The sequence below is a fragment of the Lampetra fluviatilis genome, chromosome 57, assembly GCF_964198595.1.
Source record: "Lampetra fluviatilis chromosome 57, kcLamFluv1.1, whole genome shotgun sequence".
Lineage (NCBI taxonomy): Eukaryota > Metazoa > Chordata > Hyperoartia > Petromyzontiformes > Petromyzontidae > Lampetra > Lampetra fluviatilis.
The window spans coordinates 4,194,202-4,255,567 of record NC_136331.1 but is presented as its reverse complement, the minus strand read 5'-3'; the positions used below and the strand labels follow the sequence as shown (position 1 = coordinate 4,255,567).

The following is a 61,366-nucleotide window of genomic DNA, read 5'->3' as shown; positions in this document are numbered from 1 at the left end:
TATTTTGGTTTCCGACCCCTGGCCTAGCTGGACCGACTGATAAGGCGGGGAATCCCTACGTGGTGACATCCTTGTCAACTTGAACTCCCACCACGGCCAAAGCCGGAGTAGCCCATACTCTGGGATTCTCTTCCTGGAAACAGCTACCAGCAGCCAGTGCCGGATGAAGCTATTGCGGGGCCTGTAGTATATGTTATAAAAGTGTCCTAAATAAATAAAAAACACGTAAATATTAAAACACATTTTTAACTCGCATTGTAAAGTAATCGTATGTTTTCATTTGCTATACAGCCAGATAATACGACAAATCGCGAACCTTAAACACCCAGTCGTTCCGATTTAAAGCTTTCGTGACTGCAGGGATTCATCTTCTTGGTTTTTTCGGTAAAGTCACGAAGAAGGGAAATAATAAAATAATAAAATAAAACATAATAAAATAATGTTGTATTTTTATTACTTTATTATTTCCCTTCTTCGTGACTTTACCGAAAAAACCAAGAAGATGAACCCAGTCGTTCGTAAAAGTTGAAGGCGGTATAGTACTATAGTAATAGAGCGAGTGCAGAATCACTGCACCGGAATTGATAGCTTGAAAGCATTTAGCGCGGGGCCCTTGAAAGTGCGGGGCCCGTAGCATATGTAGCTATACTATTTGGTTATTTCGGTAAAGTCACGTAGGTAGAAATACAATAAAATAAATCACGACGTTTCGAACGCAACACAAGCGCCCGTCTTCAGGTGAAAATCGCGACATCTGCGATGTCTGCTGCGAGCAGCACGAAGTCTGCTCCCTTGTGTAGCTACTTTTGCTCCGAGGGTAATCCGGCCCTGGCAGCAACAACAATAAATCCAGGAGCTACATGCCAATGTCAAGATCTGCTCCTGCCGCTGGCTACGACGATAGTGCTTCAGCAGAGAGAGCGAGAGAGTGTCGTTTTCACGTTCCTCTTCCTCTGTTGACGGAGTGCAAAACAGCAGTGTGTTTACTGTACGATCCATAGTTTCAGTTCCATAGCCGCAATTCGGAGTTTGCGTGTCTCTGTCTCCACGTTCATTTGGCGGCTATACACTTCCACGTGACAAGCCCGCTCCGTTGAGTTCATCATTCGCGATGACCAGGGTCGCATCTGACAACAAAAAGGCATCTGTATAGCTCAGTGGGGCCTTTACCTGGTAAGATAAAAAATAAATAGTTGCGTTTTTTTTACAACGTCGTATTCAGTACTCCGGGAAGAAAAATGTTCCCCCTACCCAGTGCCGGATGATCCTTGTAGCACAAGTAGCTACACGTGTAGTAGCTACTACTACTACATATATACTACATATGTAGTAGTAGTGGTAGCTACCACTACATATGTAGTGGTATGTAGTGGTAGCTGCTGCTGCACGTGTAGTAGCTGCACGTGTAGTAGCTGCACGTGTAGTAGCTGCACGTGTAGTAGCTGCACGTGTAGTAGCTGCACGTGTAGTAGCTGCACGTGTAGTAGCTGCACGTGTAGTAGCTGCACGTGTAGTAGCTACGATAAATCGCTCATCTTAAACACCCAGTCATTCATACAAGTTGAAAGCGGTATAGTACTATAGTAATAGAGCAAGTGCAGACTCACTACATATGTAGTAGTAGTAGCTACATGTGTAGTAGCTACTCCATCTGTAGCTACTACACATGCAGCTACCACACATGTAGCTAAGATGTAGCTACTACTACATATGTAGTAGCTACTACTACTACATCTTTAGTGATTCTGCACTTGCTCTATTACTGTAGTACTATACCGCCTTCAACTTTTACGAACGACTGGGTGTTTAAGATGAGCGATTTATCGTATTATCTGGCTGTATAGCAACTGAGAAAATACAATTACTTAACTATGCAAGTAAAAAATTTATGTTTTAATATTTACGTGTTTTTATTTTATTTAGGGCCCCTTCATAACATGTGCTACAGGCCCCGCACCAGCTTCGTCCGGCACTGCCCCTACCCCCTGTCTTGGGATCTATCTGCACAATGAGCCCCCAACGCCTTAGAATTGGTCCCTGACGAGTCGCGCGCGGGGCTTGAGGCAGCGTGACCAGCAGGTGGCAGTGATTGTGTGAAAAAATGAGAATATAGCATAACCCAACCGTGCAATGAATACCCATTGTAATTTATACGCATTCATAAATACCGCACTTCGTACGTGAAGGGTTCACAAGTGATGTCATCACACCTATCCCCCTCTGTTTAAGGAACAAAGCTGACTGTCCCCCTGGTGATGCCGGTTGTACTTACTGGCGAAACGTCGAACTCAGGTTGTAAATTTAACACGTGGGTTTTCGCGACCACAATCACCCATAGTTTAGTTTTTTTTTCAGATTGTAAATATTGTCGGTTCGCTGTCCAACACTACCGGTCTGCTGTACTCGTCACGAATTGGCCACGTTCTGTTTACGTGACAAACCTTACTAATTGGTTGTGGCGTGTTTAACGACACATTTATATTTACGCGATCTAACAAGAAAAAAAAACTATATGAAGGTTTTACCCTTTCTGGCAATAAAACAGGAGGTGTTAAGATGTTAAAACATCAAACAGAAACATTTTGCAAGGAGTCCTGTTTGGGGCCGTCCATAAATGACGTCACGCGATTTTTGACGATTTTTGACCCCCCCCCCTCGTCACACGACGTCACAAAAAGTCAGACCCCCCCCCCCTCAAATATGACGTCACAAAGTTCTGTTCCCCCCCCCCTCCCCCAAAATCATATTTCCATTTCGAAAATAAAAATGCTTCAAATCGCTTTAAACTATTTTCATTGTAGTGCGTATTTAATGTGGCGCTGCCCTCTGATGTTGTAAGAGAAAACATTTATCAAAAAGTATATTTAATTAAGTAGAACGTGTTGTCTATATTTATTTAAAGTTGCGCATTTTGATGTGACGTCACCTTTCTCACCCTCCCCCCCCATCGTCACACATCGTCACAAAGGTCTGACCCCTTTCCCCTTAGGTGCGTGACGTCATTTATGGACGGCCCCCTCGTTTCACCAGTGTCAAACCAGAAAACGCCAAAAGGCGAGCAGTACAAAGACAGCGGAACTATCAGAAAGGGTGAAACCTTTTTTTATTTTTTCATACTTTGATACTGGCACACAGAACCGGCCCTAGACCTTTGGGGGCCCTAAGCAAAATTTGGTTGGAGGCCCCTTTGATGTATGATTTTTTTCACCCACTAGCTCGCAGTGACTCTAGGGGGCCCTCTGCTGGCCACGGGGCCCTTTGCAATTGCAAGGGTCGCTTAGTGGCTGGGCCGGCTCTGCTGGCACAAAAAGATAAAATTTTAGCAGTGATTAAGTTCACAGAACAGCCCATCTGTAACCTCCGGAGGGGGAGGGGCGATGTTGAGTGAGCGTAGCCAAACGAGGGGATCGTGAGTGGGGGACGGGGAGCGCGATCGAGGCACCGATTGGACAAGAGTCAGGGCAGAAGGCAGAGTGAGGTAGCGCCGTGAACGTGGTCGCGACGTCACGTGACCACCCTCACTATTGTGGGTAACCCTATTGCATTGTGGTCTCGTCCCTTTGTCACCGAATTATTAGTACTGTAGCGACGGGATGTAATGACAGGGGTATTAGTTGGGAGTGTGAATGGACTGGTGGCCACGGGAGGTAATGACAGGGGAGTCAGTTGTGAGTGTGAAGGGACTGGTGGTCATGGGAGGTAATGACAGGGGAGTCAGTTGTGAGTGCGAAGGGACTGGTGGCTACGGGAGGTTATGCCAGGGGTGTCAGTTGTGAGTGTGAAGGGACTGGTGGCCACGGGAGGTAATGACAGGGGAGTCAGTTGTGAGTGTGAAGGGACTGGTGGTCACGGGAGGTAATGACAGGGGTATCAGTTGTGAGTGCGAAGGGACTGGTGGCCACGGGAGGTAATGACAGGGGAGTCAGTTGTGAGTGTGAAGGGACTGGTGGCCACGGGAGGTAATGACAGGGGAGTCAGTTGTGAGTGTGAAGGGACTGGTGGCTACGGGAGGTAATGACAGGGGTATCAGTTGTGAGTGCGAAGGGACTGGTGGCTACGGGAGGTAATGACAGGGGTATCAGTTGTGAGCACGAAGGGACTAGTGGCCACGGGAGGTAATGGGTACATTAGTGACCCTATATCTTTCACGACCAATATCATCATTGCGTCTGTTTTTTTTGGCCATCACCTGATGATGCCGATTGTAATTACTAGCGAAACGTCGTACTCAGATTTTAAATGTTGTGGATTTACTCTCCAACACACTGGTGTGCTCTACTAGTGTAGTGACATGCAATGGGTCACTTCGTAGCATAGTGCGGGTTGCTGGCAGAGAAGGGGATCTGCAGTTGCAGCAGCGCTGTCTGTCACCAGGTCACGTGATAAGCAGAGAGAGGGGCACGTGAGGTAACCCCGGGAACCCGCGAGTAGGTTCTGGAAGGGGGGCGTGGCCGAGGGCGGAGCAAGGTCACGCCAGGAAGATAAAAGGGGACCCCGAGCGAATGTTCGGGGCTGTTGCGTGGAGTGGGATCCCATCAGGCTGTTGAAGTCTTCGTCACCATCTTCACCTTCTCGGCGTCGTCAGTCAGGCAGTCTGCCAGCTGTCCTGACTGAGAGTTGTTGTGATCCCTTGTAACTTGTGAAGGCTGTTAATACATAGAGTGCCTCCTACTCCTCGTGTCTCTGAGTGCGTCATTACACTAGTAACGAATTGCCATGTTCTGTGACAAACCTTACTAATTGGCTGTGGCGGGTTTAACGACACCTTTACGCGATCTAACCCATATTATGGATGATATTGGTCGTGAAAGCCTATACGTGTTACACCAAGGCAGCGGTGTTTAAAGTGTATAACACTCATTTCAGTCGTTTCTAAGTCCACAGCTGCATGAAGGCCTCCATCCGCCAACGCAAGGTCGTGGGGGATTTCCAACCTGAATGCGTGACACGTTTTCAATTGGAACCTGGAAATGGGTTGTGTTAACTTTTTGGTTTATAATTTGAATATTATGCACCCTATATCTGTTTCATGTTTCTGTAACTTCATTGTCATTTTAGCAATGCTCAATCTAAACATGATTGCCCTTTGCAGACTCACGCTGCATGGAATGTTATTATTTAACATTGATTCACCTTCGTGCAGTGGTTTCGAAATCTAATGTGAAACTGTTGTTTTTGCTTCCATTTCTATTCGCTGTCATTGGTGTCCTTTATTGTTCTTAAGCCAATAACCAAGACCACTCTTGCAAATACGTCTCCTATACCTGCTGTCTTGAGTTTTCCACCTGGTGAAACGCAATAAACCTGAGACTCACTCATTCACTCGTTCATTCAATCACTCAATCACCCACCCACTCATTCACACACTCACCTATTCACCAATTAAACAACTCATCTACTCACCCACTCACTTATTCTCTCACTCATTCACTCGCACACTAATTCACTCACTAATTAACCCACTCACTTATTCACTAACACACTCATCCACTCACCCACTCATTCACTCATCTCACCCACACGCTCATGCACACATTCATTCACTCACGCACTCGCCCACTCATTCACCCATTCACTCACTCAATCAATCACTCACCCACCCACCCACTCATTCACTCACCCACTCATTCACTCACCCACCCACACACCTACTCACCCACTCATTCACTCACCCACTCATTCACTCACCCACTCATTCACTTACCCACTCATTCACTCACCCACCCACCCACTCATTCACTCACTCACCCACACTCATTCACTCACCCACTCATTCACTCACCCATCCACCCACACACCCACTCACTCACCCACCCACACACCCACTTACTCACCCACCCACACACCCACTTACTCACCCACCCACTGACCCACCCACCCACCCACTGACCCACCCACCCACTCACCCACCCACTCACGTCAGGCTAGAAGCCCCGCCCACGCAACGCTGTGGGCGGCGCTTCGAGCTCTACGTCACGACCTCCACCCCCTCCCTATATAAGCTCCCGCCCGCGGCGGCCCCACTCAGAGCTCCCTCTTCTCACCCCCCCTCCTCAGCAACTCGTTCGCGTCTTTCCGATTTTCCTGCCAACACCCTCTCACCTCTCCACTGCTACCGTGCGCCGTTGCCGCCTGTGCTTTCCCCAAGTTATATCTTCTCCCTTCTAGGCTATCGTTTCCTTATCTCCCCAAACCTCACCACCCTCACCACCAACTCCCCTCACCAATCCCCTCACTCGCGTGTTGCCAACATGCGGACCCGGGTTTCCAGCGTCATCGCCTGGGCTCTGCTCGCCGTCGTTTTGACTGCCTCAGGTGATTTTCCACCGCCGCCACCCGTGCCGTGCTAAGCGAGAACGCCTGACGAGGCTGGTGGTGGTTGTTGTTGTTTGTTGTTGTTGTTTGGTTGTTGTCGGCCGCGGCGTGGGTCGCGATAATTTTAAAAGTTTTGAAATCGCCGCCCTCCTCGCCGCCGCGTTTGTACTTTCGCGCGTGGCGTCGTGAGTGCACCTAGCCTGGCACGGGCGACGCAAATGAACGGCGGGATGCGGGCTAAGGCAGGCGTCGGCAGGTGAACGGGTTCACGCGGGGGCATCGGGAGATCGAATTGCAGGTGTGAGCGAGTGTGGGTGGGTGAGTGTGAGCGATTGTGGGTGGGTGAGTGATTGTGGGTGAATGAGTGGAGTGAGGGTGAGGAGTGGTGAATGAGGGTGTGTGGGTGAGTGGTGAGTGTGGGTGAGTGAATGGGTGAGTGAGCGCGCGGGTGTGAGGGTGAGCGGTGAGTGTGAGTGGTGGGTGAGTGTGAGTGGTGGGTGAGTGTGAGTGGTGGGTGAATGGTGGTGGGTGAATGGTGGTGGGTGAATGGTGGTGGGTGGGTGAGTGGTGAGTGAGTGTAGGTGAGTGAGTGAGTGAGGGTGAGTGAGTGAGGGTGAGTGAGTGAGGGTGAGCGCGCGGGTTTAGAACAACAACAACAACAACGCGCGCGTGGTCCGTGACTCGGGTGCACGTGAAAGGAGGAGGAGGTGGAGGAGGAAGACGGCCCCAGACCGCCCTTCCTTGACTTTCTCTCAAGTATAACAAGTTGGCGTTATTAACACGTAGAGCAGCAGTATGCACACCTTGGCCGTGTCGCCTGACGAAGCGCGTTGTGGTTCCTGGCAGCGAAACGTCGAAACTCGGACCGGTGGTGCTGTACTCGTAACGAATGATCACGTTCTGTCTACGTGACACAAACCTTCAAGTTTCATTCATTAGGTATAGATAGCCCTGGTGAGCCATGCGGCTTTAGAGTCGGATGCAACCGCAACAAACTAAATATGAACAGAACATCTTAAAGCGACGACGCGCAACAAAAACATCCTGGATAAACCAGCAAATCTTGCAGAAAATAAAAAAATACCGTATTACAACGCTGTGTGCAAAAATCCCAGTGTGATGCAAGTCAAACAATAACAACCATAGGACACTTTAGATTAAAGTTATCGGGCCAACTCCGCGCTTCTGCAAGAAACATGGCATGTTTTCTAAATCACCAAAATAAAGCTGTAAAATACAATGTAACAACAGTTATCGTAGGATTCTAGATTTGAAGCTTTCGTGACTGCAAGGATTCATACTCTTAGTTATTTTGGTAAAGTCACGTAGGTAAAAAAAAATGAAATTAAAATTAATAAAAATAAAATACAAATCACGACGTTTCGGAGGCAACACAAGTCTCCGTCATCAGGTGGGACCGTCACAGCCAGATTTGCTGCATCAAGTGAGGCAGGGATTCAAGATGCAAGCTCTTAAATACAAGTTAAGGGGGGAGGAGAGGGGGGGGGCCTTATCAGAATGTGGTAGCCAATGAATCGTAGGAACTTTGATTAAAATTTAACAATAAACGATATATACATAACATGTACGACCAAACTTGCAGTCATAGCTGGCAGCTCATTGGCTTGTGGTCGGGTGGTGGCGGGTTCAGTGACACATTTATATTTTAACGCGATCGAACCCCCCAAAAAAATCTGTTATGGTTGATAAGTGTTAACTATCGGCTTGTCGCCTGACGAATCTGGTTGTTTGTATGGTTGTTGTTTGGTTGTTCGGTTGTTATTTAAGGGAGTAGCTTCACGGTTGCTACTCGAGCTGTACACGTAGTGGGCTAAAGTAACAAAAATTGGCGCGTGTACTACATTTGTCATGTTGGTGACGGATTTAAAGACCACGGTTATATATTTACTCGATCTAACACAACACCCACCTCGCCAAAAACAACAACCACCTCTTCTCTTTGGTTCTTTCGGTAAAGTCGCGTAGAATGGAAATAATAAAATAATAAAAATAAAACATAATAAAATATGGTTCTTTCGGTAAAGTCACGTAGAATGGAAATAATAAAATAATAAAAATAAAAGCTAATAAATATATTTTTATTATTTTATTATTTCCATTCTATGTGACTTTACCGAAAGAACCAAGAAGATGAATCCCTGCAGTCACGAAAGCTTTAAATCGAAAACAACCACCTCTGTTGAGGACTACAAGTTTTGTGTTCGATGCGCCAATGCCATATCACAACCGTGTCAACCCATATTGTTTACCCTGTATTCTTGTACAGGGAAATTGAGTTTTCAGGTCCATACGGTGTAGAGCCGTTTCATTACGGGCAACAAAAAAATCATCTATCAGTCTATTTGGTTGTGTTTATCTCCTTGTGAATGGGACTTTGTAGAATGAACGTTGAGATTTATAAAGGGCACGGGGTGACCAATAAGGTCTGAATTGGTTTCTAATAATAGGTGCACTGATAAGGGGTTGACAGGTATGAACTACACTACTACACGCTACACTATACACTACACTACTACATCATACGTGTCAACCCATACGGTTTAACCCTGTATTCTTGTACAGGGAAATTGAGTTTTCAGGTCCATATGGCGTACGGCCGTTTCATTACGGGCAAAAAAGTGTATTTGTTTGTTTCTCTCTTTTGTGATGGGATTTTGTAGGATGAACGTTGAGATTTTGAAGGAGCACGGGGTGACCAATAAGATATGAATTGGCCTGTAATAAAGTAGGCACTGATAAGGGGTTGACTGGTATGTCATCGCTGTACTGTAACAAATAAATACACCCGCTGCTTATTAAACTCGCTAGAATTTCGAGCATATGCCTACAAAACATTTATTTTTTGTTGGTGGTTGTGGGGCCGACAATTGTTGGAAATCTGTTGGATCAACTTTTTACCCCCCCACCCACATCTGGGTCCACTTTCTATAACTTTTTGATTCAAGCCTTCTGTAAAGGCTCTCTTATCATTTAGTTGATGGACAAACGGAACGGTGGACTTTTATAAGAGATTATGCCAGAGCCTTTTGGTTAATTCCAGAAGCACTACGCGGCCAATTTGAGACCAACAATAAACACAAAAATGTAAGTCTTAAGAGTTCAGATTGTAATGGCTGGAGGCACCTTTTAAGGATTCTTAAGGAGTCGATGTTAATGTAAGGAGTGCTTCTCGGTCATACTAAGGCACGGTGAGGAATCTCACGGTTCATTGTCAATTGTTGAGAGACTGAAAGAGGCAATGCGAGGCAAATTAATGGATTCTTAGGATTCGTGTTTATAATTCCCGAGGCTCATAGAGACAGACTAAGCCAACTTTAAGAATCTTAGATATGTATCCCACGTAAGCAGAGCAAGGCATATTTAAGAGGTCCTGACGGTGTATTGTTTGTACTGTATAATGCTCATAGAGCCACACTTTGCATTCTTGGGGTACTGTACGTATTGTGTTAATGTCAAGGGGCCCGCAGTGGCGAGGATATGTTTACTGCTGCGTCTGGTATGCAGAAGATCGTGGGTTCGATCTTTAGCCTGATGCTTGCTGCTGTGTATATATTGAGTTTGCGTGTATCCCTCTCTCTCATCACGGTGGCTAGGAGATGTTAACTACCTCGCCAGGTATACAGGAGGTCGTGGGTTCGACCCCTGACCCTGACGCCTGCTGCTGTATATTTAGAGTTTGCGTGTCTCTCTCTCTCTCATTATCATCACGGTGGCTAGGTGATGTTAACTACCTCGCCTGGTGCACAGGAGGTCGTGGGTTCGACCCCCGACCCTGACGCCTGCTGCTGTATATTTGGAGTTTGTGTGTTTCTCTCCCCGTGGTCGTGGGGGATTTTTCTCCGGGTCCCCACCAGGTTTTTTACCCCTCCCAGATTTAGCATCAACATCATGCCTTTAGAGTATTTGGTTGCTATACATTCTCACGTGATGATAAGCCACTTAGATGAGCTATAATTTGTTGCCATGCCGCTTCTGAAAAAGAGATGCATAGCTCGGGTGGACCTTACCTGGTAAAATAAAAAAAGCACTTGAGTTTAAGTCTCGCAGAGCCCAGACCAAGGCAACTTGATAATCCCCTTTTAATTTAACTGGTAATATCTGGGGCTCACAGAACCAGACTACGACACCTGTTGTAGGAGTTTATGGCTGAAAGTAAGATAACGTTTCGGGGAATTGGCCTTTTTCGGGTACAGTAGAGAGGGAGAGAAACCGTGATTTTGTATATATATAACAATGGTGCCAATTACAGCCTGTAGTTTATACAGCGTTTAATTAAAGCACAAATCCCTAAAAACGTCTCGTGTTGATCTAGGCAGCACAAGGAAGGGCTCGTAAGTGACGTCATCACATCTATCCCTCTATTTTAGGAACGAAACAGGAGGATTTCTCCACAATTCTAGATGTTGCCTGATGATGCTGATTGTAATTACCGGCGAAACTTCACCGTTATCGAATTGTAAATGTTAAGGGTTTACTCTCCAACACACCGGTGTGCTGTATTAGTAATTGGCTGTGTTGGGTGGTGGCGAGTTTCACGACATATTTACACGATCTAACCCATTATGGATGATATTGGTCGCAAAAGCCTATGTGTTTAAACCAAGGCAGCAGTGTTTAAAGTGTATAACACTCATTCCACTCGTTTGTAAGTCAACAGCTGCATGAAGGCCTCCATCTGCCAACGCAAGGTCGTAGGGGATTTCCAACCTGAATGTGTGACATGTTTTCAATTGGAACCAGGAAATGGGTTGTGTTAACTTTTTAGGTATAATATGAATACATATATTTGGTGTTTGGCTGTGATTTACATTTCTACGTGATGATAAACAACTTTGTTTAGAGCTATCATTTGTGATAGCAAGGTCACTTATGAAAAATAGCTACGTAGCTCAGTGGGCCTTACTTGGTAAAATAAAGAAATCGTTTTTAATATTATTAATTTGAAACTTATGGCGGTACCCTGGGGTATCATAGTACCCTGGCTCTCTTTTATAATGTCCGTGATGCAGTAATTTTTTGTCTGTTGATGGTCGGCGATGCGGCAAATGACTCGTCTCGACGAGCTGTACACGATGTACTGTGGCGCAAAAGAGCGTTCAGGGTTTCAGCGCAATCGACCTTGCTGCGTTTCGACATTGTGGAGTAGCACTGATTTCAGATTGATTTGTACCCCAGTCGCGGAGTTAAGTACACCCCTGGAAAAAATAGTGTCCCAGAAATAAAATATTTAATTGCCTCGGCCAATTTGTATTATTTGGTACCTCTGGGTACCGCCATAAGGATCATGTGAGGGATTATTGTTTGTTCCCTTTTGCACTTGGGCTTTTCCTTCACAAAGGTGACAGTTTGGCAATGTACTGTGCAGCAAATCCGGTTGGTGTATGTTCAGTATCATAATGGGCTTGCATCTGTGTGTGTACGCACACACACACACAGTAGTCGTTTGTTTAAACAAGCCGAGCAAGACTGGAATCAAAGTGTATAGAAGCACAGAAACATGAGATGTGGGCAAGAGCGGTGTTGGATTGCTTTTATAGAAATGAAACCCAACGTTTTTTGGTAACTTATGCTATTTCGTATACAGTAGTTAATTAAATTTGTTATGACTGCCATCTGAGATGTTATATTGACCGAGGTTGTCACGGCTCGCTGTGTATAAGAAATGCCCTTAGAAGATGGAAGGCATCGTGAGGATGCCTTGAGCATCCTGATGATGGCTCCAACATGGGAGGCGAAACGTCGCACAGGAGAGAGGAGCAGAGTTCGCCACTGCTTTCCCAAAAGAGCATCGTTTTAGAGCATTTCTCAAACCTGAGACGGTTAATTATGAAACTATTTAAACGATTTCGATTTAAAGCTTTCATGACTGCAGGGATTCATCTTCTTGGTTCTTTCGGTAAAGTCACGTAGAAGGAAAGTAATAAAATCATAAAAATAAAACATAATAAAATAATTCTCACGACGTTTCGGCCACAACGCAAGCAGCCGTCCTCAGGTGAAGACCAGGTCTGTCGGGGAGACAGCGTCTGAATGGATTCAGACGCTGAGGACGGCTGCTTGCGTTGTGGCCGAAACGTCGTGAGAATTATTTTATTATGTTTTATTTTTATTATTTTATTACTTCCCTTCTACGTTACTTTACCGAAATAACCAAGAAGATATTTAAACGATTTTATTTTACTAGGTAAGGCCCACTAAGCTATATAGTTATTTTTCAGAAGCGACCTCGCTATCACAAATGATAGCTCGGCGAAGTATACTTATACGATTATAACTTATACTTATAATAGTGTGGAAATGTATGGCAGTCAAATACTCTAAGCACACGTCGGTTCTGAATGTGGAGGGAAAAACCGGAGGACCCGGGAGAAAAATCCACGCGAGCACGGAGAGATACGTATACTCCAAATATACAGGCGGCAGGGTCGGGATGGAACCCACGGCCTCCTGTATACCAGGCAAGGTAGTTAACATCTCACCAGAAATCATATAAAAACTAGAAAACGCTTAGCTATGGAAGATATCTGTCATAAGCGCACATCTGGAAAGCGCATCTGGCGGTGCGAGCAGTTTTTGTTTTATTTTAGGAAAACTTATTTTTCGGAAAGTCTAAACTTGTTCATGAAAAGCGATAATCTTTTGTGTGCCTAAACAAGCACGTTTCATTTGGTGACATCGTTTGTTCATGTGTGCATACCGACTGTGACGGTTCAGAAAAATGGGCATTGATCAGGAAATTGGTAAAAAGGGTGAAAAGTGTGCGGAGAACCGTGGAGAACGTTGGACGCTTCGAGACTGAAATAGCAACATGTACATTGGAGAACGAACATGAGTTGTGTGTGTAATATGTAAGTTTTTACCATTCAGATCAGTGTGGCCTTGGACGAGGACACATCATGGCAATTATCATAATCTTTAGACTGTAGGAGAAGCTCTTTTTCACAGATTTCCAATGTTGGTGGTTCGGGAAAGTTACAATAAACATTAACAAGACGGTCCCAAGACCACACCAGGATAATAACACCACAGTGGTAGTCCCTCAATAAAAATGGCACATTAACTTTGAACTATCGATACTACACGGGTAAGGAACGAGTTTACAATCACATTTGCAAATGTGGCTGCTGTATCCAGCGCTAATCTTCTGCTTCACGAGGTATTATGGTTGAGAATAATGATGGAGTGGCAGCCACGGGAGGGGAACACACCCACCGCGATGAAACAACACCTTGTGGTGCCGGTACTTCATGGATCATCGCGTCATGAGAATCGTGGGGGGATTGTGATGACTTGTGGGGAGGGGGTCTTCATCTAGCAGTGGATAGGTCTTGGCTGACGGTGGCGTCGAACTCCTTGTTGAAACTAAAAGTTTCGTTTTCTAGGGAGAGGTGTGGGGGGAGACGCGTTTTTTTAAATGTCATTGTACAAAATTGCGTGTGAATAATAAACTGTCCCACGTTAGGCGAGTTGTAACCTGCAACGTTTGCTAATGTTGTGATGACAGCGGTGTGGCGTTTTCAAGTCTGCAGGTAAAAAATACGCAGTTGGCAGTCGGTACGAGTCGTCAACATGATACTGGTAGGAACCACCTGGTTCCACCAGCCCACGGGATTATTGTGTCCGTCCGTCGTGCATCAAAAAATGGGAGGGGTGGGGCTGGGTGGGGAGGGTGGGGCTGGGTGGGGAGGGTGGGGCTGGGTGGGGAGGGTGGGGCTGGGTGGGGAGGGTGGGGCTGGGTGGGGCTGGGTGGGGCTGGGTGGGGCTGGGTGGGGCTGGGTGGGGCTGGGTGGGGCTGGGTGGGGCTGGGTGGGGCTGGGTGGGGCTGGGTGGGGCTGGGTGGAGAGGGGCTGGTCACCCCGTTGTGCCCTTATAAAACTCAACGTTTAACCTACTCACGCCGTCTTGTGCTCGCCCTCACAGTCGGCCATATTTGCAGAATACACCACGCCGCCGTTGACCTTGGCCATTGACCGAGCAATCCAACGTTCCTACCAGCTCCCTCCGCAGGAATGTGTTCATAAACGTTTTCCCCTAACCGACATTTCACTCGCCGATTCCCTTCCCAACAAGTTTACCGACCCGTACATGGATGATGCCGACTCCCCATCGGCACCCGTCGTGGGGGTTGTTGCGCATACTTGGTATCACGCTGCTCGTTGTGGGTTTGTGGAAGAGAGAGGAGTTGGTTGCCCACGACCACTTCAGTTATCGCTCGCCGCTCACGTGAGCTGTGGTCAGGAATCTAATCTGGTTTTTGCCCCATTTTCGTATGGCCCAATGTGTTAACCACTTGGTCACCGCTCCCCACTTTAAAGAGCCTTTTGTTTGTCATCGATTGATAGCCGAGGTATTAGAAGTGTGTGGTTCACATGCCAGTGGAGAGAGACTCATTAAACGGCCTGGCAGAGCTGATGGAAAATTGCGTTAAAGGTTCTCGGCCAGTCTCAAATAGATTTCCGCAAACATTTTAAATTGTGTCCTGTCAGTCTAATCTCCCCGACTGGGAGTCTCATCCACACAGATTTCCATTCGGGTTCACGGCACGGTGCGATAAGCACCATTGCAGTACACCATGGCAGCTTCATGGCAAATTAGTTTGGAATTTTGAGTGTTTGCGATCTCTGGCTGTACCCCCCCCCTCTCCTGTTGTCGTTCAGTTCTGGAAGAAGCTCCCAACGTCACACATGATGGCTGAACAACATACAGTACAACCCGAAAACAGAGAAAGACATACAGCCCAACCGTGAAAACATGGTTGAGCGTTAGGCCCTCGTATGTGTTTATCGCATTGGGTTCCTCCAAAGCACATCCCGTGCCAACCCATACTGTTTACCCAATATTCTTGTACAGGGAAATTGAGTTTTCTGGTCCATACGGTGTACAGCCGTTTTAGTACGGGAAAAACATTATACTTTTGTCTTTGCTTGTGTTTCTCTCGTGATGGGATTGTGTTGGATGAACGTTGAGATTTTTAAGGGCACGGGGTGACCAATAAGGTCTGAATTGGTCTGTAATAAGGTAGGCACTGATAGGAGGTTGACAGGTAGGCACTACACCATTAAACGCTACATAACTAAACACCACTACTAAACGCTACACTACACTACTATACCATACCTGTCAACCCATACTGTTTACCCCCATATTCTTGTACAGGGAAATTTAGTTTTCTGGTCCATATGGTGTACACCCGTTTCAAAACGGGCAACAACAAAAAATGTCACTTTGTGTTTCTCCATTGCGATGGGACTTTGTAGAATTAACGGGGTGACCAATCGGCTCTGAATTAGTCTATAATACGGTAGGCACTGATAAGTGAGTTGACAGGTTTGAAACACAGAATAGTTAATAAAGGAATTGACCAAAACATTGCAGTGCTTAGGACTCTATAAACAAAAATACTCGGTAAATTGACTTTACCGAAAGAACCAAAGAGTAAAGGTAAATTATTATTGATGAAGTATTGGAAAATGACGGCAGGAAACTCCTTGACGGGAACACACTTCTTTTATTAAATCTTGACTTGTAACGATACAACGCGTGGCCTCTCTTCTTCACAATGCGGTCACCATACAACGGTACAACTCGTGACCTCTTCTCTCCGCCCTACGCTTCTCTTGACTCTCTTAGATTCTGTGCTGCTGGCTCTCTGTGCCTCGTGTAGACTCCGCGCCTCGGCTACACTCTTCTCTCGTCTCGTGTAGACTCTGCGCCTCTGCTACACTCTCCACTCGCCTCGTGTAGACTTTGCATCTCTCTCTGGCTACACCGTATGCATACTCGGCTCGTGTAGACCCTTCTCTCTCTCTGGCTACACCGTATGCATACTCGGCTCGTGTAAACCTTTCTCTCTCTCTCTGGCTACACACTATACATTACTCAGCTCGTGTAGACCTTTCTCTCTCTCTGGCTACACACTATACATTACTCAGCTCGTGTAGACCGTTCTCTCTCTCTGGCTACACACTATACATTACTCAGCTCGTGTAGACCGTTCTCTCTCTCTCTGGCTACACACTTATACCTTACTCTCCTCTACTCTCCATTACTCTCCATTACTCTCCTCTCCGGGCTCTATCTCTGCACCTTCGTCTTCATTCTTAGATGGTTCCACTTCTGCCCCTGCTCCTCTGTGCATCACCTTATATACCTCTTCTTCCCGGGAGACTAAGCGGATGCGGACCTCAACGTCGGCACCGCTCCTCAGTTACCCAATCCCCACGCGCTATCCCTACGATCCGGTTCCGCTCAGCGCGTGTTTCCACTCCCCGACCAATCACACCGCGCTGCTACCCGATCACTCCCTCTGGGCGCGTCACCGGCACACAGCCAATCAGCAGCACTACCCCCACCCGCGCACTGACGCCTGCTCCTCCCCGTCAGCGCGCGTCACCACACACACACCCGTACATACGCGCTGGCACACGACATATACACCCAGCGCGTATCACCACTACATTGACATTCCGGTGTGAATTCTGCGAATTGTGAAATTGTGTTTTTTCTGGGTGACCACGTGCAGACACTTTTTTTGCGTGACTGCTTTGGTATGATGACGCGCATAAGCACGCGTGTTGGTTTAACCAGAGCAACTGGGGTCTGTGCTTTTAAAAGCTCTGCACGAAAAACAATGTGCCATTTGGCAATGTCAGACGTAGACTTTGTTTGTATTGTTTTGAATTAGACCGTGTCTTTTACAGGAATTAAATCGATTTTTGGGGGGGCACGGGTGGAATTCCAAGGTTGCAAACAATTCCCTCCTATTTGTTCTGGTACAGTTTTGTTTCAATTACACTCGAACTTGGAGTTGGCACGCAGCAAAAATGGTGTTGTCACGTGTTGTGTGGGTTGTTACATGTCGCTGGAGGGACTTCTCAATGCAGTGTTTGATTAAAATCCTGCCGGTAGCTGGTCGTTGGGGGGTTTAAATACCAGCATGCAGTGTGGACCTAATGGCATTTGTGACATTGCTAATAGCACAAGGTTTACTGTAGGCGTCAAAGCCCAAATCGCAAGTTAAAACATACCTGTGACCCTGGGTGCAGCCACACTTTGGATGTTGGGTGCGTCCAACTAGCACAGGGGTCTGCATTCAAAACAACAAGAGGAGAGCCATGTTCTTAGAATTCGTGTAAAAAAAACTACCTAAATGCTTCGAGGGGCGCGTGAATGCGAGACGGAGCCATATTTTTTTCGTAATCGCTATTTTAAGAGCAGCACACGCGCGCTCTCAATCGTTTGTAATGCCGCATTAAAAATTATTGTTGGGCTTTGAGACGTTCACCGTTTATCGAAAATGATTCGGAGGGGTTATTTTTTCTATTTTCTTCACAATTATAGTGTCGGGAGCCATGAAGCAGTCCTTGAAAGAGCCGCAGGTTGTCGACCCCTGAACTAGCAAATTCTTCGGTGGCTGTTACTTGAACTACAGATGAGAAGAAAACCCTGTTCTGGGGTGTCGGAGTCTGCGGTATTTGGCATCGTGGCCCACTGAACGCGAGTTTTGATGCTTTCACACCATTGGAACCTCCTTTGCCAGTAGCAAAATATGATAATAGTTTTTTTACCCTTTTATCTAGCAACAAAACTGACACCTTTTTTTACAAGGAGTCATGTTTGCATTGACCACAATACCTGCGTTCAGAATGCAAACAAAAAACACAACTCTTATGTATGCACTGTCCTTGAAATTGATTGGTCCACACCTGAGACAGCTTTTCTTAGAGCCTAGCCTTTTGGCGTCATCTGGTCCAACACCACGTGAGACTAGGCTCTAAGAAAAGCTGTCTCAGGTGTGGACCAATCTATTTCAAGGACCGTGCATACATTATCAGAGTTGTGTTTTTTGTTTGCATTTTGACCGTAGGTATTGTGGTCAATGCAAACATGACTCCTTGTAAAAAAGGTGTCAGTTTTGTTGCCAAATAAAAGGGTAAAAAAACAATTATTATTTGATGCTTTAATTACTGCTCAAGTAGCGACATTTGAGCGTTGTTGCGCCATTAATAGACGCACTTTCCTTGGGGCATGACAACAAAACACAGGGGGTAACCTGCTTTGAGGCCTCCCTAAATTCATTAGTCGTGGAAATGGTGATGCAAATATTAACGCTCACACGATGGCCTGGTGACTGAGCGCCTTGTGTGAAATCCTTGTTTGGGGGGGTGGTCGACTCTGCCCATTATCTCCCCAGGGGGGTCATAAAATAGGTACCACTTTGTGGAAAAGTTAAATGGTCGTTGCCTCAATGCTCATTTGAGCAGATTATTGCTTCGTCATTTTTTTGCTTTAAACTTATAACTCTAATGTCAACAGTATGACGTGTTTATATTACGATTGTATTAAGCAGGCTTTCTAATTTCTTCCTCTTAAATTTATTTAACCCGACTACCGTTTGTTTTAACTGCACGATGCTATGAATATTCTTACCACTGTACTTTGTCCACTCTAAACCGCATCCACTGCACAAACCATGGCAGCAGATGCGGATAGCTGATGCACAAATGGAACATTAAAAACTCTCCCGTAGCGGTGCTACTGTGGTCATCCAGAGCAGGGACCGTGCAACGTATAACGACTCAACGCCCCGATCGACAGCGGCGATGATACACCGCTGCGCGTGACGCAGTCCTGGCCACGTGAATGTGAAACTATAGTTGTTGCTCTGGATCTATGAGCCGTACAAAAGAAGAAAACCACTGTTGCACCATCGCAAGGAGTTTTTTTCACTTCTCCTAGCCACACGTTTGGGGTGTGTGCACATCTTTGCGTAACTTGGCACCTGTGTTTACCCATGTAATTGTATACCCACTCGCACAAGCGTCCAGTGAAATGGTCTGGTGGCACAGTGGGTCGCAATGGCAGTCAGAGTACCGAGTTGGCACCGCTGACACATACAGGGTTCAATTATGGCTTTCCTCAGCAGCAGCAATGGTCAAATACACTGCTGAGTGAGGGCTTTCCGCAAGCCGTCGCCATCTCTCGCAGTCTTGCAAATCAACAATCCATCTGGCACCTGCGTACGAGCTGATTTAATCGACTTTGTTGGGTGTGTTCCTTCCCGGCTGCTACTCGGTTTCCACTTCTGTCACCCCCAACCCCCCAAGGCAGTCGGCCATCAAAGACATTATCATTAACCCTGGGTACAGCTATCCAAATATTTGGTCTAAAATTCTTAGGGCGGGTTGCATGAGTCATGTTAGTTTGAGTAAATATCCCCTTGATCTAGGTCATTCCCATCTACAGTTGATGTCTTAAAGATATCGCTCACTGTACATGACCTTTACGGCCAGGTAAGAGTCCACTGGGACACCAAAAATAAAGCTCTCTCTGAGGGTGTGACCAGGTATGCTGGGTTAACGCCTTGCGCTGTATTTACCTAGCACAGAGGATAAAAAAAAAACAAGATATAAAATGTGTAAAAGGTACACGTGCATATCATCTGGTATTTTTTTTTCTGCAGAGGCACAATCGCTGCGTGCCTTTTACCCTTTTACATCTAGTTGTTAAACTTCTGTTTTTTCCGCCCTCTGCACTATTATTCTGTTGTGGAATGTTTCATAATGCACACAGAATTGATATCTGTTGACACTGAAGAATGCAAATATAGCAGGGACGATGTTAATAATTGCCCTGGTGGTCTGTCTGGCATATACAAAATAAAATGGGTCGAAATAAATATAAAAAACATTCTAGACTTCAACATAGTTTCCGTATCTGCAGGCTTCCTTCCGTCTTTCGTAAAATGTCTTCTAAGTCTCCCTATAAAAATATTCTGCGTTTGTTGCGGGAAAGTGTGTGTGCTATTGCCACTCGCTCACAAAATTCAGTGCGCTTAAATGTAGTCTTCGCACATTTTTTTGTGACGTGCGTGCCATCGTAGGAAGTGGTTTATGATGCCTTGTATAAAGGTGTCAGTTTTGTACCAGTTTAAAGGGTGAAAACCTACTACTATAGTGGTTTATGATGTTTTCTGCTTGAGCTTCTTGTTCTATTGAGACCTGGGGCGTAAAAGTTTTCGTAAATAATTCTCCAGACCGATTTTCATTATCCCGACTGTGTGTATAGCACTTAGCGGCTATGGAGAACTGAAAGTGCTTTCCTTATACAGTGGTTGGTGCCAGCATTCCTGTAACTGCTTGGAACCCCCTCAGAACTGCTGTTGTATTAGTGTTAAGAAATACTGCAATCATAATAACTTTAATAATGTGTGTAATGTTGAAATACTTTCGCACCGTACGTAGCCAACTACGAATCGGAGGAAGGGTGAGTGTAGTGTGTGGGCGAGTAACCATCTGAATCTATGTATGTACGTTGAACTTCTTTTGCTCTGTACGTACCCAACCGTGCTAATCGGACGACAAACTAAAGACAAAAAAAATAGTGGGGTGTTGCAACATACACTATATACTGTCTGGCCTTCATCGATTCATCTTTTATAGAGGGATATTTCCCTTCTTAAATCACTCCTTGCATAATAAATAGTGCTGTGCCATAGTGACACACCGCTTGGTAACGTAGGTTTAGTGAAAGGCTGCCGCAGGGTCTGTTCAGATTTCACCCGCCGCTAATATTACCAATGGCCTGGAATACAAACACAGGTAGCCAGATTCATGACGCTCGCTCTAACCCACCTAGGCCACTCATATTGGGCAGAGATCAGCCGGGGTTTGCCAACTTCTCTGTCGACTCTATTGGAACTTTCTTTGCCAGTAGCAAAATATGATAATTGTTTACCCCCTGTTTTGTTGTCATGCCCCAAGGAAAAAGTGCGTCTATTAACGGCGCAAGCCACTTGAGCAGTAACGAAAGCGTCAAATAACAATAATTGTTGTTTTACCCTTTTATCTGGCAACAAAACTGACACCTTTTTTACAAGGAGTCATGTTTGCATTGACCACAATACCTGCGGTCGGAATGCAAACAAAACTCAGAATGTTTGAACTGTCCTTGAAATTGATTGGTCCACACCCGAGACAGCTTTTCTTAGAGCCTAGTCTCACATGGTGTTGGACCAGATGACGCCAAAAGGGAGTCCAGTTTACCATGGGCAGGGGTCGGCAACCTGCAGCTTTAGAGGTGCGTGCGGTCCTCTAAGGGCTGATTTCGTGACGGTATTTTATTGAGGTCTACCGTCCCCTATTCACCAGGTGCTTTGGCAGCTCTTGAAATGATAATTGGTTTTTTACCCTTCTATCTGGCAACAAAACTGACACCTTTTTACAAGGAGTCATGTTTGCATAGACCAGAATACCTGCAGTCATAATGCAAACAAAAAACATAACTCTGATAATGTGCACTGTCCTTGAAGTTGATTGGTCCACACCCGAGACAGCTTTTCTTAGAGCCTAGTCTCACATGGGTTGGACCAGATGACGCCAAAAGGCGCACTTATCAGAGTTATGTTTTTTGTTTGGATTATGACTGCAGGTATTGTGGTCTATGCAAACATGACTCCTTGTAAAAAGGTGTCAGTTTTGTTGCCAGATAGAAGGGTAAAAAAACAATTATCATATTTTTACTGGCAAATGAGGTTCAAATGGAGCTCTTGAAATGTTCAGGTTTCCGACCCCTGGGGCCAGACCAGGCGAGAGCTGGCCTCTGAATCCTTCACGGGGGGGACCCTCCCTTTGCCTTCATGGACCCCATGGTGCACCACTCCCCTTTGTTGTCTGTTCCCCCTTAGCTGTTCGCATACCCTTAGGTTGTAATCTTTTTGCAACGGGTCAAGAGAAGCCATAACCGATCGGAGTTCAGCCGCGCGACACGTATCTGCTTCGGTGGGGCCATTCTCTTGTCGCGAAGGGTCGCGCTGCGCTGCCGGAGTTGCCGAACGGATGCTTGATTTTGGCGACGTGACGCCAATAGCACGGGTCGGATCAAATCGAGAATTTGTTATTGTCATAGGTTTTTACCCTTTCAACTGGTACAAAAACTGACACCTTTATACAAGGCATCATGTTTGCAATAACCACAACACAAGCAGTCAAAATGCAAACAAAAAGAAACAACTCTGATGATGATAATGATATGCACCGTCCTTGAAGTTGATTGGTCCACACCCGAGACAGCTTTTCTTAGAGCCTAGTCTCCATTGGTGTTGGACCAGATGACGCCTCGGATGTGGACCAATCAACTTCAAGGACGGTGCATATCATTATCAGAGTTGTTTTCTTTTTGTTTGCATTTTGACTGCTTGTGTTGTGGTTATTGCAAACATGATGCCTTGTATAAAGGTGTCAGTTTTTGTACCAGTTGAAAGGGTAAAAACCTATTACTCTATGTTGCCACTGGTAAAGGAGATGTCTCATAGTGAGAATTTGTTGTTCGCAAAAGCATCTCGAAAAACTTGTGTGAACGTATAAGGAACGCGTGCCCCACCCCACACCACATTTACTCGTGGTGCTTATGTAATGAGCCAATTGTACTTTGACCTGAGGCTCTTTTTGTGCTTGGGCTAACATAGGGTCAGCTCAGTTGAAACCTGACAGGTCGCAAGCATTTGCCAACAATGTCATCTGTGTAAGGAGGTAATATCACTTGCACTGATATTACGTCTGTGATTGGGAAACGCAATTATGGAAACTGAAAACCAACTGTGTATTGTTTAGACTAAACAATGTTGTGTTTGTGTTAAAACGCCCCGTAAAAAAATACTTTATTTGACCGTAATGTCTTTCTAGGTTGTGCTGGTAACAATTTGTACCAGACAGTTGTAGTGAAAAGCAGCTGCTGCTACTAAACATACCTGAGATGCCCTGAATGTCCAGAGAAAGATTACAGTTTAAAAAAAATTATTGAAACATTTATAATTAAAACAGACTATCTATCGACACAAGAAGGCAATGTCTATCATGAGTTATTTTTTTTTTAGGCTTGAACCCGATTATTACAATCGATGCATGAACGATGCTATGTAAAACTAAACACAATTATCTTCTTGGTTCTTTCGGTAAAGTCACGTAGAAGGGAAATAATAAAATAATAAAAATAAAATAAAAAATCTCACGACGTTTCGGCCACAACACAAGCAGCCGTCTGCAGGTGAAGACAGAGCTGTCTGAAAGACAACGCTCCAATGAACACTGCCAAGCTTGGCAGCGTATTTTAGTTATTATGATTGCACAGACTGAAATAATCTCCGCTACCATCAAGATTCACACTGCTAGCACAACAATCTACGTTCAGCTAATGCTTTAAGGAATGGCCCTTCTTGACTGGCTCTTTGAGAGCAGCTTGGGGGGATGATGTCCTTCTGAGCAGCTGAGAATAATAATAATTCAATTTAAAGCGCGTCCAAATTTGCGGACGTAACGGCCGCAACTCAGAGGCACGGAGCCAAGCTCAGAGTCGCTCGAAAGCACGTGGCTGTAGAGGTGAGTGTTTAAGTCTCTCTTGAAGAAGGCAATTGAGGTGATGCTGCGAATGTGCAGAGGGATAGCGTTCCAGACTGTTGGGGCTGCCACCGAGAAGCGGCGCATTGACGTGACCATCCTGGATCTTGGTATCAAGAGGAGGTCGTGAATGGCGCTGCGCAGGCATCTGCCGTGTGCTGAGCTGCAAGTTGTCAATAATGAAGTGTCATTTCTCACAACGTTAACCTCGTGTCTTTGTTTCTGTTTAAAGGGGGGGGGGGGGGGTGTCTTTAGCCACTGCCAACACGGTCCCTTTTTTAAATCCTTTATATTAAGTTCACTTGCTTGCTTAGGACCGTGCAAATCTTTCGGTCGTTTTTTAACCCACTTCCTGTGATCCAATCGAGCTGACATTTTGCACACAGACTCGTTGTGCGTGACAATGCATTTTCGTGAAAATTTTTTTCCAAAATTTTACACTGTTTAGGGAAATTTTTTAAAATATTTACTTACCAATTGCTTAATGCTGCCAGACAATCATCTGACCCATAGATGGCAGCCATCTCAAGCCAGAGGACGAGAGGACTCTAGCCGCCACGCATATAAAGGATTTATATTGAAAAACTTTGTTTTTACGGGTTAATTTTAAAAGTGTCAACGTAATCCACGTTAATCAGTACTTCTAAGTGCTATCGCCAGGCTTGCTTCAGACCCGTTCCCTGGTGTGCATCCTCGTAAACTCCTTGGGCTGCCTTTCTATTCCCTAGCTCTTGCTGCACGACCTTCCAGTCTCCTCTTTCTCTCTCTCTCTCTCCATACGCTTCTTCATTCGTAGGCGGCTGATCAGAGCAACGACTACAATTTCACATTCAGGTGGTCAAACCAGAAATAACCGCTTCGGCAGCAGCGGAGGAGTGTGTCGCTGTGACGTCTCCGCATTTGTGGATCGGGCATTGCTGCGTTAGGCGTTGTCCGGTCCTGTTCTGGATGATCACGGTCGTGCGTACGTTGGAGTGTTTTTCATTTTTTATTTGCCGTGGTTTGTGCAGTGGATGCGATTTGAGGGTGGACCATGAGCTTCATACGCTCATTCCCTCCTTTGTATTCCTCCGGGCCTAGCGACCGACGCAGGGAAGGAAGGATACGTTCTTGTGGACTAGAGACTCGGTAAGTTTGGGACATAGGTGTACAGAAAACGGATGCTCGCTTGATTAAAAAAAACTAGTTTTGAAAGCGTAGCTCGGTCAGCAGGATAGATGAGGTATATCTAGAGGCCAATTTTAAACCAGACCCCTTCAAGAAAAACACCCAAGGAGAGATCCAGGGTAAATTCTAAGAGATACAGGTGGAAGGATGAGTGTACGAAATAAGTGCAAACTTAGAATGCATGCAAACTTGCCAAATATTAAGTAAAAATGTAATAGTGTAGCTTTGAATGTGTTTAACAATGAAATACATTTTTACAGAATAAATAGTTTAAAGCCCCTATCGTAGCGTGTAAGTTTTTGTAAAAAAAAAAATAATGACATTTTCAAAGGCTGGGCGGTACACATTTCATTGCAGTTTGGCTGAACATTAACTCTGCAAAACTGTAAAACACAAACATTAAGCATTTGTGTGTTTTTACCAAGTCACTTTATGTCCTGCCACAAACTGTGAAACACCTTTCAATTTGGCAAGCTGTATGCCGCGGATGGCCAAATGTTTAGCTTCACCTTGGCGAATATTTGTTTTAAAACTCTTGACGGAACTAACAAGGGAACGAGTTTTGGGGGGTTAAGCTGTGCAGCTTTACTGGGGCACATTGTCGTGCTCTGGTTTGTCACTTACCACAACTCGGTGGGGAGTGTTGGGGGGGGGGAAATAGTTGCTGCGCGTGTGTGTTATGCAACTTTAAAACGTTGTTGTCGAGGTAGCCGGTTGTGTGGCGCAGAGGTCAGAAGACTGAGCTTGGCACTACCGAGACCCCGGGGAGGGGGGCGGTGGGGGCAGAGGTTCAAATCCTGCTTTGGCTATTAAATTGTTGTGAATGGAAGGTGTTCAGTCTGAGGATATTGTTGGCCTTTCTCTTCATTGGCTTATGAAATGTTTTGGCGTCATCTGGTCCAACACCATGTGAGACTAGGCTCTAAGGAAAGCTGTCTCGGGTGTGGACCAATCAACTTCAAGGACAGTGCACATTATCAGAGTTATGTTTTTTGTTTGCATTATGACTGCAGGTATTGTGGTCTATGCAAACATGACTCCTTGTAAAAAGGTGTCAGTTTTGTTGCCAGATGGAAGGGTAAAAAACCAATTATCTTATGAAATGTTGTTTTCATGCATCTTGAAACGTATTCTATTTTCTTGGTTCTTTCGGTAAAGTCACGTAGAAGGGAAATAATAAAATAATAAAAATAAAACATAATAAAATAATTCTCACGACGTTTCGGCCTCAACGGCTGCTTGCGTTGTGGCCGAAACGTCGTGAGAATTATTTCATTGTTTTATTTTTATGATTTTATTATTCCCCACGTATTCTATTTTTGACATCTGACATCTAACGTGAGCACTGGGCCATCGTGACCACACCTTTTGGCAGCACTGCGATGCCACGAAGGGCAATTGTTTTTGTCTCGGCTGTGTTGGAACTCGCCTATTAAACCACTGCAGTATTTTCCTTTCTCATTTTAATTTGCCGTTGCTTGATGGCGTTTCGGTCAGGATTGGGGATTTTTTCCAAAATTTTCACAACTTGATTTTGGAAGGTCGCGAATACAAATCTTGTTTTTAAGGATCGGTTCATCCCATCATCCCTTTTGTGGTAAATTAAAATGAGCGCTGTATCTTGGCATGTCAGCAGTCGGTATGTGTAATGTATGTTAAACTTCTTTCGCACCGTACGTAGCCAAGCGTGCTAATTGGAGGATGGGCGAGTGGTGTGGGTGAGTGACTGCGAGTGTGTGTGTGTGTACGTTGATCTTTCGCACCGTACGTTACCGACCGTGCTAATCGGAGGTACGGGGTTGTCTTAATGTACAAACTGGCTCCTGAATGTGCATTGTGGTGGCCAATGTTAAACACCTGAATTCTTTCTGGGGTTTGTTTAATCCTGTTATAAAAAAAAACCCCAGAAAAAACACGTATGAAGAACAAGTATGCATATCATTTGTAGACATACTTAACCGTCAGTTCTTGCGATGCTTGGCCCAGGTTGACGAGAGTGACTCAATTACAGACCATTGTTGCAAAGCGGGTAGCAACCAAGTTGTTTACGCATGGATGTTACCCAACTGCAACAGTGCGGGCAAGCAGTGGGGCAAGATGTTAGCTACCTCGCCTGGTACGCAGGAGGTTGTGGGTTCGATGCTGACCCTGACACCTGCTGCTGTATATTTGGAGTTTGCGTGTCTCTCTCTCTCTCATCATCATCACGGTGGCTATGAGATGTTAACTACCTCGCCTGGTATACAGGAGGTTGTGGGTTCGATCCCAACCTTGATGCCTGCTGCTGTATATTTGGAGTTTGCGTGTCTCTCTCATCATCATCATCACGGTGGCTGGGAGATGTTAACTACCTCGCCTGGTATACAGGAGGTCGTGGGTTTGATCCCGACCCTGATGCTTGCTGCTGTATATTTGGAGTTTGCGTGTCTTTCTCCCCGTGGTCACATAGATGGATTATCTCCGGGCCCTCCGGTTTTTCTCTTCACATTTTAGAATCAACGTGCTTTCGGAGAATTTGGCAGTCTCCATACATTTCAACATGATAAGCCCACTTCGTTGAGCTATCATTTGTGGATAGCCAGACCGCTTCTGTAAAATCGCTGTAAAGCTCAGTGGGCTGTACCTGGTAAAATAAAAATAAAAGTTTTTCCAATGCACTTAGGTTTTTGCACAGCTAATAACGTATGTCCCTATGTTAAAAATAGATTTTTTTTCCATGCGAAGACATCTCTTGACATTTTAAAAACTGCACTGTATAGTACAGTGTATTAAACAGATTACCGCTTAGAACTCATTTGTACAGGGTGTATGCAATATTTTTAGTTTCAGGTTCACGTAAATAGATGTAGGTTGCACCTTTTTTAGGCAGAATACGGAATGTAAAACTTACAAACCAGTACAAATGGGACTGTTTAAACAACAACAACAACAACATTATTATTTTAATTGGGTGCAGTATTTGACTTGTATCCACGACTGCTTGCAAATTTGTACAAGAATCGGCCAAAATCTGTTGTAACTTGTGCCGGTGAACGGTTTTTAAAAGTACTAATTTTGTCCCAAGCCAAATGTCCCGCGTCCATTCCCCCCCCACACCATCCGTATTTTTCCTGCCATGGTTGAGCAGTTAAGGGTTTTTCTTCCAGTGAGCTGTGGCAGCATCAGAAGTAAAAAAAATTAACCCGTAAAAACAAAGTTTTTCACTATAAATCCTTTATATGCGTGGCGGCTAGAGTCCTCTCGTCCTCTGGCTTGAGATGGCTGCCACCTATGGGTCAGATGATTGTCTGGCAGCATTAAGCAATTGGTAATTAAATATTTATTTATTTTCCCCTAAACAGTGTAAAATTTTGGAAATTCTTTTTCACGAAAATAAATTGTCACGCACAACGAGTGTGCAAAATGTCAGCTCGATTGGATCACGGGAAGTGGGTTAAAAAACGACCGAAAGATTTGCACGGTCGTAAGCAAGCAAGCACGCAAGCACGCAAGCAAGCAAGTGAACTTAATATAAAGGATTTTAAAAAATACCACGCGTGTTTACGATATGTCGCGGCTTTAATCTGCACAGAGGGGAAACAAAACATGAGCAGAGGAGGTCTTTATGGATTCCACAACTAATGGCAATAGCAGGAAATTAAAACTTAAACAAACAAAACTATTTTTATTTCACCCAGGTAAGGGACCCACTGAGCTATGTAGCTCTCTTCAGGAGCGACCTTGCTATCACAAATGTTGGCCCAACGAGAAGTGGATTATCGTGTTGAAATGTATGCCAGCCAGCCAAATATTTTAAATGATTGATGTTGATTCTGCATGTTGAGGGGAAAAACCGGAGGCCTCGGAGAAAAACCCACACGACCACGGGGAAGAACATTCAAACTCCAAATATACAGCAGCAGGGTCGGGATGGAACCCACGACCTCCTGTATACCAGGCAAGGTAGTTAACATCTCACCACGGAGAGAGAGACACGCAAACTCCAAATATACAGCAGGTGTCAAGGGTCGGGATCGAACCCACGACCTTCTGTATACCAGGCGAGGGAGCTAACATCTCCTAGCCACAGTGATGAGAGAGAGAGAGACACGCAAACTCCAAATATACAGCAGGTGTCAGGGTCGGGATCGAACCCACGACCTCCTGTATACCAGGCGAGGTAGTTAACATCTAGCCACCGTTATGATTATGAGAGAGAGAGAGAGACACGCAAACTCCAAATATACAGCAGGTGTCAGGGTCGGGATCGAACCCACGACCTCCTGTATACCAGTCGAGGTAGTTAACATCTCCTAGCCACCGTTATGATGATGAGAGAGAGAGAGACACGCAAACTCCAAATATACAGCAGGTGTCAGGGTCGGGATCGAACCCACGACCTCCTGTATACCAGGCGAGGTAGTTAACATCTCATAGCCACCGTTATGATGATGATGAGAGAGAGAGACACGAAAACTCCAAATATGCAGCAGGTGTGAGGGTTAGGATCGAACCCACGACCTCCTGCATACCAGGCGAGGTAGTCAACATCTCCTAGCCACCGTGGCGTGCAGGAAAGCCCCGAGAGTGCTCGTGATGTTTTGGTCAATTTCCGTTTTGAGTTTTTTTTTACACACATGCGGTTGGAACACGAAGTGCCAAGAGGAAGCCAACAGATACCATTGTGTACAAAAATGTGAGGATAGAAAGCGGGGGGGGGGGAGAAATGACAATTCTCTTAAAGTTCGTTTTTCAAATAATAATATCATCGTTATCGCCAGCCCGTGGCAATTAATACGCACTTGAACACATCCACATTTATTGGCACAGCAATTGTTAATGTTCACTGCGTCTCGCCAGGCGACAATGCCATAATGCTAAACTTGCCGTTTGAAAGTCGTAAGTTTTTAATTTAAGGTCGGAGGTCGACTTTGCTCGTGTTTAAGAAAAGGAGTACCACTGAGAACATGAATACATGTGTAGTAAGTATTCAGGAGGCTTTGACGACGGAGTCTGAGGCACACTTATTTATTAACACCAACTTGTGCACAGTAACGGGTACACACAGCACTTAGAGGGGTATCGTCCCCTTCACTCGGCTAACAGGGAGACGCAACATCTAACCCCACTAACCTACGCCCGAGTCCTCCACTACGGAGCTAGGGGAGGCTACCTATCCCAGCCCTGGTCAAGCTGGGATCCCGGCACCCTGAGTCTCCAGACCGGCTCTTATAAGAACGTCAGTCTGTACTCTCGGGGCCACGCCACCGGCTTGCCCTGGTCGGCCCTGACAAGGACAGCGAGCCAGGGGAGCTCCGGGGCCTATGCTAGCTGGTCTTCGCTCTTCGCTGGTTTAAGCTGATACTCGACCTCGAGCCCTCCGGCTCACCACCTTTTATAGTACTCGGCCCCCGGGAGGGGCCCGTGGGGGATGCAGGTTGCGGACGTCGGTGTGAGCACCTCCTCTGTGTAGGGCCCTATCCACGCTCCTTGTGTTTGTTAGCCATCCGTGCCCATACACAATTACACCTCTACACATGTTTGCCTTTTTACACGCTTTTATTTAACTCGCTCTGTCTGTTGTTGTTGTTGTCGTCTCAAATCTTGTACTGTAACTCAATTTTAACCCACTTCCCAATGTGGTATCGACTGCAAACTTGGTATACTTATGTCATACTGATGACAATACCATATTCTATGATAAAAAATATATATTTTGAAATGTTTTTATATGTTATGTTTCGGCTTGGGTCTAATTGACCACGCTCAACTGACGTTGGCTGAAATTCACCACGGCCCCCTTACGTTATGGCAAGCTTCTGGGCCACTTCCTGGAGTCGTGGAGTTATTCCATTACTAGTACGGTACATTTCATTAAAGCGTGTTTAATAAAAAAAAATATTACTTATTCCCCTATTGCATCCCGATTTGTGCACGTGCATCTCTCAGCAGTTCAACTCTTGTTGCTAGAGAATTGATGGTGGATACCTCGGAGCTATCTCCAAGATCGTTTTTTAGTGACCTCTAGGCCAACACTGTCCCACCCCTGCTACAGAGAGTAGTGTTTATAATGTGTATTTTTATCTTGTATATATAAAAAATGGAAATTTGTGAATGTGTGTCTGTTCGAAATGTTTAGCATACTTTCCAACATGCTACAAACGTGAAATTTGGCATGTGGGTAGTTTCCAGACTGTACACAATGCAAAACGTATAAAAATAGACTTGTATTTTGTTTTGGGGGGGTGCAATAATGGATACAATATATTGCACGGCAAGTGAGCGGTGACTTCACATCTGTGATGTCACCCGCATGTGACAGCGTTGCGCAGTGTGCCTGCTGATGTCACGCATCCCTCCCCCCCCCTCTGCGTAGGCTGTGTATTAAACCAAGACAAGCTGGATAGTAAAGCTAGTTATATATTTCTTTTTACCAGGTAAGGCCCACTGGGCTATGTATCACTTTTTCAGAAGTGACCTAGCCATCACAAATGATGGCTCAACGAAGTGGCTTATGTGGAAATTTATATCAGACACATACTCTTAAACGCGTGTGATTCTAAATGTGGAGAGAAAAAACAGAGGACCTGGAGAAAAATCCACACAACCTTGGGAGAGAACATGCAAACTCCAAATATACAGCAGCAGGCGTCGGGGTCTGGATCGAACCCACGACCTCCTGTATACCAGGCGAGGTAATTAACATCTCACCACGACAGTCAAACACTTTTTTTAGATTCAGAACTATAATTTATATTCTTGGTTCTTTCTGTAAAGTCACGTAGAAGGGAAATAATAAAATAATATAAATATAAAACAATAAAAATTCTCACTTTTTATTGTTTAATTCTCACTTTTTATTGTACAATACAAATTCTCACTTTTTATTGTTTTATATTTATATTATTTTATTATTTCCCTTCTACGTGACTTTACCGAAAGAACCAAGAATATGAATCCCTGCAGTCATGAAAGCTTTAAATCAAAACTATAATTTAATTATCTTAGGTTAAGTTCGGAACCACATTTAACGTGATATTATTTTTTTTGTACGTTCAATGGTGAATTGTCTTGAGACCCATTAATTTCGGGAAGGTGGGCAGCACGGTTCTGGTGGCCTGGACAGGAAGTTGCTAGCACTTATGAGAGGTGGTAGTCTTGTGGGCGTCCGACACCAGCTCTTAAAAAAAGACCCAGCTTTTTGCAAAGTTACGAAAATATTATTTTATTCGCAGCCAGCCACTTGAATTATAACTATTGATAGGTGCCAACTTTGCACTCTGACCTCTGAGTGACCCGGCCACCTCTCCAACTTTAATCTTCTTGGTGCTTTCGGTAAAGTCACGTAGAAGGGAAATAATAAAATAATAAAAATATAACATAATAAAATAATTCTCATGACGTTTCGGCCACAACGCAAGCAGACGTCCTCAGGTGAAGAACAGGTCTGTCGGGAAGACAGCGTCTGAATGAATCATTCATGAATCATTATTTTATTATGTTTTATTTTCATTATTTTATTATCTCCCTTCTATGTGACTTTACCGAAAGAACCAAGAAGATGAATCCCTGCAGTCACGAAAGCTTTAAATCGAAACTCTTCAACTTTGTAAAAATTTAATGTGAAGCCCTCCAGTGTGAGTGTCCTGTGGGTAGAGCATTGTAACAATAATTTAACAGTAGACGCTATTCTCCTCCTAACGCCGCGTGTTGTTTTCATAACGCGAACGAGCGAACGGAACTGTGTCGCGCGAGTAGGAATAAGCGATCGTACAGCTGCCTCGGCGTAGCATCACACAAGGCATTGGGATGCTGTTGCTGGATTCTTTTAGATGCTGCCTAGTTTCGCACAACAAGCCGGGATACTGCTGGATGCTTTTAGATGCTATCTAGCGTTGCACAACAAGACGGAATGCTACTTAGTGCTACGTAGCGTCGCACAACAAGGTGGGATGCTGCTTGGATGCTACCCACGCACCTCTCTGTCTTTGTTCAGCCTGCGTACGCATCTCGCCCATTATCCCGGACTGTCCTTTACCCTCTACATTATATAAAAACATTACGAGATTTTTCCACAACGCTGTGTTCTTCAGGAACGCAACTACTGCCGCGGTATCCGAGAACCGACTATCCATAATAATAACGATGTGGAATTTTCACAGCTTGTACCGAATTGGCAGTGCAGATGAGCGCGGTGCCTCGGTCGTGCAAGCTTGTCGACGATTAATGATCAAGTACAAGTTTGTGGAACCAGGCGAGAACTCTGAAAACTGACAGCAGAGTTTAATTTTGCAAGAGTGACCCGGGGTACTAAAATTACAAAACCAATTTGATAAAGTTATGAAGCAAGTTGAAATCGGCGCAAAGACAACCTTTGCATCGGGAGGGATTTAAAATGGTGCACAAATATAATTCAATATTGAATAAAAAACATTTTCGGTAACTTAACTTTGCTCGGACAAATTACTTTTACTTGTCTACCATCGTCGCCTTCCCCCACCCACCCTCGCCAATGATCCCTTGATGGCGTTCACCCCGGTTTGAAATTTGCTGATGTAGAAAACAGGAAGCTGTGATGTAAACACGGGTAGTACATGGGATAAACCTACACAAAGACGATAAAGAGAAAGGTCTCCCGTGTAGCCTTAACAGACTGTTAGGATAAGTGCTGTTAGCGGGCACACAAAGACAAAGATCCCTCGTGTAGCCTTTAACAGACTGTTGGGGCAAGTGCTGTTAGCGAGCGCCTATGAAGGCCGGTACAGTACGTAAGGGAGTGGGTGGCCAGCACCACGCCCGACTGCCCTTGCCTCTCGAGTGGCGATGTTTACGCACCACCCCAGGTACTCGCTTGAGGCTGGGTCGACCTAGAGGAGGACCAGGACCAATTTAGATAATCGTCACTGGTGTTGGCCTTGAACAGGAATCTAACTCGGATCGCTAGGCTCTAACCGCGACACTTCTGCCCCCGCACGCATGCTCACACACGTACTCACACATGCCCAGACTCCATGTGGTGTGTGGTTTTGGCGGAATGTTCCTTCCAATACCCAGACTTAAATCCCATGGAAATATACAGTAGAGAATGGGCAGTTGCCTTGGCTAAGATCTGTTAAACGTCTTTGTGAAATAACTTGTAGCATTATGATTAAAACTACCGTAATTTCGGGATTATTGGATGCACTCTTATCCCCCTGTATGTTAAAGCCCATAGTTGGAGGTGTATCATCTTACTGCCCGAAGCATTGCACAATCTGGAGTATACGTCATGCGTTTAGGAATTTCAAATTATGAAAATTAATGATTCTGTAATTGCAAAACACCGACACCACCACAAGTACTGTAGTAGGAAACAAATTATCACGCGCTTTGCACACACATTTGCTCTTGGCTGTAAGTATATATTTGAGTATTATCTCCTCGTGTGTGGGGTGCACTTTGGTTGTTTCCCACGCACAAGTACTCGGTAAGAAATGTATCAAGCCGAACAAACCCTCCTGATAAAAAAAAAAGTGTGATTCGTCCATGACCAAATAAACTTAATTGTGCAAAATCTTATCAGATTTTTGAAGCTACGATGTGGGACTACTTAAAACTATCAAACTAAAAGCTAACACTTTTTTTTTATCAGGTAAGGCACACTGAGCTATGCATCTCTCCTTCAGAAGTTATCTGTCCACAAATGATCCTTACGGCGGTACCCCGGGGTATCCAAATAATACAAAATGGCCGAGGCAATTAAATATTTTATTTCTGGGACATTATTTTTTCCAGGGGTGTACTTAACTCCGTGACTGGGGTACCAATCAATCCGAAATCGGTGCTACTCCGATTGTCGAAATGCAGCGAGGACAATTGCACTGAAACCTTGAACGCTCGTACGCACCGTAGGGGTGCATTGTGTACAGCTCGTCGATGAGTCGATTGCCGCATCGCTGACCATCAACAGACTAAAAATTACCATTACGGACATTATGCGAGAGCCGGGGTTCTGTGGTACCCCGGGGTACTGCCATAAGGTTCAAATTATAGCTCAACGAAGTGGCTTATGTGGAAATGTATAGCAGTCAAATACTCTAAATGCGTGTTTTATAAATGTGGAGGGAAAAACCGGAGGACCAGAATAAAAAATCGTAGGAAGAACGTGCAAACTCCAAATATACAGCAGCAGGCGTCAGGGTCTGAATCGAACCCCCCACGACCTTCTGTATACCAGGCGAGGTAGTTAACATCTCGCCACCATGATGCCCCTTGATGGGCAGCAGAGGCTAGTTACAGTAAAATCAATGGCTCTACGTTCATTCTATGCTGCCTGCTTTCACAAAAGAACCGCGATGACCCGCCTGAACATCACTCTAATAGAGCAGCATGCTCGCACTTTCAACTTGCGCATTCAAAAACGGTTTGTGTGACATCTGCTTGACAAATGCAGCACTCAGGATAATTACTGCAGCATCCGGAGGGCCGTGCCGTTCTGCGGCTTGTGTGGCCGTGGTCGGGTACGATTTATTTTGGCCATGGTGATGAAGGTGGAGCAGAGGCACCTGGTCTCGCTTGCAGGGGTAGTTGTCTGTGTCGGAGATGGCAAAACGAACACCGCTCGGCACCTGGATTTTGAGTCTTGGAACTGGATGCCTCGGGCGGGTTGATGCTCGAGGCGTAGACATTCAACCGCACTGCCCCTGTGCATCTAGGTTCTAGCCATGGTGCATCCTTGGACCATGCTAACATTTTGTTTGACCAAATAATGAATACAGCCGCTTCTGTAATGCGGTAGTTGCATACCTGAAGAACACTGCGGTATGGAAAAAATCGCGTTATCATAAATGATATATGATATGAGGGCAAAGCACGGTCTATGATAACACGCGAGATGCAGGCTGAACAAAGACTGAGGCGCGTGGGTAGCATCTAGAAGCATCCAGCAGCATCCCGCCACGACACAATGGCAGCCGTACAACTACTTGGTTCTACTCGCGCGATCGTAGTTCCGTTGACTCGATTGCGTTATATCCCAATTGCATCCGCGTTCTAAACAAACGTGTTTCATCATACATTCAATCGCGTTATGAAAACGCGGTGTTATTGGGGCACACAGACTATGTATGTGAAACAAAATCTGAGGTATAGGAGGAGCAGGGAAATTGCCTAGGGGGGTGTACAAACAGGGTAGGGGTGCACATGGGGTTGGGAAGGATGGAAGCAAGCAATAGCAGCGATGTGTGTGCATTTCAAAATATGTTCGTCTTTTTCCCCTATTGCATCCCGATTTGTGCACATGCATCTCTCAGCAGTTCAACTCTGCTTGCTAGAGAATTGATGGTGGAAGCGGATACGTGTTTTTGTGTGTGTGCGCACGCGTGTACTGTGTTCAGTTGCAAATACCTGAATGAGTTCTGGGCGCCCTCCCCAAGGTAAATCTGGCATGAAACGAGTACCTGTTGCGGTGCGCACGTGTCACAACGCAAGCGAGGCAAAGGCTGCTGAGCTTGGTTTATGGCCAAACCAATCGATCGTTTTCCACGCGTCGATTGACGGTGTTTTGACTGTTCTTCACCACGCTGGACCGTGTGGCATTCTTGCAGGGTAGCGGGCATGGTCTGTGCCATCCTCTGTACAGCTACTCCACTGAACAGTGGTTAACGAAGGAAAATCATCTCAATTCTCTGCGGATCAACATGCCTTACGTGAAAGCCATCTATTGTAATCTTTGTGTTTGCCAACACCTGGCAAATTTGTGCGTAAGTTTTACTTCGCAAATACGTACCGTCCAAATAAACAGCGCAGTCGCACGGTGGTTCGTGAACTGAGCTGTGAAAGCCCGCTGTGGTGCCACCTTGACAGCCACAGGTCAAAGGGTTTTTCAACGGTTTTACTTAACTTGATTCCTCTTTGTCGTGGTCAAATCTTGTAATCAAAATTTCGTCCACTTCCCGTTGTCCAATCAATGCTACGTTTTGTACACATACTCTGATCCGGTGACGATGCGTGCCTGTATCAAAAAGCAATTAACATTTTGTATGGGCGCCTTATTATTTATATATATTTGTGTAGGTCAAAAACGCCGCGGTCCCTAAACTGTGGAATCGGCTTGCACAGAAGCGGGCGCCGCGTGTCTCAGGCGCCATTGACGCACTTCTCGACTGGGAGTTAAACGAAGTTGTTAATCAAACCGTTGTTTAAAAAACAACTTTTTAAACCTAATCGTTGCTTCCGAGAGCGGCGGATTTCGGGCGTGTTTTTTTTTTACCCCCGCGCGGCACGTCGTATCTTACAGGAATTTATACAGCGCCTTAACCAAGGTGCTTTTACAGATAATTGGCAACGTTACTGCATCCGAATGCGATGGTGGAGATGAGGTGAATGGAATATAGGAGAGGGATCAATGGGGCCCGAATCTGTGATGCGTGACATTGGTGAAAGCGAAATTGATGATGGCAAACGATGATGCGGAGGGGGGGATGAGTGGTAGCCATGTGTAGTGTTGCTCCAGAGACACTTTGTAGAGGGCACGTCTTAATTATACACACGTGCCCTAACTACTAAACATCAACTCCTCGTATAGTCTATCTCGAGTACTTCCACTCGGTATATTATACGCCTCCTACATAGCGTGCCTACCTCGGCTGCGCTCCAGGTCCTCCGGCTATAATATCCTATGGGAGACCCAGGGGTCCACCACTGGCCTCACAGAGCTCTGGCCCTTACGGTGAAGCTAGGGGTCCAGGGTTCTATTCTAGCAGGTCTTGCTTCAGTTGGTCGTCTTCAACTGCCTGGACCTCTCCAGAGGTCCGCCTTATATACGTTTCTCAGCCGAGGTGCGGACCTCCGTGGGGGACGCGGGTGACCCCCAGAGTCGACTCACCGAGGTCCGCATGTCTGCCGTTGCAGCCCAGTGCATCCGCAGCCCCCTCCGGCCGTTGGGAGTGTTTGCGAGGGATCGTAGGACCCCTCACAACCCTCAACCGCTTCTGGGCTGTCTGTCGTTGCCTGCAAGTGCAGCCCATCCATGGCATAATAATTATTATAATAATATAGAATAATTATTATTATAATAAGATAGAATTATTATTATAATTATTATTCTGAGTAATTCTGATTGTAAATGATGATGAATGGATTTGATGAATGGGGTGAATGAGTGATAGCCATGCAATGAGATGATTAACGAATAGTAGTGGTGGTGGTTATGAGGGGGAGATTAAGGGGGTCGTGGGGTGAGCTTAGGGGTAACAATAAGTGAGTTTTGAATGAGGAGCAGAAGCTTCATGGGCGAAGCTGACTGTTTAATCTGGCTGCCCGTGTGTGTTTGCGCGCACTCGCCCATTCGCGCGCTACGAAGCGTGAAACGTAATTCCTCCACTTGGGCCTGCGACCACGTTGTGTGTGTCGTGTTCTCCCGTCGCTGCGTGCGTGGTGAGTGGTGTTTCTATGAAATCGCGTGCAGCGTGACCCCAGGGCCCTTTGCGTGTTGCTTATGATGCACAAAAACTGGAGGCTCTCAATGCTGCTAGCTGGCTACTGCTTTCTGGTGACTCTGCTGCTGCAAGTCGTTTCTTTATCGGACGTTTCGGCTGATCGTGCGACGACGCAACGTTGCGCCGTGGTTTTATCAGCAAGCCTTGCGTGCCGGCGAGAAGTCACATTGGCCACGTTGCAGGTGTTCACGAAAGAGCCGGAGGAAATAATTTTTTCCCCATTTGAGTTTCTTTTTTTGGGGAAGTACTTTGCACCGTTATTGATTCGTTGGCTGATATCCAAGTGGTGCACTTGCGTGTGTGTGTATCAGCCCTTTGCATCCGAAGTGTGTGAGGTATAAGAATAGGTTTTACCCTTTCTGACAATAAACAGGTGTTAAGATATTCATATTCTTGGTTCTTTCGGTAAAGTCGCGTAGAAGGGAAACGATAAAATAATTAAAGGGGACGTACTTTAAAAGATGGATAATAAATTTGACGCAAGGCTGTCAGAAATCCAAACCTCCCAATAAACAAGGGCATCTCCATGCCGCCACCACCACCGCCGCCGCACGGGCTCGTATCCATAAAACTTCTGGCAACATGCGAAGAACCTCCATGAAGACGACACGACCACCGTAGCACCGATGGAGACGCAGCCTGGGGGCAAACGCCGACCTGCTGCCGAAATCTATCGTCAGTGACTCCCCTCCCACCCACAATCCCGTGACTCAGGATCTGACCGAGGTGCGGAAGATTCTGGTTCCTCCTCTAATCGGATCCGGACACTCCATGGACAATGTTTGGGAGACTTTCTCCATCGATGGGAAATTTACGAGAGTCCAGTTTGTGACTGCGATGGTGCGACATTTCAGACCGTCCATAATAGAAGTTTTTATTGGGGTTAGATCGCGTGAATAATAATGTGCCGTTTAAACCGTCCACCACCCGACACAGCCAAATTAGTAAGGTTTATCACGTAAACAAAACATGCCAGACAGTACATCATGAGGCCTCTTTTGCCAGTACCAAAATATACTAATAGGGTTTTTCCCCTTTTTTCTGGCAACAAAACTGACACCTTTTGCAAGGAATCATGTTTACATTAACCACAATACTTGCAGTCAAATGCAAACAAAAAACAAAACTCTAATAATTTATGCGTTGTCCTTGAAATTGATTGGTCCACACCAGAGACCGCTTTTCTTAGAGCCTAGTCTAAGAGCCTAGTCGCATATGGTGTTCGACCAGATGACGCCAAAAGGCGTATAAACTTGATTCCTTGCAAAAGGTGTCAGTTTTGTTGCCAGACAAAAAGGGGAAAAACCCTACCAAGTATGCCAGACAGTGTAAACATCGTCAACGGCTGCCGAATAGGATTATTCGACAGCGATCTAAAACAATTCCACGTGGCTTCACCTGAAGCAATGGATTGGGGATACCAAATATTGGCACCAATTTGTAATCGGTTGCAATCCCCAAAAATTCCGTGGGGCAGAAGAAGAATTGGACGTTGAATTTTTTTTCTCAAGACCGCTACGGAGCATAAAAGAATGCGAATGAGCCGGGTGATACATTTCGAGCTTCTGTACCTAAAAAAAACCACGATCGCCATATCACAATAGTTTGCTTAACTTGTTTTGAGAGAAGCGCACTCTTCGCGCTCCATCGGCGATGTCGTCCCTGCCGCGTGACGCTCGCCACCTGGTTCTCCCTTGCCACAGCACTTCTGCGGCAGGCGTCCTGAGCCGGAGGGGGGGGGGTGAATGTGCGTTGTAGATTAACTCCAGCCCGTTGGAAACAAAAAAATATAACCCGTAAAAACAAAGTTTCTCACTATAAATCCTTTATATGCGTGGCGGCTAGAGTCCTCTCGTCCTCTGGCTTGAGATGGCTGCCACCTATGGGTCAGATGTTTGCATTGCACCATTAAGCAATTGGTAATTAAATATAATATTTTTGTCCTAAAAAGTGTAAAATTTAGGAAAAAAAATTTCACGAACATTAATTGTCACGCACAACGAGTCTGTGTGCAAAAATGTCAGCTCGATTGGATCACGGGAAGTGGGTTAAAAAACGACCGAAAGATTTGCACGGTCCTAAGCAAGCAAGCGAACTTAATATAAAGGATTTAAAAAACAAAGTTGCCTTATGTCGATTTTCCCATTTGCATCACGGTCGGTCGCAGAGTCTGCTGGAAATGGGGGGGGGTGGCTTTGTGCAGGAGACCAGAAGACTGGTAGGGGGGGAGGGAGGAACATTTTTCTTCCTGTGGACTGAATAGGACTTTGTAAACTAAAACTACTGAACAATTAAAATTTTACCAGGTCAGGGCCCCACTGAGCTACGTAGCTCTTCCTAAGAAGCGACCTGGCCGCCACAAATGATGGCTCCAACGAAGTGGTTCTTAAATTTTGATTGAAAGCTTTCGTGACTGCAGGGATACTTATTCTTGGTTCTTTTGGTAAAGTCACGTAGAAGGGAAACAATAAAATAAAATAAATATTATTTTGTTTCCCTTCAACAAGACTTTTTTATTGTTTCCCTTTTACGTGACTTTTCCGAAAGAACCAAGAATATGAAGTGGTTTTTGTCGTCATCGCGTGGAACACTTCTGGCAGCCAATAAACGCACGCTTCATTCTAAAACGCGGAGGGGGGAAACCCGGAGGGACCCGGAGGAAAAAATCCACGCGACCAAGGGGGGAGAGAGCGAGACACGCAAACTCCAAATATGCAGCAGCAGGCGTCAAGGTCAGGATTTTGACCTCCCACGACCTTTCAACTGTCATTGTCCCTTCTCACTGCAGGAAACCCTTGCAATAACAGAAGTGTTCAGGCTATAAAAATGTCCCTCTGGTATCCATTCAGTGCAGCTAAAGATGCTCACAGTGATGGGTAAATATTGTTTTTGGACGGCCTTGTGGCCATATGAAATTAAGTCGTGCGCCAAACCTCACCTCCCCCCCCCACCCCTGCCATAGAATTCCTGTCCAGGTAGCGATTTGGTGTCGGCATCCCCGGACACATTTGATCTTTATCCTGATCGAAACTGCAGTTTGCATTGCTTCGTCTACACGCTACACCGGGAATTTTTATCGGTGGGCTTTTGGCAACATTACGCTGATCAACGTTGCATTCACGAGTCGTCGTGTTTTGCCTCATCTGTTGGGCTCCGTGCCATTTTGTTGTGAAATGGGATTTTGCCGAGATTCTGGAAAAATGTGTGGTGCGAAAAAAATCAGTTGGGACGGACGGAGTTTAGTTGAGGAATTTTATTTGAGCTCTCATGAGGTCGAAGGCACGTGGCCACGTAGCTGGGATTATAAGCGTAGCATCGTGTTGTGACAGCAGTCCATTACGGAATGCAGGTAGAGTTCTTGCGATACAGAAGTTCAACAATATTCACAGCCAGGATAAAGCAACTGAGCACACTGGGTGGCTGGCATGTGACCCATCCGGCTTCGCGAGCTGGTGTGTGTCGGAAAGGTCCTGATGCATTCGGTGCACAGATTAAAATCTGAAGAGATGTGAGGTTTTTAAAATATGTCTAACAGAATGGAACATTGAGTGATACGATCAAATACGTTTTTTGTAAGTCCAATTCTCATGGTTACTGTATAGTAATCCGCGACCTCTCCAGCATGAGGGGTCTCCCTCGAGAAAACTATGGCAAGGAGTAACGATGTTGCTGCCAGCAGACCTGGGTGGATGATGACTTTTGGTTGTCATCACGGCTGCTGAAACGTTCCAACGAACAGCCGGCCGTAGTTTTACCCTAAGCGAGTCCTCGTTTAACGCGGTCGATGCGTTCCTGAAAGGTGCCGCGTTACGCGTAAACCATTTCATACTCTTTGGTTCATTCGGTAAAGTCACGTAGGTAAAACAATTAATAAAATAAATGAAAACAACTAAATTAAATCATGACGTTTCGGAGGCAACACAAGCCTCCCTCATCAGGTGTTAAAAGGCACAGCAAAATAACTGTGCAGTTATTTTGCTGTGCCTCCGAAACGTCGTGCTTTAATTTAGTTGTTTTCATTTTATTTTATTAATTGTTTTACCTACGTGACTTTACCGAAAAAACCACAGAGTATGAATCCTTGCAGTCACGAAAGCTTCAAATCCAGAAGTAAACCATTTCCCCCATAAATAACAATAAAGTTTGGCGAGGTACGATGCACGCACGCACGCTGTGAGGTGGCGGGAAAGTTAATCGAGGGTACACAGCCGCGTTACTGTATCATTCCGCGTACCGTATCGCACCAACTGTATACTCCGCATATCGCACCGCTCAGTTGCGCGTTATAACGGTGTATCAACTGTGCTAGTTCTGCGATGTGCGAAACATTGTACCCCAATGAAAAGAACCGCATTGATGCGAAAACGCGTTTTTATAGCTTGAACACTCGTTAAGCGATGACTTTGCCGTATTCTTAGGTTTTTTCGGTAAAGTCACGTAGGTAAAAACATTAAAAAGTTAAATAAAATAAAAATAAAAATCACGACGTTTCGGAGGCAACACAAGCTTCCGTCCTCAGGTGGTACCGTCACAGCCACGACAGCTGTATCAAGTAAATGAGAGATTGCAGGAGTTACCACTGCGTTTATATAATGGTTGGAGAAGGTGGTGGGGCAAGGGCCGCATACTTATTAATAATATGGTAAGATGAGGCTTGAGACTAAGAATAGACTGCATAACAAAGGCTGAGCCTTTGTTATGGAGAGGTGCGGTTTGTGACTCAACCTGTAACAAGAAGACCACCACTAAACATGGTTAAACAGTAATGGTTGTCTGTCAAATGAGATTGGCAAATAAGTGTAGTAAAATCTTTTTTGCATGGTTAATCACATCTTTCCAATGATTACTCAGTTTGTAACCGTCATCACGGTTGAAATTATATCTGTGTTTGTATATTTGTATGGCTTCGTGTACAAACCTTTGATGGTAGCCAGGAGGTTTGCAGAGAACCTTGGTCTCGGAAAATACAATTTCATGAGAGCCCACCGAGTTGTAGCAATGATCGGCAACAGCCGAAGAATCAGTTCTGTCGTGTTTCAGATCTGACTTGTGCTCGCGGACACGATCAGAAACATGACGTTTCGTTTCTCCAATGTAGCAATCACCACAAATGCAACTCGATTTGTAGACTCCAGGATACTGTAAGTCAGGAACGACATCCTTCACATTGGAGAAACGAAACGTCATGTTTCTGATCGTGTCCGCGAGCACAAGTCAGATCTGAAACACGGCAGAACTGATTCTTCGGCCGTTGCCGATCATTGCTACAACTCGGTGGGCTCTCATGAAATTGTATTTTCCGAGACCAAGGTTCTCTGCAAACCTCCCGGCTACCATCAAAGGTTTGTACACGAAGCCATACAAATATACAAACACAGACATAATTTCAACCGTGATGACGGTTACAAACTGAGTAATCATTGGAAAGATGTGATTAACCATGCAAAAAAGATTTAACTACACTTATTTGCCAATCTTATTTGACAGACAACCATTACTGTTTAACCATGTTTAGTGGTGGTCTTCTTGTTACAGGTTGAGTCACAAACCGCACCTCTCCATAACAAAGGCTCAGCCTTTGTTATGGAGAGGTATATTCTTAGTCTCAAGCCTCACCTTACCATATTAATAATAAGTATGCGGCCCTTGCCCCACCACCTTCTCCAACCATTATATAAACGCAGTGGTAACTCCTGCAATCTCTCATTTACTTGATACAGCTGTCGTGGCTGTGACGGTACCACCTGAGGACGGAAGCTTGTGTTGCCTCCGAAACGTCGTGATTTTTATTTTTATTTTATTTAACTTTTTAATGTTTTTACCTACATGACTTTACCGAAAAAACCTAAGAATATGAATCATTGCAGTCACGAAAGCTTCAAATCTAGACTTTGCCGTAAGTGGTTTTTTTATTGTGCGCGTGAAGAGTAGATGCGCGAATCTTAAAGGCTTCCGAGCTTTTCTGGAAGCACGTGCCAGCCTCAATACGGGTGCATAGGTTGTGTATATTGAACACTCTTTCGCACCGTACGTATCCAGCCGTGCTCATCAGAGTTGTTTTGGGGAAAGGACCACAAACTAAACAAAAATGGGTTTTAAAAAAATGAGTTTTAAATCTAGATTTAAAAGTGCATGGCTAACAGTGGCTTCCGAATATCTGAAGGAAAGAGCGTTTCAGATCTTCTTGGTTCTTTCGGTAAAGTCACGTAGAAGGGAAATAATAAAATAATAAAAATAAAACATAATAAAATAATTCTCACGACGTTTCGGCCACAACGCAAGCAGCCGTCCTCGGGTGAAGAACAGGTCTGTCGGGAAGACAGCGTTCCAGATGACCGCAGAAGGGCATCTGAAAGCGCGCGATGCAGTGACCATCTTTGTTCGATAGCCAAAAGCCGCTGCGATGATGACCGGAGTTTGTGATGATTGTTTATGCGCCTTGATGAAATCGGCGAGGTATCGTGGTTCATTTGTGGCGAGCACTTTGTGTGTAATGAGTGAGACCTGACGATGGATTCGTTTAGCGACCGGGAGCCAAACGCAGCTCGGAGCACTTGACGGACACGGTCGGATTTTGAAGTGGCCGTCACGACACCGTGCCAACGAATTTTGTACACGCTGCAGCTTGGTAATGTTTTTTGTCAGATGTCCCGTCGAAAGGAGTTGCAATAATCAAGCCTAATCGATATATTATGCTGCACGCCACCGTGTTGGCTGGTGTTAGTTAAGAGAGGGTAATTGGCATTTGTGAGGAAATGTAGAGTAGCTAGAGGAAACAACAAGATGTAAAATATTCCCTGTTCTTTCGGTAAAGTCACATAGAAGGGAAATTAAATAATACAAATAAAACATAATAAATAATATTTTTATTATGTTTTATTTGTATTATTTTATAATATTTTATTATGTTTCATTTTTATTATTTGATTTCCCTTCTACGTGACTTTACCGAAAGAACCAAGAAGATGAATCCCTGCGGTCACGAAAGCTTTAAATCGAAGTTTAAGATGTAAAATGTACACATCACTGACTGTCATTAAGTAAAGTATTGCCTCGTTATTCACGAACTTTGAATTAGCGATTTTGGCTATCCGCGAATCACATCTGTAACTCACGACTGCATTGAGAGCGAGGTAAAGTGATGAGATTAAAGTAAGTTAATGAAAAAAAACGGATTGAATTTATTTTATTTACTTCACGTTTTAGGATAACCAATTTGTATTTTTTTGGCGTTATGATCATTTTCACGTATTTAATATCTTATTTACGTATTTATTTTAGGTTGATTCATACAAAAATGTAGGTTTTTTTGAAGCCGTGCACTATGAATTTTCACGTGCTGATAATAAGCCACTTCGTTGAGCTATCATTTGTGATGACCAGGTCACTTCTGGCTATCACAAATGATAAGGCTCGGTGGTAAAATAAAAACTATTAAAGTGTTTTTTTGTATTTTGGATCAACTTTACGAGAGTTATCAAGACTGCGCCCCCCCTGATTACGACTTTCCTTTTCAATGCTGTAGGTTATTTGATTCTTTTAGCCATTTTCAGTGACCCCTGGGTGTGATGCAAATGAGACTTGTACAGGTAGGAACAACAGTTCCACACTGCCCACCAGGGATTATTTGTCTGTGTCGTGCATAGCCACGGCCTCGATTTGTATTTCATAGAGCGCTTCGGGCGGGCTCGGCATCACGTGACGCGCCGCTCCACGCAGCTTGCGCCGCGTGACACGGATCGCACGAATGCGCTGTCTAACCAAGTTCCTACCTTTCGATTTAAAGCTTTCGTGACTGCAGGGATTCATCATCTTGGTTCTTTCGGTAAAGTCACGTAGAAGGTGAAGACCAGGTCTGTCGGGGAGACGGCGTCTGTCTCCCCCGACAGACCTGGTCTTCACCTGAGGACGGCTGCTTGCGTTGTGGCCGAAACGTCGTGAGAATTATTTTATTATGTTTTATTTGTATTATTTTATTACTTCCCTTCTACGTGACTTTACCGAAAGAACCAAGAAGTTCCTACCTGCCCACTCCGAAGGAACGTGTTCCTGGTCTCTTGATTTCTGCTGGACACCCGTGAAAACTCCCGGGCATCTGTGGGAAAAAGAGCTTTGTAGCTCCATCGGATTCTTCCGGTTTAAAAAAAAGTTCCGATTTTCTGATCCCTCTCGCCTGGTTCGCGTTCGACCTCCGTCGGAAAGCGTCTTAACCACCAACTTTTGTCGTGAACCCCCACACCAGATTCTCATGGAGATGGAGCGGGAGCAGGTGCGTTGCCGTCAGTCACTCCTGCCACGACGGCCAATGCCTCGACTGCAATCTCCCCCAACGTCACCGCTGCGCCCACCACAGCGAACGGCACGCTGACGCCACCCACAGGTGAACGCGCGGGGTGGTGGGGGGGGTGGTGGGGGTGGTTGTGGGCACTGATGTGGGCAGCATGGGGCAGAGGTCGCAAACGGGTTTTGATTCCTTACCCGTACTCGGCCGCACCAGGGTCGCAAACGGGTACCCGTACCCTACCCGATACCCGGCTGCCCGTACCCGAAAGCTTCAAATCAAGATTGATACATTTATTTACTTCTCAGAACCATGTTGTGTCAGGCAAAGACGATACTCTGTAGAAAAAATTCAAGAAAGTGCCCTACAGTAGCCCGCAAAAGGTTGAACCACCGGTGTAGAGCATCTCGATTTCCTATTGCATTTGAAGAACAACTGACAATGTTATGTATGGATGCATGTTGAACTTCTTTCGCGCCGTACGTAGCCAACTGCTGATCCGAGGTTCGGGGGAAAGACGGCAAAACTAAACACAAAAAGCAGTTTTGAAGAAATGAGTTTTCACTCGAGATTAAAAAAAAAGTGCACAGCTCCAGCGGCTTCCTAATATCGGAAGGAAGAGCGTTCCAGACGGCCGCAAAAGCGCGTCTGAAAGCGCGCGATGCGGTGACCATTGTCTTTTTTCGATGATTAGCCAGAACCCGCTGCTGCTGCTGCGAGGATGACCGGAGTTTGCGTGACGAGATGAGCGCGGTACTGTGGTTCATTTGTGGCTCGCATTTTGTGTGCAATGAGTGCGACCTGCTAACGTTTTCGCTCGGCAAATGGAAACCAATGCAGCTCCAGGGAGCACTGGACGAACACGGTCAGTTCTTGCAGTACCCGTCACGACCCGTGCCAAAGACTTTTGTGCACGCTGCAGCTTATAATTAACTGTGTGGCGAGTTTGGTAATCAATTCGATGGCATCAGGAGTTTATTGCTGTATAGTGTTTGTGTAGCGAGTTGGGTAGGGGTGTGGTCGGTAGCGTGTGTCGGTAGGGGATAGCGATGGATAGAGGGTGGGGGATAAGGCGTGTGGGGTCAGCGAGTTTGGGGGTAAAGGAGGGTGGGGGGGGGTACAGAGTTGAGAATGGGTTGTGTGGGTAGAGGGTGGGTGTGGGGCATGGGGGTAGAGAGTTGAGGATATGTTGTGGGTGTGGGGAATATGGGGGGTGCCGCTAGTTTGAGGATATGCCGTGGGGGGGGGTAGGGGTTCGGGGTGTGGGGGTAGAGTTGGCAGTTGAGGGGTTGGGTTAGAGCATTGGGGATAGGGTGTGGGGTCGTGGTGTGGGAATAGCGAGTTGGCAGTAGACGCTGCGTTGAGGGTGTAGTGTGGGGGGTAGAGGACACGTCCGAACGACGTCACTGTTCCCCCCCCGCCCCCCGTTGTTCTCTCGCCTCTCGGCAGCAAACGTAACGCAGAGTGCGAAGCCCTCTCCTGCGAACAGCACCGTGCCCCCCAGCACCGCCGGCCCACACAATGCCAGCACAGCCGCGTCCAGCGGTAACACGCACCGCACACACCGCGCACACCGCACACAGCGCACCGCACACAACGCAACGCACCGCACACAGCGCACCGCACACAACGCAACGCACCGCACACACCGCAGGGGACCCAGAAAATAATTAGGTGTTTTGCACATGAGGGTCACAGGACTCCACGAAGGGTTTATTTTCTCACTCGATATTTTTCAGAACAATGCCAGGCAGGCTTGGAGTAGGGATTTGTCATTGTAATGCACGACCACGAGAGTGCAAGATATGCATATCCATAATAAACTAATATTATTGTAGCCTGTATCCTTCAGGACTGGCTGTCCTTCAGGACATCTGGTAACCCTAACCGCTATTCGCACTCTTTTTTGCACCCCACCCCACACACACACATACACTACGGCATGCACACAGCACCGCACCAACAACAACAGCTGGCGTTCGCCGCAAAGTATCGGTGATGTCACCGTGGTGTTTGTGCCAGGCCACTTGAATTGTCGAAGGCTTGCTGATAGGACGTCACTGGACAGACCCATGTGCTATGGATTGGCTGACTGATATGACGAGCAGATGCACCACCTGTGCCCCCCTCTGTGCCAACTTGCTGCGTTTATATCTGCCTGGCGCTCCGCTCATTATTGTGGCATCGCTCCACTGCCCTCTGCTGTTGTTGGAGGGCGACTGCCTTCAACTGCCCATTAGCGTCCTTCACGAGCCTCCTCCATAGAGGCCAAACTTGACACCGCTGGTACCAGTCTTTGGCAAGTCTCGCTCGGCTCCACATCTTCCTGTACTGCATCGGTCCATCTCCTCTCCAGCCCGTGCTGTGCCCGTTTAGCCCCCTCTATGTGGGCAAACAGAAGCTGCTTGGGCATGCTGTGGCTGGGCATACGGGCTACGTGACCCACCCAACGCACACCACCACTCAGAATCACGAGAAAAAAATAAGGCGAAATAGATTTGGCGTGCCAAAATAATTCCCCGAACAGTGCTCCAGACTCTCCCGGCTTAAATAGTCGATTACTCTAACCGATGTATAATTTTTATTACTCGACGAATCTGATTTCAAGCAAGTCTCACCTCTGTTTTCCCCGTGTGCGTCTCTGGATGGGAGGTGATGGGTAGGGCTTGAGGATGTCGACAGTCGGTCGTGTCGCGCTGGACATCCCTCGGGAGACGAAACAAAAAAAACTATCAAACTTTTTTTCTTTTTTTCAAAAGCGACCTGGCTATCGCATGGTAACCCGACGATAAGTGGCTTATCGTCACGTGGAAAAATTTATAGCAGCCAAAAACTCTTAAATCCGTAATGGTGATTCTAAAATATGGAGGGAAAAACCAGAGGACCCAGAGAAAAATCCACACGACCACGGGGAGAGGCACACAAACTACAAATATACAGCAGCAGGCGTAAGGGTTGGGATCGAACCCACGAGCTTCTGTATACCAGGCCAGGTAGTTAACATCTCCTAGCCACCGTGATGATGATGAGAGAAAGACACGCAAACTCCAAATATACAACAGCAGGCGTAAGGGTTGGGATCGAACCCACGACATCCTGTGCACCAGGCGAGGTAGTTAACATCTCCTAGCCACCGTGATGATGATGAGAGAAAGACACGCAAACTCCAAATATACAACAGCAGGCGTAAGGGTCGGGATCGATCCACGACCTCCTGTATACCAGGCGAGGTAGTTAACATCTCCTAGCCACCGTGATGATGATGAGAGAAAGACACGCAAACTCCAAATATACAACAGCAGGCGTAAGGGTCGGGATCGAATCCACGACCTCCTGCGTTCCAGGCTTGGGTAGCCAAGATCTACAAGCCACCGCAGCGCCCGACCGTAGGATCTGCCTTGGTAATCGAAGACGAAGGGAGTCGATTCAAATTTTCGGGCCATTTGATCGACTTCGGCGTCCCCAGGTCTTCCTTGAGACTCGGCGAGGCGCTCTCCCTCGTGAGGTGGATCGCGCAGTACACTTGGTGTCGTTTGTATGCACCGTGAGGCCTGTTTGTGTAAGCAACACAAACTGCAATCTGGAATCCTAGCTGCTCTTGGTGCTATAACACGGCCATACTAAATCCTTGAACAACTCGGCTATCCTTAAAAACCCGCCTCCTTTTATGTGCGTACCTTGAACTTGTTTCGCACCGTACGTAATCGTGCTAATCGGAGTGGGTGGGTGGGTGAGTGTGTGGGTGGGTGAGTGACTATGTACGTTCAACTTCTTTCGCACCATACGTAACCAACCGTGCTAATGGAGGATGTCTGCCCCCTTGTGGTGTCCGCGATGCTGGACCTTGTCTGACTCCTCCACAGTGACGCCCAACAACGCCACCAATGGCACGACGTCTAGCCCCGCGGCCTTCTCCACTGCCCCCGCCCACGCCTCATCCACGGCCTGTGAGTACGCACGGCGTCACGTCCGCCGGCTAGCTCGCGATGCGTAGAGACGCTTGATGCTGTGACGAAGCGGAGGCTAACAGCAGGCGTTTAATAGGTGCTGGCGAGTCGTGCTAGTTGATGCGTGTGTGTGTAGCTGGCGATGGGTGTGGCACCATCGGGCGGGCAGGTGGCGAGATGTTAACTCATCTTCTTGGTTCTTTCGGTAAAGTCGCGTAGAAGGGAAGTAATAAAATAATACAAATAAAACATAATAAAATAATATAAAGAAGATGAATCCCTGCAGTCACGAAAGCTTTAAATCGAAATTTAAGATGTTAACTCCTTCGCCTGCGATGCCGGAGTGCGTGGGTTCGATCCCGACTACTGACGCCTGCTGCTGTAGAATTTGCATGTGTGTGGTGCGAATAGAGGTGCTCGTGGGGAGTGTAACTAGAAACTGGTGCTACTAAGTCGTGCTATGAACCCAACGACTGAGTTAGATTCCCGCTCTAAGCCAATAACAGGTGAATATTTATACCAGTCCTGGGCCACCTAGTTCCAGTTGACTCGAGGGGGTTTGGTGGGTGCTGGCCCACCCACCCACCCCCTCGTAGGTGTTACTCGCTTCACAGCACTTGCCCCAATAGTCTGTTAAGGCTACACGGGGGATATTTGTCTTTGTGCCTGTGTTAGCTGGTTGGTGTGGGGTTCCACCGAGGTGAGTTAGTGGAGCGAGTCTGAGCACGTGGGTGCGTGTGTGTGTGCGTGTGTGTGTGTGTTCTCGCGCGTGTGTGTGTGTGCGTGTGTTCCCGCGCGTGTGTGTGTGTGTGTGTGCTCGCGCGTGTGTGTGTGTGCTCGCGCGTGTGTGTGTGTGTGTGTGCTCGCGCGTGTGTGTGTGTGTGTGCTCGCGCGTGTGTGTGTGCTCGCGCGTTGCTGACCACCCACCCCCCTTGTGTGCCGTGCCGGCCTTTGTAGGTGCTCCTCGCAAATAGCACTTGCCCCAACAGTCTGTTAAGGCTACACGGGGGATCTTTGTCTTTGTTGCGTGTGTGTGTGCGGTGTAGCGGCCGCGGGCGTCGTGCCGTCGGACGGGTCGGTCCGCTCGTTCGACGCCGTGAGCTTCGTGGGCGGCGTGGTGCTGGCCGTGGCGGTGCAGGCGCTGCTGTTCTTCGCCTTCAAGTACTTCCGCACGCGCAACCCGCGCTACCAGCACCTGTAAGTGGGGTCCGCGCCACCGCGAGGTTCGTCCCCACGGCTCGCCCCGCTTCTACTTCTTCCTCCTCCTTTCTGCGTGTGTGTGTGTGTGTGTGCGCGGGCTCGGGAAGAGACGGAATGATGTGGCACGAGAGGGTGTGGAGCTGAGCGGACTTTGGCCGATGTCCGGTACCAGCGGTGTCAAGATCGGCCTCTGCAGATGAGGCTCGTGAAGGACGCTGCTGCCTGGCAGTTGGAGGCAGTCGGTCGCTCTCCAGCAACAACGGAGGGCAGAGGAGCGACGCTCGGAACAACGAGCGGAGCGCCCAGGACGGTTAAAACGCAGCGAGTTGGCATAGGAAGGGGGGAACAGATGGCGCATCTGCCAGTCATCTCGGTCAAACCATGGCACTCCTGGGTCTGTCACGTGACCTCCTGCCGGCGCGCGTTTGACAATTCACGTGGCCTTTCAAAGTGCGCGCAGACTGGCACAAATGCCGTGGTGACGTCACCGCCACTCGGTGATGAACGGCGGTTTGTTGTACCTGCGTGCACCTGCTGTGTTGTGCTTCTGTAACAAATCCCTCTCTGTGGCGTCTCCGTTTTGTTCGGGTGTCGCGTTTATTTGACTCGCAAATAGTCGGTAATTTTTTAACGGTCAGAAACTAAATGAGCGCGTGTGAATCGCAGAGCTGTCAATCCATGCGGTTTGCCAGTATTCTTGTAGAGGGAAATTGAGTTTTCAGGTCCATACGGCGTACAGCTGTTTCAATACGGGCGATTTTCTTTTGTCTATTTGTTTTGTGCTTCTCCCTTGTGATGGGACTTTGTTAGGATCATGGGCGGAAAAAACCCGATTTTTCCAGCGGCAGGCATCGGGTTTTTCTTTAATACAATTAAACCCGATTTCGGGGAATTACAACCTGGTTTAATGAATACGAAACTCTGATCCAAGGCTTAGGCTGCTTCCTCGTCGGTGTTGCTATCGTACGCGGGCAGGTTGGTCTTGATGAACACGAGCTTCTCCTCCACACTCGTGGGCGCCAGTGAGTTCCTTGGCTTGGAATGGATGAAGCTCATCGTTGAGAAGTTGGCGAAGTGCGGTTCTGCAATTAGAACCGATTTAAACCGGATTTCTCCCAATCTCAGATGATCGGGTTTAATATAAAAAGACAATTAAACCCGATTGTAAAAAAACCCGACTGTGCCACCCTTGGTATGGATCAACGTTGAGATGTATAAGAGGCACGGAGGTGACCAATAAGGTCTGAATCGGTCTGTTATAAGGTAGGGCAATGATAAGGGGTTGACGGGTACGGGATCGCGAGTGGGTGGACAAAAAAAACTACAAACAAATGAAAGCAAGAGGTGGCCAGAAGAGAAAATGAGGTACCTGTCCAAGTAATCTCCCGTGTTTTGGTTTAATAGGGGACCTAAAAATTGGGATTTAAGGGAAGGGGGGGGTGGCAGGAACAGAGCTGTAAATGTGCAGCAAGGGTAGTCTATACAAATGTGGAGCAGCAAAGTAGAAATTAGTTTTCTTATCAAATGGCATTGTTAATTGTGTATCTAAAAATGCTGTCTAATGTTGTACAGCCATAAATGTTGTCGGAGGTAAGTTGGATGTATCTAGTAGGTGGTTCTAAGTGGGGGTTCTAGTTGTTAGGATTAGCCCTTCGCCGCACCTCCGATTTTAGCACGGTTGGCTACGTACGGTGCGAGAGAAGTTCGTCACATAGTCACTCACCCACCAGCCAGTACAACCAATGAGTAAGGGTTGTCACGTAAACACAACGTGCAAATTGGTTACTAGTTCAGCATGAACCGGTTTGTGTTGGAGTGTAAACCCACTACAACATTTACAATTTGTGATGTTTCGCTGGTAATTACAACAACTACAACCAGTATCATCAGCCGTACAGCCAGAGTCCAACACAGCGGTGCGTGGCTGAGCTAGTAAAGAATTGGTGACGTAGTCTTTACGTGACAAACTTTACTTAATTGTGGCTGTGTGGCGGGTGGTGGCGGGTTTAACGACACATTTATATTTACGCGATGTAAAACAAAAACCTCGGAGTTTCCATTGCGGTGACTTTAGCACAGGGTGTGAACTCGTAGCTCGGGGTTTGCCACGGCACGGTGATGCTGAATCGCACGATTAAATGTCCACTACAAATGTCTTGTTCGTTTTGCGAAATATCGTGACGGGCATTATATTTCTATATTTAAATATTCTGTCTCTGGTCAATAAATATATGTGAAGTGACAAACTCCCTAATTAAGGTAGTAAATAAATGGCTATTATCTTTTAAATGTGTGTTTGGTAGAATGTTTGCCAGAACGGTTGACGGCGGGGGGATTATTATTACGTGACTTCAGCATTTTCGTAGTTGATTTAATTAATTTTAGCTTACCTGGCGGCATGTTTTTATTAGCGTCATAAGTTGTAACGAGATTCGGAAGACTCGCAGCGGGCGTACGTTGAGTGAACTGCAGTTTTAAGAGCTTTTAAATCGCCTTTATTCGTTAACAGCGCAGCAAAGCAACTCTTAACACGGTAAAATAAAAACGCGAAATGCAATTTACCGTACAAAGTTACTTTAACCGATAATTGCGACAATCGCCATGCTGTGGAACTTGACGTGGGCGTCGCGTGATTGTAAAAGTGATGCGAAAAGTTGATTGTTGTGGCGACTGTGACGGTATCGTGAAGTTTGATTTACGTCTCGAATAACGACCGATTTGATGATATTTGGCGGACAGCCGAGGGGGTGTGAACGCGCGGTTTTTGCTCTGTAACGAGACCCCCCGATTAAACTTTCTTTTTTTGTCTCCAGGGGAGACACGGACGCCATCATCTGAGACGACGGACACTCAAGTCTGCGGAGATGCTCCTTGTCCTCCCCCGTGTCTCCTCCTCAACCCTCCCGTCACACGCCCTGCGATGGCACCCCTCGGGTTAATTGTGCCCCACCCCCTACCATGTCACGCCTTACCGCTGTGGTTAATTGTGCCACCCCCCCCTCCCGTCACACACCCTGCGATGGCACCCCTCGGGTTAATTGTGCCCCACCCCCTACCATGTCACGCCTTACCGCTGTGGTTAATTGTGCCACCCCCCCCTACCATCACACGCCCTGCGATGGCACTGCTGCGGTTAATTGTGCCATCCCCTACCATCACACGCCTTGCCGCTGCGGTTAATTTTGCCATCCCCTACCATCACACGCCTTGGGATGGCACCGCTGCGGTTAATTGAGCCCACCCCCTACCATCACCCGCCCTGCGATGGCATCACTGGGGTTAATTTTGCCATCCCCCTACCATCACACGCCTTGGGATGGCACCGCTGGGATTAATTGAGCCCACCCCCTACCGTCACGCCCTGCGGTAGCACGGCTGCGGTTAATTGTGCCACCCCCCTACCATCACACGCCTTGGGATGGCATCGCTGGGGTGAATTTTGCCATCCCCTACCATCACACGCCTTGGGATGGCACAGCTGGGATTAATTGAGCCCCCCACCCCCTACCATCACACGCCTTGGGATGGCACAGCTGGGGTGAATTGTGCCATCCCCCTACCATCACACACCTTGCGATGGCACAGCTGGGATTAATTGAGCCCCCCACCCCCTACCATCACACGCCTTGGGATGGCATCGCTGGGGTGAATTGTGCCATCCCCTACCATCACACACCTTGCGATGGCACAGCTGGGATTAATTGAGCCCCCCACCCCCTACCATCACACGCCTTGGGATGGCACCGCTGGGGTGAATTGTGCCATCCCCCTACCATCACACGCCTTGCGATGGCACAGCTGGGATTAATTGAGCCCCCCACCCCCTACCATCACACGCCTTGGGATGGCATCGCTGGGGTGAATTGTGCCATCCCCTACCATCACACGCCTTGCGATGGCACAGCTGGGATTAATTGAGCCCCCCACCCCCTACCATCACACGCCTTGGGATGGCACCGCTGGGGTGAATTGTGCCATCCCCCTACCATCACGCCCTGCGGTAGCACCGCTCGGATTAATTGTGCCACCCCCCCCCTGCCATCACACGCCCTGCGATGGCACCGCTGGGGTGAATTGTGCCACCCCCTACCATCACACGCCTTGGGATGGCATTGCTGTGGTTAATTGTGCCATTCCCCTACCATCACACGCCTTGGGATGGCACAGCTGGGATTAATTGAGCCCACCACCTACCATCACACGCCTTGGGATGGCACAGCTGGGATTAATTGAGCCCACCCCCTACCATCACACGCCTTGGGATGGCACAGCTGGGCTTAATTGAGCCCACCCCCTACCATCACACGCCTTGGGATGGCACAGCTGGGCTTAATTGAGCCCACCCTCTACCATCACACGCCTTGGGATGGCACAGCTGGGATTAATTGAGCCCACCCCCTACCGTCACACGCCTTGGGAATGCGCCGTCGGGGTTAATTTTGACATCCCCTACCATCACACGCCTTGGGATTGCACCGCTGCGGTTAATTGTGCCATTCCCCTACCATCACACGCCTTGCGATGGCACCGTCGGGGTTAATTTTGCCACCCCCTACAATCACACGCCCTGCGGTAGCACCGCTGGAATTAATTGTGTTACCGTGGGGAAAACTGTAGTACTCCTCAAAAGCGTTCACAAATCATTGGGCTCTGTTCTTTTACTTCAGATGATTTTTTTTTTCTCCAACGAGATTAACGTTGGTCTTTACTAAGCAATGAAATAATGTTGATGTAGCCGCATAAAAAAAAATCGGTGCCAACGGCCTTAAGAATTTGCCGCGCACGTCGATTTGATTGTCGTAAATTAGGCGGTCGCTTTGGGTTCTGCTGCTGTATTTCTTTATTTTCTCCGAAGCTATTTTTTTTGGGGGAGATGGGATTATGCGGGATATACTTTATGCAAAAAAAATAAATCGCGAGTGAAAATCATAATCGTATCGTTACCAGAGATTGTTTTTTTCCTTCCAAAGACTTAAATAAAAAAAATAATGTATTTAAACAATTACTTGCCGTTGATTTGTGATAGTGTCGTGATGTATTGAGTAGGTGAGTGACTATCTGAATGGGTGACTGTGTGTGTGTATGTTGAACTTCTTTTGCACCGTACATAGCCAGCCGTGCTAATCGGAGATGGGCGAGTGTGTGTGGGTGAGTGACTACGTGAGTGTGTCGGCATGATTGTTGACATTTTGTGTCGCGTTGTGCATCGGTGTTTTTTTGTCGCTGGCCTTTTATTTTTTTCCCTGCACGGTTTCCATGCCGCAGCCTTGCTTCCCTCCCCCCCCCCCCCCAATCTGTGAAAACCTGTGGGGTTGGGGGCAGCTTGAACGCTGCTGCGCAGAGGTCGCAAACGGGTTTTGATTCCTTACCCGTACCCGGCCACACCAGGGTCGCAAACGGGTACCCGTACCCTACCCGATACCCGGCTACCCGTACCCGGCCGGGTATTGGGCAGGGTACGGGTACCTGATTGCGACCTCTGGGATGAAGCCATGTTGCAGGCGCGGGTGGGTTGATTCTAGGAACTTGAATTGTGAGAAGAGACAAGACGTTGGGAAATGAGTGACAAACGGTTACTCACCAGTGACTCACGACCTACCCGTACCCGTACCCGGCCGCACCAGGGTCGCAAACGGGTACCCGTACCCGGCCGGGTACGGGTAGCCGGGTACGGGTAGCCGGGTATCGGGTAGGGTACGGGTATCGGGTACCCTGTTGCGACCTCTGCTGCTGCGTTCAAAATCAGCAGTGTCTGTGTGTACCCAGGCACTGGCCATCCACAAGGGGGCGCGTTCCATCCGCCAGACTAGTGGAGGTTGAATGAAAAGTTTTGTTTTGTTTTTCCCCCCAGCGATTTCTCTGCACAGATGCCCGCATTTTGGAGAAGATAAAAAAACCTAGATTCGTTTTTTGAGTGTTCTTGGGTTTGTTATTACCGCGTGTTTGTCAGCATTGGATGTCTGATGGTTCGCTCCCTGGAAAAGCTTATCAGCACGCGGAGCGAAACGTCGGGACAACGGTGGAATCCGTGCGCACGCGGGAGGGTGCCCACTGCATGGCAGCAGCAGCAACAACGGCCAACGCCGTCAATCGATTTCGTGCGAGCGCCGTGAATCCATTTCGTGTGTCTCTTTGAAGCAAGGAGATTTTTCTTCTTGTTTTTTTCGGTAAAGTCACGTAGAAGGGAAGTAATAAAATAATAAAAATAAAACAATATTATATTATTTTATTATGTTTTATTTTTATTATTGTATTACTTCCCTTCTACGTGACTTTACCGAAAAAAACAAGAAGATGAATCCCTGCAGTCACGAAAGCTTTAAATCGAAATTTAAAGCAAGGAGATTGTCGCAAACAAAGCGATTTCGACGCGGCGTGGCGTTATCGCGCTGAACACCTGCACCTGCGATTTTTAGCACGGTTGGCTACGTACGGTGCGAAGAGTTCAAAATACGCACAAAGACTCGCATAGTCACTCGCTCATCCACTCGCCCACACACCCATCCGATTAGCACGGTTGTGGCTACGTACGCTACCAAAAGAAGTTCAACGTTTGTACGTCCACGATTTGTGTTCTCAAGTCCAGAGAGAGTGGCAGGGCCCGAAGACAGCTTCAACTCGGGTGTGTCTTAGATCTCTATACAGTACAGTGGCGGCTCCTGCAAAATCTCTCAGGGGGGGGCAAATGTCTGGATGATTGATAAGGATAAGGTCCACCCATGCAATGGATAAATTAACAGCTTAAGCATGTAAAGGCAACTTCACTTCTTTAATATTAATGCAAAATAAAGTGACTCTTACAATACATCTTGTTTGTTTCTATACTCACTATTAATATACAATCCACTCAAGTTTATTTTATTAAAGATTCCACTAGGTGGCGACAAATTATTTTGTTGGATGAAACGTGCTTACGTATGATGACGTAAGCACGTTAGGGCGAGCCCTCCCGGAAGCCATAGAGAATGCATTGCAGCGCCCCCGTTCGAAAAAAAACATCTTTGAATGTAAGTCTGTGGGACCATACGGGGCGATTCTCAGCTGGAGGGAAATCGCCCAAAAAGAGGCGGTACTCCACAGAACGTAGCATGACGCTGATTGGACTATATCCAGAGGCACAGTGACTGCTAGCGTGACTCTGTGGTTGAATGACATTGGTGGTGCGTCGCCCAATCGCCCTAATGAAGAAACCGCCCCTGATACAGTATATATAAAAGGCAAAGTTGTGATTATGTGTGTCTGTTCAAAATGTTTAGCGTACTTTCCGACATGCAACAAACTTGAAATTTGCCATGTGGGTACTTTCTTGACTACTCCATGCAAAAATGATAAAAATACACTTTTAGAGTTTTTTTTTTGGGGGGGGGGGGGGAGCTCAATAATGCATATATTTTTTGCACGGCAAGTGAGCTGTGACGTCAAATCTGTCACGTGACCCGCGCATGTGGAAGCGTAACGCATTGTAGTGTAGTGGTTAGCGCTGCGCTACGAACCCGGCGACCTGAGTTCGATTCCCGCTCACGGCCACCACCGATGACGATTATTTGAACCGGTCCTGGGCCTCCCCGACTCGGCCTCAAACGAGTAACTGGTGTGGTGTGTGAACATCTCTACTGGGAAGACAAAGGCGGCCGAGCGTGGTGAATTCAAGTCCCAGACGAAGGCGTTAACCCCCTACCATCACACGCCTTGGGATGGCACAGCTGGGATTAATTGAGCCCACCCCCTACCGTCACGCCTTGGGAATGCGCCGTCGGGGTTAATTTTGACATCCCCTACCATCACACGCCTTGGGATTGCACCGCTGCGGTTAATTGTGCCATTCCCCTACCATCACACGCCCTGCGATGGCGCCGCTGGGGTGAATTGTGCCACCCCCTACCATCACGCCTTGGGATGGCACAGCTGGGATTAATTGAGCCCACCCCCTACCATCACACGCCTTGCGATGGCACCGTCGGGGTTAATTTTGCCACCCCCTACAATCACACGCCCTGCGGTAGCACCGCTGGAATTAATTGTGTTACCGTGGGGAAAACTGTAGTACTCCTCAAAAGCGTTCACAAATCATTGGGCTCTGTTCTTTTACTTCAGATGATTTTTTTTTTCTCCAACGAAATTAACGTTGGTCTTTACTAAGCAATGAAATAATGTTGATGTAGCCGCATAAAAAAAAATCGGTGCCAACGGCCTTAAGAATTTGCCGCGCACGTCGATTTGATTGTCGTAAATTAGGCGGTCGCTTTGGGTTCTGCTGCTGTATTTCTTTATTTTCTCCGAAGCTATTTTTTTGGGGGGAGATGGGATTATGCGGGATATACTTTATGCAAAAAAAATAAATCGCGAGTGAAAATCATAATCGTATCGTTACCAGAGATTGTTTTTTTCCTTCCAAAGACTTAAATAAAAAAATAATGTATTTAAACAATTACTTGCCGTTGATTTGTGATAGTGTCGTGATGTATTGAGTAGGTGAGTGACTATCTGAATGGGTGACTGTGCGTGTGTGTGTATGTTGAACTTCTTTTGCACCGTACATAGCCAGCCGTGCTAATCGGAGATGGGCGAGTGTGTGTGGGTGAGTGACTACGTGAGTGTGTCGGCATGATTGTTGACATTTTGTGTCGCGTTGTGCATCGGTGTTTTTTTGTCGCTGGCCTTGTCGGCACAAGCTCCGATTTTATTTTTTTCCCTGCACGGTTTCCATGCCGCAGCCTTGCTTCCCCCCCCCCCAATCTGTGAAAACCTGTGGGGTTGGGGGCAGCTTGAACGCTGCTGCGCAGAGGTCGCAAACGGGTTTTGATTCCTTACCCGTACCCGGCCACACCAGGGTCGCAAACGGGTACCCGTACCCTACCCGATACCCGGCTACCCGTACCCGGCCGGGTATTGGGCAGGGTACGGGTACCCGATTGCGACCTCTGGGATGAAGCCATGTTGCAGGCGCGGGTGGGTTGATTCTAGGAACTTGAATTGTGAGAAGAGACAAGACGTTGGGAAATGAGTGACAAACGGTGACTCACCAGTGACTCACGGCCTACCCGTACCCGTACCCGGCCGCACCAGGGTCGCAAACGGGTACCCGTACCCGGCCGGGTACGGGTAGCCGGGTACGGGTAGCCGGGTATCGGGTAGGGTACGGGTATCGGGTACCCTGTTGCGACCTCTGCTGCTGCGTTCAAAATCAGCAGTGTCTGTGTGTACCCAGGCACTGGCCATCCACAAGGGGGCGCGTTCCATCCGCCAGACTAGTGGAGGTTGAATGAAAAGTTTTGTTTTGTTTTTCCCCCCAGCGATTTCTCTGCACAGATGCCCGCATTTTGGAGAAGATAAAAAAACCTAGATTCGTTTTTTGAGTGTTCTTGGGTTTGTTATTACCGCGTGTTTGTCAGCATTGGATGTCTGATGGTTCGCTCCCTGGAAAAGCTTATCAGCACGCGGAGCGAAACGTCGGGACAACGGTGGAATCCGTGCGCACGCGGGAGGGTGCCCACTGCATGGCAGCAGCAGCAACAACGGCCAACGCCGTCAATCGATTTCGTGCGAGCGCCGTGAATCCATTTCGTGTGTCTCTTTGAAGCAAGG

The 61,366-nt window shown here is 46.7% G+C and overlaps 1 protein-coding gene across 2 annotated transcripts; it reads left to right on the top strand.

Annotated features, from left to right (window-relative positions):
• The first annotated feature begins 6,032 nt into the window (after positions 1 to 6,032).
• LOC144950265 (porimin-like) lies at positions 6,033 to 57,107 on the top strand. Of its 2 annotated transcripts, none has more exons than XM_078880334.1 (6): positions 6,033 to 6,315; positions 46,596 to 46,733; positions 48,084 to 48,179; positions 50,498 to 50,581; positions 51,628 to 51,778; positions 54,595 to 57,107. In XM_078880334.1, the coding sequence occupies exons 1-6, from the start codon at positions 6,252 to 6,254 to the stop codon at positions 54,617 to 54,619; spliced, it is 558 nt and encodes a 185-aa protein (XP_078736460.1). In that variant the 5' UTR covers positions 6,033 to 6,251; the 3' UTR covers positions 54,620 to 57,107. The 2 variants fall into 2 exon arrangements, with proteins under 2 accessions (XP_078736460.1, XP_078736461.1); XM_078880335.1 differs by having other exon boundaries at positions 51,628 to 51,804.
• Positions 57,108 to 61,366: the final 4,259 nt, after the last annotated feature.

Coding starts and splice junctions, on each gene's coding strand:
- LOC144950265 (XM_078880334.1), top strand. CDS start 6,252: ATGCGGACCCGGGTTTCCAGCGTCATCGCCTGGGCTCTGCTCGCCGTC. Junction 48,180..50,497: donor CAGCACAGCCGCGTCCAGCG/GTAACACGCACC, acceptor ACTCCTCCACAG/TGACGCCCAACAACGCCACC. Junction 51,779..54,594: donor AACCCGCGCTACCAGCACCT/GTAAGTGGGGTC, acceptor TTTTGTCTCCAG/GGGAGACACGGACGCCATCA.